This window comes from Humulus lupulus, chromosome X (assembly GCF_963169125.1).
Source record: "Humulus lupulus chromosome X, drHumLupu1.1, whole genome shotgun sequence".
Taxonomy (NCBI): Eukaryota; Viridiplantae; Streptophyta; class Magnoliopsida; order Rosales; family Cannabaceae; genus Humulus; species Humulus lupulus.
In genome coordinates, this window is record NC_084802.1 from 265,354,281 (window position 1) to 265,426,369 (window position 72,089).

General features: G+C 39.6%; 2 protein-coding genes and 1 long non-coding RNA gene across 3 annotated transcripts; all 3 read right to left on the bottom strand.

Annotated features, from left to right (window-relative positions):
* Positions 1–20,619: 20,619 nt before the first annotated feature.
* Positions 20,620–22,059, bottom strand: LOC133804987 (uncharacterized). The gene is made up of 3 exons (XR_009878735.1): positions 21,965–22,059; positions 21,150–21,353; positions 20,620–20,928 (listed from the first exon to the last, which is right to left on the bottom strand). It is a non-coding gene; the product is annotated as an uncharacterized LOC133804987 (long non-coding RNA).
* Positions 22,060–22,137: 78 nt separating this feature from the next.
* On the bottom strand, positions 22,138–25,471 carry LOC133806953 (protein EXPORTIN 1B-like). Its single transcript, XM_062245046.1, has 9 exons — positions 25,397–25,471; positions 25,238–25,318; positions 23,894–23,976; positions 23,329–23,467; positions 23,142–23,210; positions 22,985–23,062; positions 22,780–22,842; positions 22,623–22,667; positions 22,138–22,260 (listed from the first exon to the last, which is right to left on the bottom strand). Exons 1-9 carry the CDS (start codon positions 25,469–25,471, stop codon positions 22,138–22,140), a joined length of 756 nt encoding a protein of 251 aa, XP_062101030.1.
* On the bottom strand, positions 25,421–26,162 carry LOC133803610 (large ribosomal subunit protein eL21x/eL21w-like). Its single transcript, XM_062241713.1, has 2 exons — positions 25,786–26,162; positions 25,421–25,569 (listed from the first exon to the last, which is right to left on the bottom strand). The coding sequence occupies exons 1-2, from the start codon at positions 26,114–26,116 to the stop codon at positions 25,535–25,537; spliced, it is 366 nt and encodes a 121-aa protein (XP_062097697.1). The 5' UTR covers positions 26,117–26,162; the 3' UTR covers positions 25,421–25,534.
* Between the last annotated feature and the right edge of the window lie 45,927 nt (positions 26,163–72,089).

Consider the following 72,089-nt stretch of genomic DNA (forward strand, 5'->3'; position numbering starts at 1 on the left):
TGCCTCAAATCTTAAATCTTTTGGTTCAAATATGTATATATAGAGAGTAATATATGTATATGTTTATATGGGGAACCTAAAATAACACTTCTTATTTGATTGGAGGGTGGCCTTTTATGGCATCTAGTGCAATGATAAGTTTAGTTAAAATTATAAGTTTGAGTTTGAAAGCTAGATTTTTTGGCTGTTTGAGTCGACAGTGTTTGGCTAAGAATAGATCAATTGCTGAGTTGGTTAGGAGTTTATGATTTGGCTTGTATTTTAGTCTCTGTTTTGAGTTTGTTGTAAGTTTGGTGGTGTTTCCAATCTAGCAGTTGTAATTTGTTTCTGTGTTTTTAATATACTCCTTTTTTCGAAGAAAAAAAAGTTGAAAAACTCAAAATGCCCATGGGTGGATAAGATAAAAGCAAAGCAAACCTTTCAAGAATTTGATGAGTCGTGGAATGGATGCACTTCAAATACTGCAACAGAACATGTACAATTATTTTATGCTGACCAAAAGTTTTGAGAACTAAAAGTGGCAGGTTAAGTAATTTTGTACAACCTATTGGGAGATAACCAAGAATATTAGCATAAGGTGATAGCAGTTAATTCAAGAATGTAAATGGAGAAAAAGTAGCTTTAAAGAAGATTTTGAGACTCAGGCAAATCTTATTTATATATAGAACTTTACAACAGTAGCAATACACAACATAGAAATAGATGGAAGTTGTAACAGTATAATTGAATACAAATGAAGCTAACAAAACTAACAAACCAGAAATAGAAAACTAATCATGTAATATTACATTGTCTAACAATATATACATATATTGTATCTTATTGGAAAGCTTCTACTTTTCACCCTTGAATTTATAAAATTATGGCCCCAGAAAACCAGTGGTAACGGCTATTCAATAAAAACAAACAAGCATAAGTGGATTCATTACAAAATACTAGTATACAATCTGATCCCAAATTAATCCACAAAACCCATTACAAAAATAAATGATTATGATCTTTTGTAAACAAAATGATTGGCTGAACATTAACTCTTTTTTAACTTTACATTGAGTTTTTCATATTAATTTTTCTATTTCAAGTAAATAGGCATGCTGAATCTAATAAATAAAATTTTCTACGTAAGCCTTCCTTAGTACATAAAAAGTTAGTCTAATAAATAAAAGCTTGAGCAGATACTACTCAGATATTCTATTCGCTTCTATTTTATCTAATAAAATAAAAGACACAGTTCAATTCTCTAATAAATGAATGGATACAAAGAATATCATTTCTATTAACAAGTTATAGACTGGTAGACATGGAGAAACAAAAGTACTTACTACTTCTAAATGGAGGGAAGCTTCTTGGTCTTCTTGTAGTAACATGCAAGTCTGTGAATCCTGCTCTCAACCAAAATCAATTAACCTGTTCCTTTTTAGATGCTTCTTAATAGAGACTGCCTTCTTAATATGCTGGTACAGATCTTCAGGAATTTCAGGGGCAAGACCTAACAAACAAAACCAATTTCATAAAAACAAAGAAATCCAATCAACCAAGACATACAGATAAGACATCGCCCAGTCAAAGGCTACATGCCCTTCTCATTCAATAACTGTATTAAGATACTCAAACAAGAAAAACAACCAACTCAATTACACTATAATCCCAATTACCCAAAATTAAACAAATGAAAAACCATAAAAATTCATTATTCCCTTCGTTCATTCACTTGTATCAGCATACATAAAATAATTTCTATTTAAGAAAGCCCCTGTGTGGAATAATTAGAGTAAACATATCTTTCTAGTGTTGTTAGAAAGCTGGCTTATAAAGTTAGTTATGGTAGTTATATCCTACACATTGTATAAATGTTCAAGCTGTCTTATAAAGCTAGTTGGGTATTGTGAGGAAGAAAAAAAACTCAAGAGAAGAAGAGTGAAAATAGAGAAAAAAAGCTGAGATGTGATATCCATTCTTGCAAGGTTGAGTTCTGTAATGGTGAGTGTTCTTTCTTACTTTCTTTTCTGGTTTCTTGTGTGATCAGAAGGTGTTTGTGTGTGTTGTTTAATTCTTTAACTGAGCTTTTTGTTTCTTATTGAAAACATTTGGGGGCTTGGAATTGGTGAAGTAATATCTAAACAAATGCATCAAGTTCATTTAATTTTTAAATGTAGAACATCATATTGCAGCTTTAGATGTAGTAAATCTAAGAAGAGAAATAGAAGAGCAACACTTTTAATACAGTATATATTACTATATAATATATTTATACTATTATTATATATTCATGTATTGATATATGCAACAAGGACTACTTGAAGAACATTTGGAAAAAGGAACAAACACTTTCTAAGAGTAACACAGTAAGAAGAATCAAATGTAATATATTAACAAAGATATTTCAAACTCAAATTTCTTACTTAGGATTCAAACAAAAAAAATTTAGATAGATATTACTTGCTTGTCAACTTTAGGCAAACATAAATTAGCAAAACTAGCTCACAAGAATAACAGTAACATAGTAAGAAGAATCAAATGTAATAATGCACAAGATTCTGAGATTACAACATAAGTCTTTATTAAAGATCAACCATCTGAGATTACACCCTATACACAGTTGAGAAGAACTAGCACACTCAAATTATAACAGTTCACACATAATAGAAGTCCTGAAGAAACTCTCTCACAAAGCGAGTTCTCACAAATGTCATTTTCAAGAATATCTTCATTACAATATTTTGCCATTCAGAACAAGTGTTATACATTCTCAATGTGCATAGAAGTGCCAAAAAAAAAGAAGCTTCAAACCAACTTTTTAAATCTGTTTTAGGGACAGTAAAAATAGAAAGTGGAAGTATACATTCCAAAAAACAATCACCATATTCCATTACACCAGTTGATTATATATTTAGATAGGAAATAACTTGTCTTAAAAGACACACTATATAATGCATAATCCAAATGCAATGACAAATGATGCCAAAGTAATTACTGTAGTTTCCACTGTCTTTTTACAGATTGAAACTTAGAATCAATGATCTAGGTTTTGGAAAGACAATAGAAAATCTTCAGGATTACATTGACTAATACCATTTAAATTATTAAAAAAACAGCTAGGGTGTTCAGTTTTCTTTCTGAAATTTGAGACAGCTCCCAAACTCTTTTCACACCAGAATTTTATCCATGCAAAACTCATTCTACATCAATCAGTTGTACTACTAACTCTAACAATATCATGAGAATCCTAAAATCCATAATGGAAAACATCACTGTGCTAATTGTGGCAAATTAGTTTACCCATTATAGGCCATATAAATACCAATTTTAGTATGAAAAAAAAAATACACCTTTCTCACAATAGGAAACAAACTTCTTATGTCCAAACCAACCGAGATAGTTTATAAATATACAATAAGAGAAAGGAGTTAAACCTGGTTAGGATTAGCATTCTTCCCCCCTATGACACCTTTGGTTGATTTGAGTCTTCTGAATGCTCTAAAGCCTGCCTCAACTCTACCATTTGCTTCCTTCTTGCTCCTCAAACCAAGCCCTGAATTTAACCAGAGAAAACTGAGAAAACACACATAAAACTCAACCAAATATTTTAATTTTGAAATATGCAAAATCTGATTTTATAGATTCTATGAGACTGTACCAAAACAAATGTCCCAGCAATATGGAAAATCAATATGCAAAATCGAAAACACATATGAAAAAGCGAAAATTAATTTTGAAAACCACAAATTTTATAGATTCCATGAGATTCAAGCTGATAAATCTAACATCTTAAACTAATTACTTACTTGGCTTGCCACCAAAGAGAAGAACAAATTTGTAAAGCCCAACGACTAGAAATCAAAGGTTGACAGAGTGATAGAGAAAGACGAGAGAGAGAGGGTGAGGAGTTCAGAGACCATACGACCAAGCCGAAGAAATGGGTCTCTTCTTTGTGTCGATATGTTGAAGGAAATGGGAAGAAATGTTGAAGGAAAGCTCAGATATGTTGAAGAAATTTGTGTGTTGTGTCGATATGTTGAAGGAAATGGGCAAAAATGGGTGTCTCGGGTCTCAAAAATGGGGAAGAGAAAGGAGATGCGTGTCTCAGGATTCTCAGTCTCAGAAATGAAAAAAAAATTCTAAGTGGCGGGATGTGCAATATATTACCGCCATTTTTACGTAAAAAGTTGCTCAATATAATACTCTACCATAATACTTTTCTATTAGTATTATATTGATGTGTTATGGAAATGGGTATTCGGTGTAGTGGCTGGTTGGAGGGGTAGCCCTTTTAGACAGGCTGCTCTCCGAAGTGTAGTCTGTTAAGCATTCAACAGCAGCTTGAGCGGTGGCTAGGTCAAACACACGCTATCTCTGAAGCTCTTGCTTGGCCCACAGTTTCAATCCCTCGAGGAAGTAGAAGAGCATGTGTACTTCGGACATGTCCTTTATATCGAGCATTTGTCCCGAAAAATTCTTCACATATTCTCGGACTGTCCCAACTTGTTTAAGTTCTTTCAACTAGCGTCGAGCCATGTAGGCAACATTTTCTGACATAAATTGCATCTTCAGTTCTCTCTTCAGGTCTACCCAAGATGTGATGGTGCATCTATAATTCTCAATGTCGTCATACTTTGTCCTCCATCACACCTTGGCATCCCCAGACAAGTACATGGTAGCCATGGCGACCTTTCCTTCTTCTGAATCGGCCCGCATGGCTTTAAAATAGTGTTCCATGTCGAAGAAGAAATTTTCCAAGTCCTTTGCGTCTCTAGCCCTGTTATAGGACCTCAGCTCGGGCACTTTAACTCAGCCATATTCCATACCTATCGACCCTGTTGCAGGTGCATTCCTAACCGCTCGCATGGTTAGGTTTACCTTTGCAGTTAGCTCAGCCATTTCTTCTCTGAGCACACCAACTGCCTCCCTGCAATCTTCCGTAGTGTCATTTTTGGAAAATTGTTGTTCCTTCAGCATGCGCTCCACCACCGCAATGTGCTCTTCCCACCGAGGGGAAACATAAGTACTTGTTGGAGAGTTTCTTTTCTCCAACGTGATTATTCTGGATAGGAGAACATCGTTTTCCTTCTCTAGAGCAGCTATGTGATTGCTTGCATCTGACGATCTAGTGTTATGACTTACAGAGGAAAGATCCCTGACCCTTTCGTTCAGGCCATCTAATTCCCCCACACGCTTCTCAAGTTCTTTGATTCTCCTTTGGGTCTCGCGTCCCTACCTAAACCTCAACCGTGGCGGCTGAGCAGCTGGCCATGTACATTCCGCTCGCAGAGCTCTCCAATCAAGGCTGATCAATCTTGCCCTTGCCTTTACCTGCACCACGTAGCACCCGTGAGCCAAGGCCCAGCAACAAAACATATGCAACACAAACAGTAATAACAGATAGCAAACTCATTAAGCATGAACTCTTATCAAGAAATCCACATAATATCATCCGGCATATATTCAGAGTCATGGATGCAAACAAACACTTATAACATTTATATCACATAATAATCAGGGCCGACAACTTAGGCCACACCCTCTATTTATCCCACTAACTCCGGCCCGCTTAAACCGAGCTCAGTGCATATTAAGCTGTCCTCGGCTACCAGTGGTCGAGCCGCGCCCTGTGTACTAGTGTAACCCTTGGCACCCTTAGGCCATTGGTTCACTAAATGGCTTGCCTAGCATAATACCATCTTTTCAATCATTCACAATAGGGAACCCTTAGTCCCATCACATATATTCAACCAGGTGCAATTTTCTTACCTTTAGTCTTTACGGTTATTGTTTATGAGCAATACTCCTCAAGCACGATCCGTTCCCGAGCCTAAGCGTTTATCACCTAGTCACAACAAAAGTATTAGGTTTCATTAATGTCCAAGTATAGGTTTCCAGTTACGAAACTAACTTCCGAGAATCGGATTTCCACTAAGCACGGTGGTGAAATCAATCCTGAGCATACTAGACCACATTCCCATGCCTAAAATCCCCAGAAGTTCAAGTGCACAACTAAGGGATGCGGCCCTTGAAGCATAGTGGCGACCCTAGCCTCAAAACAGAACCAAGGACCACCCGAGGCAAAGACAAGCGTTGTGGCCCTTGCAATGGGTGCCGCGTCGCTCACCCCTGGCCGAGCCTCCTTGGCTCATCTTCAACCTAGGGCCGCAGCGCTCTAGAACAGAGTCGTGGTCCTTACCTCCAAGCCCAGAATTCCCACCATTTCTAGGCTTGAAACCTTAGCCGAAACCACCCTTAAGCTCCCTACTTCAACACCCAACAATCCCAACACTTTTAGCATGACTTAAACAACATAATCCCACAGAAAACCCAACCTAACATACACTACAATTCCCTTTCCAATTTCTGAAACTCAAGAGCTATAAACACTCAAACCAACCATTCATACCCAAATTAAAACTTCTAAATCATGAATTGAGACTTACCTCTCTACTGGATCCTTTCTCTATTCAAAACCCAGCTAGTTTCCAAAGCTTTCCAGCTCAAATTCCACCCTAAGCATCAATTAAAAAATAACCTCAATACCCAGCTAAAAACTCAAGGTTGAACCTCAGAAAACACATGGTTTAATCCTTACCTTAGCTTTGATTCAATTCCTTGGATGAGTCTTGAACTAAACCTCAGAGTTTCGGCCTCAATTCCCATTGAGTTCCCAGAGATCTTCTGCTCCAATTCTCAGAAATTTCCTCTATTTTTCCCTTATGGCCTTAGTTTCCTTGAGAGAGAGAATGATAAGCTGAGAAATAAAGCCAGTTTATTTCTTTATAAGGGTTTCCTTAAGTTTGTCTTATTCGTTAAGTTAATCCCAAGGCTTGGGATGCCGGAACTGTCCCCGAGGGAAAAATGGTAAAATCCCCCAATATTCCCGCTTAGACTTCCTAATCTCAAATATATCTCCATATATTTATTTTCATAACCTGATAGTCTAAATAGCTACCCGATACCTAAAATACCCTTGACTTATCCAAAGTCAACTGCTTAGCCCCGTTGTGACTTTTCCCCGCTAACTAGCTCTAGGATCGCCTCGAGACGTGCTCTGCAGACCTACCCACATAATAATGTGGTTCTCACATATATCACACATGTATATCATATTAACATCAATTATCATACAAACATTATTAATCGTAGAATTATTCATTGAATCAATAAAGTCATTCAATTCAAATTACACCCAATTATGCCCTCCCGGCACACTAATCAAGGCCCTTAAGCCTCATTAGTGAATTTGGGGTCGTTACAACCTCTACCAACTCCAGATCATGCGTGGGATATCTCTGCTCGTACTCCTTTAGCTATCTCGAAGCGTAGGCTATCACCTTTCCATCTTGCATCAACACAAACAATAAACCCTGTCTGGAAGCATCACAATAAACCACAAACTTCTCATTGTCTAATGGCAGACTCAACACTAGAGCGGTGATTAGTCACCGCTTCGATTCCTTGAAACTGTTCTCAAACCTGTCTGTCCACACATACATAGTCTTCTTTCTTGTCAATTCCGTCAACGACGTGGCTATCCTGGAGAACCCCCCAATGAACCACCAATAATACCCTACCAATCCCAGAAAGCTCCTAACTTCTAGTACATTGCTCGGTCTATGCAAACCTAAAAGTAAGAACACTAATTAAGCAACAAATTTCCAATGGGCATATAAGTTAAATAGTATATCCCTATACCATATACAAATCACAGTTAGCCAATGTGATAATTATGCATCATTCAAGTATTTCCACTATTCCTATTTTTTCCAAAATCAAGATTAGCTAAGCAACCTAAAATTGGTGATCAAGAAAAATTCGATACTTAAAATTTAATACACTTAAATGAACAAAGAATTTAAATGCCAAAAACATTCATACAACATCAATTTTAATTCATAATCTAGGATTCATTAATATTCTAGCTACTGGTTCAGTACGGCGTTCTAGATACTGGTTCTGTTCCCGGTGCCAACTCAATCTCAAACTGACTCTCCCTGCGCGGCGGCAACCCTGGCAGATCCTCAGGAAATACATCTAAGAACTCACACACCAATCAGGTCTCTCCCGGCCCTACCGGCATAACTCTAGCAGTATCCACTACACTGGCCAGAAAACCTATGCATCCCCCTGCAGCAAGTCTCTGACTCTCAACGCCGAAATCATGGGTACGCGGGGTCCAGATACCGCACCCACAAAAACAAAAGGGTCCTCGCCCTCAGGCTCAAAAGTAACCATCTTCTTCCTACAATCAATCGTAGCCCCATATCTAGCCAACCAGTCCATCCCTGAGATCAAATCAATATCCTCCATATCCAACTCAATCAGATCCACCGAGAGTTCCTTTCTATCAACCATCACTGGCAGTTCCCTAATCCGTCTCCTAGAAACTACCAGTTCCCTTGTAGGCAATAAGGTCCCAAACCTTGCAGTCCGGTACTCGCTAGGTCTACACAATCTATCAATCACCCTACTAGAGACAAAAGAACGTGTAGCACCATAATCAATCAATACTGTAAAAGGAAAGCCAGCGCTAGAAAGCTGACCTATCACTACCGAGGGACTAGCCTCAGCGTCCGCCTGGGTCAAGGTGAATACTCGAGCTGGAGTCAAGCTATCCACCTTTCCTGCTTCACATTTCTTCACCGCTGGGTAGTCTTTCCTGAGATGCCCTACTACCCCGCACACAAAACATGCCTTGGCCCGACACTCACATAGATGGCGTCTTCTACACCTCGGGCACTCTGGATAGGTCCACCATGCCTCACCGCCTCCCTGACGGCCACCCTGACCACCCCGACCCCTCCTATCAAAACCATCAGCGGTCGAAGTGTCAGGAGCCTTTCGGTTAAAGTCATTGGGGACTCCGCCCCTACCTGTCCCTGAATAAGGAGGCACCGCTCTACGGCCCTCTCGCCTTACTGCACTCTCCCTCCATATCTTGTTCTTCACTTCCTCAGTGGTAAGAGCCTTCTCAACGGCCTGGGCATAAGTTGTTCCTCCAGGTACCGTTGTGATTTTGACATCCCGGGCTACCATAGCATTAAGCCGTCTGATAAATCGATCTTGCCTAGCAGCATCAGTAGGCACAAGATCTGGAGCAAACTTCACAAGCTTATCAAACTTTAGGTTATATTCTGTAACAGTCGTATTGCCCTACACAAGACTCACGAACTTGTTAACCTTTGCTGCTCTGACAGCAACATTGTAGTACTTCTGACCGAACAAGTCTCTGAACCATCCCAACTCAGAGTAGTAACATCCCTGGTCTGCGATGCCACTTCCCACCACATGCGGGCATCCTCTCTCAACATATAAGTGGCACATGCCACTCTATCATGCCCCTCTACTCTCATAAACTCTAGAATTGTAGTGATCATAGCTAGCCATTGCTCGGCTTTCAGTGGATCTGGTCCACCCTCAAAGATTGGGGGTTGCTGCTTCCTGAATCGCTCATATAACGGCTCCCATCTGTTACCAACCTCCCCTGACTGCAAAACTGGTACCACTGCAGGTGGTACAATAGGGGCAGCACTCCCTGATGGAGCCTGCTGTCCCAGGATATGAATCTGCTCATCTGGAACATGTAATCGAGCCTTCATATCTGCCATTAACTGTTGCCAGTTCTCGGGGACTGGCGGAGGATTCTGGCCCTGATCATCACTCTCGGTCCCGGACCTAGTGCCGGCTAGTCATGTAGATTTTCTTGGACGTATAGCTATCCAAATCAATCTATAAATAACGACTCGGCAGTCAGACCATGATGACAGGGTAAAGAGCTTCTCCAGAGTTCATCAATAGAACATAACCAATCACCAACAATCAACATATAAGCATCCATTCTCATGCACTGGCTACTAATAAGCACGCCTCCAATCTCATTTCACATTAGCTATAAAACAGGCATTCACCCATACACTATATACAATTAATCACCCAAATATTTATTTACATGCACGGCGATGTTAATAAACATGCCTCAATATTTTCACACAACACTCAAGGGCCAGGCCCTATCGGTATCTCATGCTTCCTAATAATCCAGTAAATAACATCATTCATAGCTCATTTCAAGCACATAAGCACATAAACGGATATACATATTACCGAACCCTGATTTGAGCTTGTCTCTGGCAGCGAATGTACATGCCCAGCCTATCTTCAGGAACCCTTAAACCTAGGACGCTCTGATACCAAGTTGTAATGCCTTGGATAGCCAAGACCGCTACACTATGTACTCATAAAGGTGCAAGACTTGCTAATCAAGCTATTCATTTGAAAACGTGTTATTAAACATGTTGTTGACGGTGAAATCTCGTCAACGAAATTAGATCGGAAAACTCAAAGGTAAGTTAGGTGATGTTTATATAAGAACTGAGAATAAACTTTAAGGAAAAGTAAACACAGATAAACAATGGAGCAGGCCTTGGTATATTTCTCAATAGCCTCTGCATACAATGAATTTTCCAACCCCCTTCCATGTGGAATTGGGATTTATTATATAGTGGGCTCTAATGGCCCTAGATACATTATGGTCCAGGGGACCAAGTAGTGCATAGGTACACTGTCTGGAGAGTGGTTTCAGAGGTTGTGGTCTTGCAACCAGTACAGGGACAGGTGCCAGGAGGATGTCTCCATTATTTGTCCGTACTAATTTCAGAGGAGTGGTGCAGGTGGTAGTGGTGTCGACTCTGACATCTAATTGGGAGTATGCAGGCCATGTCCTTTCTCCTAGTGCCCCCACTACCTGACTAGCATGAGTGCCACGGTCAGACGTACGGGGCCTTACAAGCCGTACCCCATACGAGATTGTACCATCGTGACCCTTCGGAATCATACTTTGGCTTTCACTTCTAGACGGTGGGGTTTCCATAGGTATCTCCATGGGAGATGCCTTCTCGAGATGAAGGGCGCAAGATGTTATCACACGAGCCCTTCGCGGCTTAATCATGGCAGAGTTATACGAGGCCACCCCTCGTGGAGATGTCATGAGGTTCTCCCACAAGAGGCCGTCGGGTCTAGGAGAGGCCCTAACGCGAGGCCGCAAGGCTGTGGGATGCCCCCCACGCGAGGCCGCCCCTCGACGCTAGGAGATGCTCCATTCGGCGAATATGGCCCACTTCGCACCGAGGCCGTGCGAGGCACACCCTCGCACGCCATATGCAGGCATCTCGTGAGGCACGCCCTTGCGCCCCCATATGTAGGCGTCTCATGCCAGCGCCTCCATATGTAGGCGTCTCGTGCTAGCGCCTCCATATGTAGGCGCCTCGTGCCAGCGCCTCCATATGTAGGTGCCTCGTGCCAACGCCTCCATATGTAGGCTCCTCGTGCCAGTGCCTCCATATGTAGGCGCCTCGTGCCAGCGCCTCCATATGTAGGCGCCTCCTGCCAGTGCCTCCATATGTAGGCGCCTCGTGCCAACGCCTCCATATGTAGGCGTCTCATGCCAGCACCTCCATATATAGGCGTCTCGTACTAGCGCCTTGCGAAGCACACCCTCGCGCGCCATATGCAGGCGTCTTGCAAGGCACACCCTTGCGCCCCCATATGTAGGCGTCTCGTGCCAGCGCCTCCATATGTAGGCGTCTTGTGCCAGCGCCTCCATATGTAGGCGTCTCGTGCCAGCGCCTCGCACACATGCCTTACCAATTTACCTAGGCATAAGGACCTCATCTGGCGAGGCACATCTTGCCTATCTTTCATGATATTGCTCAAGCATCGGGCCATATGCTATTTTCCAAAGCATCCCTAGGCAAAGGGATGTCTCGCCATAGGACCATAAGCCTCGCTATGTGAGACACCTTGCCTTGTGCTCAAGAGTCCATATGAGATCCCACTTCTTGACGGGATGAAGACCTATAAAAGGCACCTTTCCTCACCATATCTTCCGTGATGGCCCATAGGAGAGCATCCACACCTTTAGTCAGTCATGGGCCTAAGCATGTATTTTGGGTCTTTTACAGGCATGGAATATTGAGCATCCACACATGTACGAGCTAGGGTTAAAATATTTTGGTCTCAAAAGACTCATTTTATATAATTAAACTGTTATATTCACGGGATCCCAAAAGAAATAGAGTTAAAAGTTGATTTATAGACTTTCAAAAGTACTTAAACAAAGGTAAGCCATACTAAGGCAAAATGGACAATCTTTGGGTCTCGCGTTCCTGCATAAACCTCAACCGTGGCGGCTGAGCAACTGGCCATGTACATTCTGCTCGCAGAGCTCTCCAATCAAGGCTGATCAAGCTTTCCCTTGCCTTTACCTTCACCATGAAGCACCCATGAGGCAAGGCCCAGCAAGAAAACATATGCAACACAAACAGTAATAACAGATGGCAAATTCATTAAGCATGAACTCTTATCAAGAAATCAACATAATATCATCCGGCATATATTTAGAGTCATGGATGCAAACAAATACTTATAACATTTATATCACATAATAATCAGGGCTGAAAACTTAGGCCGCACAGTCTGTTTATCCCACTGACTCCGGCCCGCTTAAAACGAGCTCAGTGCATATTAAGCTGTCCTCGGCTACCAGTGGCCGAGCCCACCGTGTGCGCTAGTGTAACCCTTGGCACCCTTAGGCCGTTGGTTCACTAAATGGCTTGCATGCCATAATACCATCTTTTCAAGCATTCACAATAGGGAACCCTTAGTCACGCCACATATATTCATCCAGGTGCAATTTTCTGCCTTTTAGTCTTTACGGTTATTGTTTATGAGCAACACTCCTCAAGCACAATGGTGAAATCAATCCCGAGCATCCTAGACCAAATTCCCATGCATAAAATCCCCAGAAGTTCAAGTGCACAACTAAGGGATGCGACCCTTGAAGCGTAGTCGCGACCCTAGCCTCAAAACAGAACCAAGGACCACCCTGGGCAAAGACACGCGCTGTGGCCCTTGCAATGGGTGCCGCGCCGCTCACCCCTGGCCGAGCCTCATTGGCTCATCTTCAACCTAGGGCCGCAGCACTCTAGAACAAAGTTGTGGCCCTTCCCTTCAAGCCCAGAATTCCCACCATTTCTAGGCTTGAAACCTTAGCCAAAACCACCCTTAAGCTCCCTACTTCAACACCCAACAATCCCAACACTTTTAGCATGACTTAAATAACATAATCCCACAGAAAACCCTACCTAACATACACTACAATTCCCTTTCCAATTTCTGAAACTCAAGAGCTATAAACACTAAAACCAGCCATTCAAACCCAAATTAAAACTTCTAAATCATGAATTGAGACTTACCTCTTCTGCTGGATCCTTTCTCTATTCAAAACCCAGTGAGTTTCCAAAGCTTTCTAGCTCAAATTCCACCCTAAGCATCAATTAAACAATAACCTCAATACCCAACTGAAAACTCAAGGTTGAACCTTAGAAAACACATGGTTTAATCCTTTCCTTAGCTTTGATTCAATTCCTTGGATGAGTCTTGAACTAAGCCTCAGAGTTTCGGCCTCAATTCCCACTGAGTTCCCAGAGATCTTCAGCTCCAATTCTCAGAAATTTCCTCTATTTGTCCCTTATGGCCTTTACTTAGTTTCCTTGAGAGAGAGAAGGATAAGATGAGAAATAAAGTTGGTTTATTTCTTTCTAAGGGTTTCCTTAAGTTTGTCTTATTCGTTAAGTTAATCCCAAGGCTCGGGATGCCGGAACCGTCCCCGACGGCAATATGGTAAAATCCCCCAATATTCCCGCTTAGACTTCCTAACCTCAAATATATCTCCATATATTTATTTTCATAACCCGATAGTCTAAGTAGCTACCCGATACCTAAAATACCCTTGACTTATCCAAAGTCAACTGCTTAGCCCCGTTGTGACTTTTCCCTGCTAACTAGCTCTCGGATCGCCTCGAGTCGTGCTCTGCAGACCTACCCACATAATAATTTTGTTCTCACATATATCACACATGTATATCATATTATCATCAATTATCATACAAACATTATTAATCATAGAATTATGCATTAAATCAATAAAGTCATTCAATTCACATTAAACCCAATTATGCCCTCCCGGCACACTAATCAAGGCCCTTAAGCCTCATTAGCGAATTTGGGGTCGTTACAACCTCTACAAACTCCAGATCATGCATGGGATATCTCTGCTCGTACTCCTTTAGCTATCTCGAAGTGTAGGCTATCACCTTTCCATCTTGCATCAACACAAACAATAAACCCTGTCTGGAAGCATCACAATAAACCACAAACTTCTCATTGTCTAACGGCAGACTCAACACTAGAGCGGTGATTAGTCACCGCTTCGATTCCTTGAAACTGTTCTCAAACCTGTCTGTCCACACATACATAGTCTTCTTTCTTGTCAATTCCGTCAACGACGTGGCTATCCTGGAGAACCCCCCAATGAACCACCAATAATACCCTACGAATCCCAGAAAGCTCCTAACTTCTAGTACATTGCTCGGTCTATGCAAACCTAAAAGTAAGAACACTAATTAAGCAACAAATTTCCAATGGGCATATAAGTTAAATAGTATATCCCTATACCATATACAAATCACAGTTAGCCAATGTGATAATTATGCATCATTCAAGTATTTCCACTATTCCTATTTTTTCCAAAATCAAGATTAGCTAAGCAACCCAAAATTGGTGATCAAGAAAAATTCGATACTTAAAATTTAATACACTTAAATGAACAAAGAATTTAAATGCCAAAAACATCCATACAACATCAATTTTAATTCATAATCTAGGATTCATTAATATTCTAGCTATAAGAAAATTAGTTCATGTTCGAAAACACAAAATACCAAATTTAAATCCCTCCACGAGTATATTAAAAAAAAATAAAGAAAAAAAATACAAACAAGAAAAGATAAAGTAGAAACTATGTAGATGGGTCCTCCTTTGCCTTCTTTCTTGTGTAGTCCTTTCCTTTCTTCTTCTTCATTCTCTTTTTGTGTATTTCTCTCTCTAGTTTCTACTCTAGGATGTTTGGTGTCATCTAAAATAGTGATTGTCTTTCTTTAAGATGTGCTACGATACAATTCCTTTACCAAATTAGAAGTCATATTCTTATTCTTTCTCTTTTTGGCCCACTCCTTTTTGGTCCACCACTTTTTCTGCCAAAAGTACATCCAAGTGGAGATTTTCTCTACTTACGCTAGCTTTCAAAGTCAAATTAATGTGACTTTTTTCAGCTGGGCTATAATAGTCCCCACAGCTCCAACTCCATAATGTTGCAGCATGCCTTTTAGCAAATCTGCATATTTCAACATTTTCCAACTTTATTTTGGCATTTTCAATTCCATTCTATTTCATTGCTAGCTTAAGATTTTTTTTTTCATAGAAAATAAAAGAAAATGAATTATTTAATTCCAAAATAGCAATAAACATCATTAAACTCTAAAGTTAGACTTCAAAAGACATAAAGATGAAATTAACTAAAAATTCAACAACTAAATACTTGATTCCTCACTCTTTTTATATAAAATCAAGTTGAAAAGTAAAGTAAAAATCTCTATATCATAGATTTAACAATTACACAGTCCACTAGGTCCCTCGCTCTCGATACCCACCATAGAATATCAACATCCTAAACCGAGTAGTTGGGCCTGTTAACTGCCACAAGAGGGTGGCTAATATAACTTTTTATACAAGTTCTAGGTTTTTACTTGTACAGATGAGCATACACCTGATCTACCTATAATGGCATATAGACTAGGTAGTGAAACAATAATATGCACAAATCTCTTGGGATATGTGCCCTTAAAGTATATTTTTGTATGAGCAACTACTATTAATTAAATAAAGTAAATATTTTGCACTCATATTTGTATTTAATTAAACATGCCATTTAACTTGAAGAACTAATATTATTGATGTGGTCTTGAATGAATTATATGTATATTGATATATATAATAGAGGATTTAATTGTAGATAATAATATAAGGTTTTTTCTTAATTGCTGAATAAAGTGGAAGCTTTATTTTAAAAAGATTATGAGAGTACAATCTTTCTTTTGTTTAAGATAGAGCATGCTATTATGATTGTTAAGTGTAGTGACACAAAGAGATAGATGTACTATATACAATATAGATTGTATAAGGCTGGGACACAATCAAAGAAAGAAATTTTGACAATCCCATTAAAATATAAAAATTCAACATTCATCAATCGATGGTCGTTTGAGAGTTAACCTCATTCTAGAAGTGAGTCATGGACTCATGTTTTTGTTTTTATGACATATGACTTATCGGGTAAGGTTCAATATTCCTACAACCAAATTTCTAATATCTTGGAGTCATAGAATTGCAAGTGGCTAGGAACATACTTCATAGATATGGAATATTGTCCTCACTTAAATTAAAGCAGATTAGTTGTTCCTATTATTGTTGATTCAGGGCTTGAACACAGAGTGCTCAATTTCTATGAGAGATCAAAAATTTTATTATATAATTAAATTTATAAAATAATGCTCATTAGAGGATCAATGGAACTAATTGATAAAGACGTAATTAGAGATGTTGGACATTAAGACCTAGCTCTAATTATGAATAACTATTTGAGGGTCATAACTCATGTAATGACTAAATCAATGGACGACTTAATAGTCATGACTTCTAATAATATAAGATATTAGTTTTGAGAGTTCATCTATGAATTTCTAGTAGAATAATTGTAACGTCCCAAAATTCCTAATAAGGCTTAGTGCCTTGATTTGTTTGTCGAGAGAGCATAATTGGATGTATTTGTGATTTTAATTAATATACATATGTGAGTATATGGAATTATATGAGTTATATTATAAAATTACTATGTATGCATGTTTAAGTGTATTAAATGTTCTTAAGGGCCCATTTTCGTTAGAAAGGACATTTTTCTAATTGTGACCCGTTGAGGGTATATAGTTAATTATATATGCTCTGTGATTGAGACCACATTATTATTTAGATATATTTATGTTATTCGACAAGAGGAGATTCTATAGAGCATTTTAGCGAAAAATTCACCATAGGATTGAGTACCCGGCTCGGGATGAACTTAGGGGTATTTCGGTAATTTGGTAAATTGTCGTGATTTATTGATTAATGGGAATTAATTTAGTGAGTATTTGGAATTAATTGATTTAATTGGGAATAATAAGTGAAATTTGAATTTTAGTGGGATTTGGTGTCAATTGCCTAAATTGCCCTTGGGTTTAATATATAGAGGGAATAAAAAGGAGGGACAAAAAGGTCACCAGGTAGTTAGAAAAAAGAGGAAACCCATAGCGGAAGGTTTTTCTCAAACGTGTATAAGTTGCCTCTTATCTTTGGTGGTGACCGCTTGAACTCTAGGTTACTTTGAAGAGCATTTTCATGGACACCAAGCCTTCTTGAGTTTAGAGGATTGGTGGAGGGGATTAATCTTTAGTGGAAGAGCTAGCAACAGCTAATGGCCATCATCACCCTAGAGAATTCAACTCCATATCTGAGGTAAAGACTTCTTAAGTGTTCCTCCTTTTCTTTGATGTGTTGTTGAGTTATTTTGGAGTTCTTTTGTCCAATATTTGTAATTGATGGTTTTAGTGGTTTGAGTAAGCTTGTGGTTATTAAGGCATGTTAAGCGATAGTTTTTAACACATAAATTTTGTCTAAAACAAGAGATTTGGGGTTTGAATTTTAGATTTCATAGCTTATGTTTAGTTTGAAACTCAACAATGGTAAGTTATGTTCAGTTGGGTTTTAAGTGTGTTTGTGTGGTCTAATGAGGTTGGGTTTCATTCTAAAAGTGGTATGGGGTGTTTTTGGGGTCAAAATCTAATCTGGAAACTTGGTTTGGTGATTTTGAGGGCTTAGGTGGGATTAGGGCGAGTTTGGGTCGGAGTTTGGGTGCCCTTGCCCTTGACAATGGAACCCCACCTCAACGACCATTTCAAAATGTGTAATCATTAGGGATTTTGGAAGAACATATGGGTTTGGGGGATAGTTCCATCACTCGGGTTGATGGAAATGGAAGTCCCAAGAGCATGGGATTGGTTCCGGATTCAGTATTTGGATTTAGTTCTTAATGGGACTACGTTTATGGTTATGACTAGGGTACCGCAAGGCTCGGAAGAAAAGGATCGTGCTCAGGATCGCCTCATTTCATTGCCCAATACTTGTGGTAAGAAAATTAGTATATTCACATAGATCTAATTGGTTGGTATGCTTATTAGCCTTGAAATGCCTATGAATATATGGTGTAACTAATATTTGGCTAACGTGTTGAACGTGGGGTCGGACGACCATCTCATTGAGCATGGGGCTGGTCGGTAAAGCGTGTGGAACATAGGTAGTGAAGGCTAGTGTACTAAGAAGTTGCAGTCCCTACTCGTCCGGCATGAACTGCGAGCTAAATGCGTGTGTACGCATTTCCCTAGGTTGGACCGTTCAGCAGGACTGTCTTCCTGGGCCGTGTAATTGATTATATGATTGAAACGAAAGTCTTTGTGAACTGTTGAATGTGTTTACAATTTATATGATTAAAAAAAATATTTGATATTTCCAAACCATGTGTTTATTGCTTTTGAATATTTAGATTATTGTTGTGCCTTGTGAGGTTTTCTTCCTTGGCCTCGTCTCACGGGTGCTTTATGGTGTAGGTGAGGGCAAAGAAAATTTGGACTAGCCATGAGTTGGAGGGCTTCGGGGTCGTTGTGTACATATGCGGCCTGCTCGAGTGCCACGGTCGAGATTACTTTCTGGAACTAGGGTTGAACCTTGATTTTGTCGCCTAGGTCAGCCCTTTGTATTTATTTTGTATATGTATCACATTATAAACTACTTTTGGGATCATGTGTACAACGTTAAACTTTTTAATGAAATGATTATTGTTTGACTAAAAAATTTAATACCTAATCCTCGAGTTAGCTTTAACTAAACATTTTAAGTCCAAATGACTCGTTTAACGATTTAAGCACTATTTTAAAACACATAGTGTAACAGTCCTGGATTAGTAGGGCGTTACAATAATTCATTGTAAATAAACTAATTAATGGAACTAAGATTTAGTGAAATTAATTGAATTATTTGAGCTTAGAACTATAGGTCCATACAATCCCCATACTAGCTTGATAACACAAAGGTAAGTTTTGGTATCAAAAGAAAATAATCAAAAAAATAAAGTATTTTTTTTTTAATCTCACAATATAATATTATTTGTGAAATAATATTTAAGGTAAAATAAAATTATACTGATAATTTTGTGAAACTATTTCTTAAAAAAAAATTAATTAAATCATATTTAATTTTTTGGTATAATTGTATACCACATAACAAAATATGATAAAGGCCCAACAAATAGCATTTTATAGAGATAAAATACATAGGGCCTAAAACTCTATAGTTGGGGCCAACCACAATCCAAAATGGATTGTGACCCACGCATAGGTCCAATCAAATTAGGCTAGGTGCTTTTTTGATAGTTATATAATTAGAACATAACATCAAGGAGAGAAGACAGATGATGCTTTCTCAATTATTTGCCAAGACAGATGATACTTTCTCTGTGTGTGAGCCAAAATATGGAAGATGGTTTGTTAGCCGTAATATGAATGCTATTTGATCTATGTATGTTCTGCATTTACAAAAAGGTATTCGTAATATTCTCTTTTATTAAATTTCATGTAACATGAGAAAGATCCCATTCTAGTTATGGTTCCTAGAGTGATTCGATTTTGTGCTTTAATAATTATTTTTATCGCATATAAATCTCATCCCATGCTTTCGCCGCGCTGTCAATCATGTGATCAAAAACTAAAAATTGATACCTGAGCCATGGTTGAGATTATGTGTCATGAATCTCATATGAGTTTATTTTGAATGTGGGCATAAGGGTTTTTCTTATTTCTATTATAATTTGAATGTGTGTTTTGGAAGTGTTTAATGGATTTATCGTTAACCATACAATTTTTTTTGGTTTTGTTATTCATTTTTTATTTATATTCAATGTACACGCATATTGTTTTGTTGGGTATAGGTTCATTGCAATTCTTTAATATTTTGTTATTAGAATTCTAATTATGTTGATGAATGAGATCTTATTCGATAAGATTGAATACCACCAAAATTGTTTTGGATTCTTTTCAAATGATTATGGGAATCATTTTTTTTTTAAAAAAAAGAGTTTTTTCACTACAAGAAAAAACAGTATTCATAACACTTAAAAACTGCTAACCGGGAGTATTGATAACGTTTCTGAAAATGCTAACATAGCCCCTGTTATTAAAAGTCCTGTCTTTTCTATAACAGTATTCGAATGTTATGTTCGATGTTATCTTAAACTATTCAATAACACATTTTTAGTTGCTATAATATTCAAATAATAACATTTAGTTAGAGTATTTGATTATAAATTTGGAGTTTAATCATATACTTTATGCATAACACTTTTCCACTGTTACATTTAATTATTTTGATAGCATTTTTAGTTTGTTATATTATATAAATCATAACAATTTGTTATGCTTATAATATATTTCTAAATCATAACATATTAAAAGTCTAGTAATAAAATTTTGTTACTTTAGTGTGGATAATATATTTTAAATTTTATTTTGATAAGTATACTTATAAGGTTTATTTTTAAATTAAAAGATTTTCATTATTGTATTTTGAAAAAAAAAATCAAAATTAATCATAAAATGTAATTCTCAATAGATTGATAAACCACAAGTATTACATTAAACAATAACTAATTCAAACCATGAATATGTCTACTTCATGAGATCTTAGTTCTAACTTAAATTTGAAAGCATAACATAATAAAGTTTTATAATCTTGAACATTTTTTACTTTAAAAATGAAAAACAGAAACATTACAAGATACACAAAAGTAAATCATGCATGAAACTTGCTCCATCCTTCAATTCATCATCCAACCAAGTACTTGCTGCTGAAGTTGTTTGTTGCCATCCGAAGCTCTCTAAATATCAAAGTCTCCCTCATGATCTGCAACAATAATAGACCATAGCAATTTGGTTAAGGAAAGTTTCCATGATAATTAAAAATGAGATACCAAAAAACAATTTAAAAAATACAAATCTAGCACAAAAATAAATACAAAAAAATTAAAAACCAAGAATTTTTTTTTTTAAATATAAATTCAAATACCAAGGACTTTTTCTAGCCCACTTATAATGAATTTTACTTGCAAAGCATAGATTACTGACCTTATATTGCACAAGAACATCATTGTCCTTCATGGTTTCACGAACAATATTGCCATTTTCATCTTCCACTATGAGAACCTCTTTTGGCTTGGCCATACGAGAAATCATAAGCATTCATAACTTTGACATTGGCTCAGCATATAATTACCGCCGCTGCATCAGTTGTGATCCAAGGCCATCAACCATACCAGGTAGCAAAGGCATCTGCTTATTCAGTATAAAACCACAGGCTAAAATAAGTATCTGTCCCATTACAAATTTAAAAAAAACAAATAACATATAAATAAAAAAGAATCACACAAACAAAGAGATGGAAAGACAATTTCCTTAATAACCAAAGGTTTGACATAATTCAAGAACAGAGATTACAGGTCACAAAATATTTGATGTCACAAAACTATTATATAATACTATCTCCAACCATTTATACTACAAAAAGGAAAAGAAAAGAAACCAAACTGCTCTGAAGGTTCAAAAGACAATATTTATGGAAAACACAAATTGAAATGAAAATTACATATATATCATGGAAAACACAGAAATAAGAAACAAATCAACTAATTTTGTATCCGATATACAAAAGTAAACAGTAAACTGCAAGAGGAAAAAGATGATATGTGCAAGTGCAACCATATGAAAATAAAACAATCACACCAAAAACTATAAAATATCATCTGAAAGTAAACAATATACAAAAGTAAAACAGTAAACTGGAAGAGGAAAAAGATGATATGTGCAAGTGCAACCATATGAAAATAAAACAACCACACCAAAAACTATATAATATCATCTGAAAGTTAACATATTCACAATACCTGCAGCCCCATCATGTTTGCCGTTACAGCAGGATTATCCAAATTGTGGTGTGCCTCAAATAGTTCCAACACAAACGAATTCCAAAAGACTAAGCAAACCTGTTCTGGTCATAAAATGATTAAAACTCATTCCAATTTTAACAAATTTCACTTGTATGTTCGAGTCTAGACTACTAAAATATTGGTACCTTGAAAACTTTTGTGTCATCCACATATGAAATTTTGGTAAGATATTCAACACCCATGAGCAAAGCAGCTATGTTCTCTCCAGGAGTTTCCAGCACACGAATGTGAGACTGCACAAGGATAGAACGATGTAAATGTTGCAATGTATTTAAACAAAAACTTCAAATCTTTGAGATTTGACAAGGAAACAATGTGATTGTATATTATCTTATTAAATCCCTTAAGCAGTGAATGTTGCAATGTATTTAAACAGCAACTTCAAATCTTTGATATTTGACAAGGAAACAATGTGATTCCATATTATCTTATTAAATCCCTTAAGCAGTGCCTTATTGACACATTAAGCCTGTTCTACAACTAAATGAACCATAACTTACAGCCATAAGAGGATGGCCATTGAGATATAAATATAACAAAACGTGGTAAATACTAAGATCAAGAAAGTATAAAGGGAAAAAAGAAAAAAACTTGCCTTATAAAATGAAGTGAAAAACAAAGCCAAATTCTGAATAAAAGCCTGCAGAATAGGTAAGTTAAAAAAAAAAGACATTGCCAGAAATAAACAATTATTGAGCGAACACATAAAAAATGGTCTTCATTAAATTTTGAAGCGCCAAAAACAACTTTACCTGCTCTTCGCTGGAACCAATTGCATAAGCCTCAGGAATGTTTGTATTAAGAGGAATCATGGTCTGACCAAAAGGAAGAAAAAAAAATATTAATAGCAACACAGGAACAAGACATACAATTAAATAAAAGAAAAAACTGGACAATGATGTGATGAGTAAGCCAACCAAAGATAGTACTACAATAAGCATTTCATTTCAGACCTACCTGTAACAGTTTCATGAATATGGTGTACATCTTAACGTACTGGGCATTGTAGAAATCTCCAAAATTAAGTGCTGCAACCTAAACACCAGTGCAGTGAACTATGAGAACCAGGCACAGTTTTGAAGCAACTCTTAACTAAATCAGCATACAAACACACCTCTGTCAAACACTGAAGAGTGAGATTCCGATAAGATGGCATGGGGAAAAAATTCAGCAGCGTTTCAAGCTGTTACATAAACAAACACAATAAGAATTTTGCTCAAATGTACTTACTCTTTTAAGGAAGTTATTAAGTATTAAATTCAAAGGCAATACAACAACCATCTATCAAGCAAAGCACATACCAATGGAGACTCAAATATATATCCCAGGGGAATCCATGAGAGAAATGCGTGCAATGTGGAGAGTGTTGCACGTATAAGCTCAGTTCTTTGAGAGGCTGATAGTACATATAAGCATAGCTCATAAATGAGTTGAAATTCACTGCAACAACCAATCACATGATGTGTGAGAGATTGGAAAAATGCATAAACATATCATTACGGTAACATGTGACATGCCAATTAGAAAATAAAAGCCAAATATATGATGACTATGAACTGGCAGTACGTGACAATCAGTAGTCCAAGATAAGTGATCAGATCACTTGACTTTGTGGTGACAGTTCACCCGGAAGACATTGTATCAAAATATGTGTATAATAGTGAATAAAAATAACTTAAAAAGTGCATAATGACTTCTCATCAAAGGATATCTAAAAGAACTGTCCTTAATATATATATATATAATTATAAGCAAATGATAAGTCTACAGAAGGAAAAAAAAAAGAGCACTCATGAAACATTACAATATAAAACATGAAATGCATCCCAAAATGAAATAAAAATAAAAAAAACATAAATTATCTACCTGGTCAATGATTGTTTAAGCTCCTTTATCTTACTTTGAGTCATCTCTCCTCTTGAGAAATCAAACACCTCTTCACTTAGAAGCTGAAGAAAACATATTCAAGTAATCAGTGCCAACTAATTCTCAATAGTTTAAGAGAGAGAGAGAAACCTTCAATATAGCCATGCAATTCTCACAAATTGTTTCACTAGTTTAAGGAGCTGAAACAAGATCAGGAATAAAGCTTTGCCATCTTGCTGGCTAATCATGCTTCAAAATCTGTACATTAAACATAGAGGAAGCAAATTAGGGTTGATTATAGAACTTCAAACAAAGATACAACTCACCAAACAAAGTAGCCCCTCACTTCAAACAGAGATACAACTCACCAAACAAAGTAGAAAAAACCAATTTGTCAAAATGAGAAAGTTGCAGGTGGGGAAGGGAACACAAAACTAGAAAGAAATGTATTTAATTTTTTGATTTTATAGAACTTCTTGCAATAAAATAATCTCGTGGCCTTGAAATGTATAAAGAAACAGAAAATCAAACTAGACCCAAATTTGAATATGTTTTACATGATTTGGGATTTGCTTTTCTATGATGTAACTAGCTAGAAAGAAAAATTATAGTAGTTTACTACTACTACTACTTCTAATTTCAAGTAAATTTAAAAAGTTTGTATTATCACAGAGAAAACTAATCCAAAATACAATTTAGATCCTTTACCAAATAGGTGGTAGATTTCTTGATGGCATCCTAGCTAAAATACCCACCAATCAAGTAATTTAAGAAATGAGATTTCTTGATGGCATCCAATCAAACAACCTAATAGCCTTATCAACTTCTCCATGTTTAGAAAACCCATAATTATAGAACTCTAAAATATAACATCTAACTTAGAACTTTCATCAAACAGTTTTCTTGCTTCACTCAGAAACACACAAAAACAAAAATATTTAGCACATACTACAAATATGCAATCTGAATTCCAAAGTAAAAATCTTAGTAAAATAAAACTCATAAAATAGTTGGGAAACAGCCAAACTAGTCTTAAAATCAACTACGGTGGCAACAAATCATTCTGATGCTATGCAAAGCCAACATCTTTGAGCTAGATGATAGTTAATAAGTAGAAAATTAATTTTCATCTACTTGACAGTTTCAATCAAATCTCATCAGTCTCTCAGTGTTTTTCTTACACAGAAACTGAGATAAAAATTATCTAGATGTGATTAAAAATAAGAAAAGGATTCCTTAAGATCACTAATAGTTGTCTTTTTGTCTAATTCTGATCAAGAGTCCAGTATTACAGTATATCTATAGACAATGAAGCTCAGGGAGGAGGTTTAAGCTCAGTATTACAGTATATCTATATTCGCTCAACTCTATAGACAGATGTAACTCATAAAAGTATATCTCAGAAACAGTATTACATGTATATACCTGAGCGAATATAGAGTTGACTTCAGAAATATATTAAAAAAAAATCTTAATAAATGAAGACCTGATGCCGTGAGATACTGAGGTGTTGTGCCTACTGCTTGTTGCCATCTGGCTTTTGTGAAGCTTTGAGGTGTCCTTCCGAATTGATGCCATGACTAGTGAGGTGAGCTGCCTTGAAGACCTGGTGTCATGAGAATGCCTCTTGCTTTTTGTCTTTCATAAACCGAAAATCTTGGACTCTTGGAATATTTCTGTATACAACAAAAATAGCACAGAAATTTTTTAAAACAAAATTGTACTTAGAATAGTATTCAAAATATGAAAACTAACAACGACTTCGAGTACTTGAACTAATTAAGGAAACGTTTCCATTGGTAGTCTTGAAAACAAAATCAAAACCAGACAAGAACAGAATAGAACAGAACATTGAGAAGAAAAAATAATACATAAAAAGAACTAATAACCACCCTTGAGATCGTTGACAACATCATAAGGAATGGGGGTGACAGTTTCCAACTGAGCTCCTTCGACCATGAAACCTGGCTTGGGACCCTCTGGCTGCCTCTTGGTGCTGATGGCCTCACCCTTCAACTTGGCCTCGGCCTTGAGCATATCATTCCTTAACTTTCTGTTTCTGAACTCCTCAGTGCATCTAGAGGGCTGGACATGCTCCACACGAACATGAATCCTCTTCTTAATGATGCGGTTCCCAACCTGCTTGTTAACCTCCACGCCAATAGCGCGCTTGGTGATGTTCCAGACACGCCCAGTTCGGCCATGGTAGAACTTGTGGGGCATACCCTTGTGAATGGCGCCGTTAAACTTTCAAATCCATAAATCAACACCAAAAAAAAATCAAAATTGATAGGCTCAGTTACCTTAGTTTACATATAAATCATACTTCATGTATCATAAATTAAAAAAATGGGATAATGTTACCTTACTTCACATAATGGGCAGACTCGGTTGCCCATCGCCCATGGAGGAAAGGCCACTGGTTCGCGCTAGGGAGAAGAAAGGGTCAAAGCACTTTGGGGAGCATCTGCTTCGCCCCTTATTGCGTCTTTTCATCATCGTCCCAAAGCCCTTTCTTGGGAACCTTCATCATTGATCCTTAGCACCCACATCTGAAAGAGAATGAGAGAGAGAGGTCGGTGAACGATGGTTCCAAACCAGAGAGAGCGAAAGAAATAGTCACTGTGAGTGGGATGAATGAGAGATTGAAAGAAGGCAAGAGATTGGAGTGTGTGTGGCTATTTTTAGAGGGAGAGAAAAAGAGACAGAGGGGAACACGGTTAGGGTTGATTTGTGAAGAAGAAGATACAAGAGAGAGAGAGAGAGATACTTTAGGGCTAATAGAATATTAGAGGGGGAGATGGAAAAGCTAGTGGCGGGCTGTAAAATTTTACTGTACCGAGCGCGCCTGATTTTTCTATTTAACCATAGCCTTTTTTTAAAATTGTCATTTTTAGGTGTTATATTAGGCTAAAATTCTTGTAGTGTTTTATCACTCAATGCTATGTCGTGAGTGTTGAAAAATAGTGCATAATGTTGAATTAAACAATACATCAATTTTTTAATTGACGTCTTGCTAGCCATGGTGCACATTATATGCATATATTGTAAAATTATGCTTTTAATAATTAAAAAAGTAATTAACTCAACAAGTTTAATTAAAATGCAGAATGGTAATTGAATGTTAAAACATATTTTAGATTTGTCGTGACAGAATGACAGACAGAAACTGAACACAATAGAAAAATGGTGCAAAATAGAAAATGAACACAACATATTTTTACATGATTCAGAAACCCTTTCAGATTACCTACTCCTTGGTGACCACGCTAAGAGAATTAAACCAATTAGTAAAGAATCGCAAGTACAAATGTATTGACTTAAACAAAACAAGATTCTCTCTTCAAATTTGCCGCAACTTTGTTGTACCTGTCTTTACAAATCCGGATTTGGTTGAAACGCCTAGCCACTTGAAGTCCCTTCAATTATTAGCGAGTGCTTGATTCCTCCTGAAGCAAGATATGAAGAAGTCTTCTCCAAAAGACCTTAATAGTTATGTTCAAAATACAATCTATACCCAAAACATGATTGTGATATAGTTGCTCGAGAGAACTACATCAGAATATAGAAGGTTATTCAGGAAAGTTCCAGTAACCTGCTCGATAATGGAGCAGGCTAGTACCATTCAATGAAGTTACTCGGAGTGCAAGACATGCAAGATTAACAGGACACTTTCACCAAAAGATCGTGATTTCACAAGATACCAACCAATATCCCAAGATATTTATGTAACCGATATTTACATTGTATTATTGTCATCTTATTTGAATTTATAACTAAATGTACTAATCCCATACCTCCACGTGCAGGGCCTAGATTCATTTGTAAGGGCCCATAGCCCACTAAGACTCCATATAAATGGGGAGTTCATTCAATCATTAACCCTGAGTGGAAAATAAAGGAGAAAAAGTTTAGAGATTTCTTTTATATGCACTTTAAATATAAAACCCTTTGAATTGTATTATTTTCTCAGCTTAAGAAACTCAGTTAAACCTTGTTTCTTCTAATCTTAAGCCTGAGACTTCATTGATATATACAAGTGCAAGTAGACGTAGAATATTACCAACTCTTCGGGCCAAACCACTATAAAATTCTTTGTGTCATTTACATGATTTCAATTGGTTTTATTCTTATTCCATCGTATAAATTGACTCAATGCCATTGACCAAAAAGCTGGTCAATATTTTGGCGCTTTCTTTGAGAGCTGAACTCAAGATCCCACCTTACCAAATCCATCTGAAACAATGGTTATCCCTACTAGAAGCCAAAGTCGAGAACTACAAGGAAACCATGTTACTAAATAGACTGATCGCTGCTCAAGTAATCAGATACCACCTTTACATTCTGCTCATCAGATTCCTCCTCTCGAATATGCACCATTCTCAACCACATTTGGGCATGATGAGCCCCATGTGGACTTAGGAGAAAATCTTAACCCTGGCCTGGAACAACTAAACGAAGTCATGGGACAAATATATAAGCAATTTGTCCCCATGCATGAAAGTCAAGCAGCACCTCAAGAGGCTATATCTGAAGCCCTTAATAAATAAAGACAAGATTTTCATGTCTGGTTGGAATAAATGCGATGATCCCTTGAAGCTCGCCAAAAAGAATCTGACCGCCATAATTCTAAGGTGGCAAGGTTATTGCAGACTATTTTCTAACAAAATGACGTAGCAAGGCCTCGACCAGTGAACCATAAACCTGAGAACGGTCATTAGGCACATCCTGACGTTCCTCGACCATTCAGATGGGTACCAGACCTAGTCCAACCAACTCGATCTCATGATCAAGTGGTCCCTCCTAGACCTATAGGAGTCATCACTCCCACGGGTGAGCTTAGCCAAGAGTGCAACAACTGCTCCACCAAGATGAAGAGGTCCTGCCCAATAGAGAACAAGATTGTGCTAGACAAGGGTACGGAACTAGAGGGCCTGCTAATGAGCACTCGAGGTGAGAAGACTCAAGAGGAGGGTAACCCCCAAATTCTGAAGGTAGTCCTCAATTCCGACAACCATGGAATGAGAGACCCGCTAGCAAGAACGGAGGCTAGCCACCTTACTATGCTCGACAAAACTGTGCTCATCATCATAGAAGAAACAGAAGGAGAAATGACCAAGGCCAGCAGTAGTTATCAAACAACTTATAGAGATTGTTATGATGCTGATGAAGGGGATATTTGGTACTACCAACCCCGTGACCATCAACAATGTAATGACCATCAACATGATAAAAATCCAAGAGTGTAGTTTGTGCCACCAAGGCCACCTGGGCCTAAAGATATCCGACAAGGGAAAATGTAAAGCCTGAAGGATTGTTTGTCCCACCAAGGCCACAAGGGCCAGCGAACTGTCCGAAGAACACATAGTCCTCCTCGAGCAGACAGTCAAAATGCTGGTGGGCGACTAAGAGGGAGAAGTGTCTCTGATAGATTGGGAAATAGAGAGCCTGACCTCTGCGATGTCCTCGATAAGCTTAGGGAAGGCAACACGTACAATGTTACTGGACCCGTTGCACCCATAATCCCGCATGCACCACAAGAAGGGGCTGCTGCAATCCCAGTTATAGCACCTACTATTCTGCCACAAGTTGCTCATGCAATCCAGTCACAATTTCTTGCTCTTACCCAAATGGTACGAGAGCTAGCAACCCCGAAGCTCACTGACATTGACCTAAAAAGAAGGAAATGGTCTCTTTTCTCAGAATGAATCAATGCTCTGATAGTACCTCCCAAGTTCAAGATGCCAACTTGGAATATGTATACTTGAAGGGAAGATCCTATCTCACATGTTAACAAATTTGAGATACAAATGGATCTCCAAGGGGTTAGAGACAATTTATGTTGTAGGATCTTCCCGCTACTCTAACAGATCCTGCTGAACAATGGTTCTTCAAACTGGAGCCAAAAAAAATATATATTGGGATATATTTGTGAGGATCTTTTATTCACAATTCTTTTCTACTCATATCCCACATGCTAAACTCAACGACCTTGTTGACATTAATCAAGGGCCAAATGAGCCTCTAAAGGACTATGTGTAGAGGTTCGTGCAAGAGGTTGCCTGATCGAAGATAATAAATGATGATGGTGATTTGATGGCCATCATGGGTGGGATCTAAGTAAAGGATCCTCTATGGACTGGCCTAAGGAGAAAAACTTTCTACTCAACGAGGGAGTTCTTAGATCGAGTAGATGAGTTTATTAAACTAGAGGAAGCCATTAGAGGAGAACACCAAGCAAATCATGCAAGAACCAGTATTGCTACTCTAGCCAAAAATAATGGAGCTCCAAACCAGAACCAAAACCAGAACCAGACAACCAATGGTAATGGTAATGGAAATAAAAATAACCAAGGAGGTGGAAAACCGAACAACAACTCAAAAAGTGGCAATAACAACAACAACAACAACAAAAAGGCCAAAACCAACGATAAACCACAAGAGTATATTCCTCATTTTATGACCTACTCTACGCTCTTGGGGTCACGAGCAGAAGTCTTTCAAGCTACACAAACCGAGGTACCTTATATGAATCCTTATCCCATAAGGAATTATATAAGTAAGAAAGACGCGGACAAGTTCTGTCATTTCCATAACGACTACGGATATGACTCCAACGAGTGTAACTTGATTAAGGACGAAATCGAATTTCTGGTCCGCCTAAACAATCAGGCCTTGAAAAGATATATTTGATGTTCTGTTGATCAAAACCAAGCTGCTCTGCCAAGTATGGATGCACCATCTCAACAATTGGAACTAGCTCCAGTAGCTGGTTGACTAGATATGATATGTGGAGGAGCACACCTGGCAGGCAAAAGTAAAAAAGCCTTAGAAGGCTATGCCCTGACACTTTGTCACGAACTAGAAAATGAAGTACTGGCAGTCGAGGAGCGTACTCTCAAAACCCCTTGCTATGAATGTAAGCCTATAACATTCACTGAGGATGACGCCCGTTAAAGTGGCTTCCAAAAAACCAGACCTTAGGTTATTGGTCAAATTTTCAAATGGGACACTTAGAAATTCATTATTAAGGAAGATTACTTCATTTTAGCATTTTGAAACACTCACAAACATTATGTCTAGGTCAAGTTATAAGCTTTTTGTGATTTATGTGCAAGCTGGAGTGAAAAACTGACACCGTGAAGAGTGCATGTTTGAACAGCGTTTTGGAAAGTTTAAAATCAACATTTTTAGCTGGTTTTATTTATTTAGAATCTTTTTATATTAATTAAAAGCCTGCAATAGTTGCTTAAGAAATACCCCATAGATTGTTAGTTTTGAGTTTTCTAAAATGGTTGTCAAATCGAATTATGTTTTGGATAGATTTGGTTTTAAACTTTAAATCATATTTCACTAGTTAAATCATTTTTTCTTCTTAAACTTAATAGAAGATAACTTTCTATGAATTAAGGGTTAAAATTTAAGTGGCTTAAAATATAATGAGGTTTTATATTTTATGGAAAATTATTAAGATAGTACTCTTGTGTGAGTTAGGACATTATTTTTTTCACAAAAATAATTATCACTTAGGACTAAAATTTATTTATTTGTCTATTTGCGAAAATAATATCTTTTTGGATAATTAAACTTATGGGTTTCATAATTTACTAAAAATGGATCTTTTTAAACTAAAAGATTAGTAAAATAAGAATCTATTTTTCAAACTTGGCAATTCTAATTTCAGAACGTTTTCCATTACAATTTTAATAAATCGGGAGACAACATTTAATACTTTTATTTTATAAGGAAAATATGAAAGTGGTAATGGAAGTTTTCTTTAGGCTTAAGAATGTGGTCTCTTTATGCAATTGAGGATTTAGTTCCAAATTTCCCGCACCATTATCTGTAAATTCAAGGGTTTAGTCTATGCTTTAAGATTTAAGAACAAATGCTCTTAAAATATAAAAAATTAATGAAATTAAGTTCCTCCCTAATCACTCAACTTAAAGACATAAACTTAATTAATCAAACACTATAATTAATCTGAGACACTATATAAATTCCATTACAGTGTTATTTGCACAGGAAAGCTCATTTCTGGACTCAGGAATCCCGCTTATCCGCTAAGGACAACTGGTAAGACAACTTATGAATGTTTGGGTACAACATGCGTGACTATTTTTTTATTTACGACATAAGAACACATTTGAAAAATAGTTCTAGAAGGTTCCTTAAGACCGTTGTCCTAAGGTAAGCAGTTATGATTATGACATATGGCTAGTTACCAGTATCAAGTAATTAAGAACTGGGTAGCTCCCTATAAGTAAGTAAGCAAGCATCGGATACCTATGGTCACATTGTCAGCGAGCTCGGTTGGCCACGGTTATAAGTAAGACGTCCGATTTAACACCCACGACATAAAAGTCCGGTTAAACTCTGTGACATGCAAGTAAGACGTTCGGTTTAACACGCGCGACATAATAGTCTGGTTAAACTCCGTGACATGTAAGTAAGAAGTTTGGTTTAACACCCGGGACATAAGAGTCCAGTAAAACATTGTGACACATATGTAATATGATTCCAAAATCAAGCCATTAAGATTATGAGAGTATGTTGAATTGTCCTAGGAGTCTTAGTAACCGGTGTATTTTAAGTATACATTGGTGTTTGTGCTGAGTAAGTTATGTAAGTTAAGTAAGTTGAGTAAGGTTAGTAAGTTAAGTAAGTTAAGTAAGATAAGTATGATAACATGATAAGTACGATATGTATGGTAAGTAAGTTAAGTATGATAAGATGATAAGTACCATATGTATGATATGTAAGTTAAATATGATAGGATGATAAGAAAGATATGTATGATATGCATGTTAAGTATGATGAGATATTAAGTACGATATGTATGATATGCATGTTAATTATGATATGACGATAAGTATGATATGTATGATATGCATGTTAAGTATGAGAAGTAGGTTATGAGTTAAAATCATATGTATATATACATTTGCTCTGGGATTTTCTGCGTGCAGGTTTACTTAGTTACAAAATCTGGTTATTGGGCATGACCATAAGTTTGCTAGGACGTTCGCATGTTTTTGAATTGTATGTTAGGTTTCAGTCTTCTGAAACCCTATTTATGGTTAAATATCTGTATGAAAACTATTAGGGCTTCTTGTTTGTCTTCTTTTTGCTATGTGTGTCAAGTTGTTCTTACTAAGCATTTCACATACCTAGTTGTTTCATGTTATAGGTAAGGAAAAATGAAAACGGATCAGTGAGCGCTGGAGTTTGTCATCCAGAATGTACATGTGGCCCGACAATGGAAGTCACTATGCTTTTGTCAAGTTTTAAGTTGTGTAAAAACTATAAGTCGTTAATGTTTAGGCTATTTTAAAGTATCAAATATTTTAATGTTATTTTAAGCATGTGTATGCTTTTAAACTAAGTATTTAAAAGTTTTTTTGTACAGATTTTTGGGTTTTTAATTAAACAAAAGTAAGCTATTTTTTGCAAATGATGTATATTTTCTTTAATTATATTGTTCGTTTTTACTGGGTTGTTACAGCGCCGCACATGTTAGATTCCCACATAACGATCCTTTGTAATCAAGACCAAGATTGCTAAAATGATCGTAGCATGGGTGATGATAGATCATGATTCCTCAATAAACATCATTTTCAAAACAACCCTTGAAAGGATGAAGTTATCTATTCAGAATCTAAAACCATGAAAGCGTACTTTGTATGGTTTTACAGGAGAATGGACGTCTCTAGTAGGAACAATCAAGTTAGCAATAACTGTGGGAACTGCACCTACGAAAAGCACAAACTTGGCTACATTTGTTGTGGTCGATATTCCCTCAGCTTCCAATGCCTTCTTAGGAAGACCAATCCTGATCGACTTGTGCACCATAACATTTGTATTTCACCTAATAATGAAGTTTCCTACCAATGATAGAATTGTAAAAGGAAACTAGTTAGAGGCTCGAGAATGCTATAATTCCTCCATTACAACTACTAAGAAAGGCTTTGCCATGACCAGCATAATATTTGCTAGACCAGCGATATGCAAGCCAACAGAAGGAACAAAAATAAGCACCATCTACAACGCTAGCCTTTGGACGCTATAGCGCTAGGCCAAGCTTGATGAGGGGATTTTGCTTCTGTTTGTAGCGTTGTAGCGCCCTCCCATGAGCACTGTAGCGCTACCCTGCCTTCTGAAGAGGATTTTAGGATTATTTGCAAGGGTTTTTGACCAAGGGTTTGGGGTTTGGTTCCACCACCTTGTTTGGTGGAACTAGGACTTCCCAAGGGCTCGGGATTAGCCCTGAGGCTAGGTTTTGGACTTGAGGATTGAAGATGACTTTGGCCTATGATTGTGTTTAGGTGAGCGCTAGGGCTCGAGGGGGATCGTGCTCAAGGAGTCGATGGATCAAAGCTAGTGAATTGAAAGGTAAGAAAACAGCACCTGGTTATATGTTTGTGATGGGACTAAGTGCTCTCGATATTTGTATCGTGTCAATGATGGTATTATGCCATGGGACATGTAAAAGCGGCCTAAGGGCACCGTACACTATATTTACGCATAGGTCGCGGCTTGGCCACTGGTAGCCGAGGACAGCTTAATATTCACTGAGCTCGTTTTAAGCGGGCCAGAGTCAGTGGGATAACGAAGGGATCGGCCTGAGGGCGCTAGCCCTAGTTATCATTTGTGAACTGTAAATGATATGATTTGATATGTTTAGTATGTGGAATACTTGATTATACTGAATGGTTATATGGTTGAGATTATGTGATGCAATATGAGATATTGGTTTGTCTGTTGATTGCTTATGCTCTGTTGTTGTGTTTTCTTGCTGAGCCTTGGCTCACGGGTGCTACGTGGTGTAGGTGAAGGCTAGGGCAAGCTGGACCAATCCTGAGTTGGAGGGCTATGGGGTTGAATGTACATAGCCATCTATTCGATCTCCATGGTCGAGGAGTGGATCAGGACAGAGATTGCCTAACTATCTGTTTTGCCTTAATATGGCTTGTTATTGTATCCAAACCTTATGACTTTTGTAAACAGTCCTTAAACTTAATATTTTTGGGATCCCGTGTAAATAGATAATGTTACTTAGTGAAACTTAATGTTATTTTTGAGACCAAAACATTTTAACCCTAGTTCCTCTACAATTTCAATAACACGCTTTTAATTATATGACTTGATTAACAAGTCTAGCACTTTATAAACACATAGTGTAGCGGTCCTGGCTATCCAGGGCGTTACAGGGGTTCCCTCAACCAGTGGTCGAGAAAACATTGTCCCAAACCCCCTTATCCAGGTTAGGGCTCGCCCTCGGCATTCAACTCTTCCTGATGTCGAGTGGTATCTTTCTCCACTTAGTCAAGTAACCCCCAAGATGCTTGCTAATTACCTCAGGAAGTATAGCCTCACTGGGGTAACACTCAAAATCCCCACTGCAGATGAGAGGGCTAATTTTCCTTGAGGCGTTTACAGCGCCTGTTCGAGGTATCACATAGAGGCGGGGGCTATCCTTCCTCTCCATCCATTCTTTTAGGGGGTGGCGAACTACTTTGGTGTCGCCCCTTTCCAAATTACACCCAACGGATATAGAATGCTTGCTGCACTCTATATCCTTTCTAAACATAAAAATTGGCCAAAGCCTACCCTCCATGAGGTCAATTATCTCTTTGACCTTAAATCCAACCCCCAACAGTCTGGTACGGGGTTCTTTCATTTTTGTCACCAGGAGACCACCCGAACCTTCCTGAGTGAAACCACCCACATCTCCAACATGGGGAAATACAGTGAGGAGTATATCCTCATGCCTGACATGGTTGCGAATCACCTGGCCTTCGCTCGAGGAGGTAAATGCCTTTTTCCACTGGTCGCTGTTTTTACCAAGCAAATTTCCTTGTATTTTTCTGAAATATCTTGTGCTTTTCAGGCCAATGGTTACGACCAGACCCAACACAAGACATGGTGTTGAGTTCTGCCATGTTGGCCAAAATGACAGATGCTGAGAAGAGCGTTAAGTCTTTGGTCACCAAGGCTAACTTGAGTCTGTCTTGCATCCTTGCCCCTCACTAGGATATGAGGGAACCCGCGGCGGTAAGTGCCACTGTCGAGGGAAATCCCAAGCAGCAACCACCAGCGTCTCCTCCTCGACGGAGACCGACTGGAGATACATTCAGGGAACCCACTGGCTCTCCCTCAGCAGAAAGGTCTTCTGCCCCTCAAGGGAAGGGAAAACAAAAGGCAGTCGAGACTGTCGTAGATTTAGACGAGTCTTCCGACGAAAACTGTATTGTTATTTCACTCTTAGATAACTTACCAATTCCCTGTCATTTATTTGACGGGGATGGCAATTTTACATATTCTCCAAATCTAGGGCCAGACTTCTTCATGCCAGAGAGTGAGTGTATGACTAGTAGAGTCAATAGTGTAGCGACCAGTAGTAATAGCTCGGGTATTGGACTTTGTAATTTTCTTTATCTCTTTTCTGATGTGCCATAACTTGTCATCTATTTTGGCTTACTGTCTGCATATTTGTTTCTTTTGCAGATATGGCTTCCGCAAATGTTTTCGATCTGTACGGCACTCAGGAAGAAGGAGAGGTTCCTTTGGTCCGAAGGAGGAAATCGGCCAGGAAACACGACGGTGAGTCCAGGCAAGTACCTCCGGCCAAGAAGAACCGAGCAACCAATCCTTCAAAGGATGGGCCTTCGGGCCAACCATCTGCCCAACCTTCTGCTCCTGCTGAGAAGGAAATCCCTCCTCCTCCTGTTGCCACAAATCCTTCACCTATGGTTCCTACCGAACAGGCCCAACAAGCCGAGGGTGTTCTCCCTGGAGCCAGACTATCAGGTCGCTCCCTACGGTCGGCCAAGGATCGCCTCGCCCATATCCTTAAGCATGACCGTTGTAGAGAGGTCATGGCTGAAGTTGAAACCATGGGGGTTGACCAAATCCTCAATAGGGCCCTTAATGAAGTGGCCAGTGTAAGCATTCTTTCTCTTCTTTTGTGATCATGGTCTTGAATTTTCCTTCTTTGAAGTTGGCCTAACTCTTATTCTTTGATTGCTGGCAACGTCCATGGAGGAGATGTTTTACCAGATTTGGTGCTTCAACTAGAAGGGAAATTTCTCTATCCCAAATGCCAAGCTGTGAGGCCGGTATCGTACCAAATTCCATGATCGAATAGCGAAAGAGCCAACTGAAATGACAGATAGGACCTCGGGAATTGGAGAAGATAGTGGGGAGGACGAGATATCTTCTCGTGAGCAAGTTGCCAGAGTTCAGAGTCGAGGACTTCATCTGTTTTTGTATATTCCATATGTGTGTTTTCTGTTGTTGGGGATACCCTTTTATCCCTTGTAATAAGACCTTTTAGGCCGAGACAATCACTAAATGGCTCTGTTCAAGGTTATTTGTCCTCATTTTATATTAACCTAACATTGATATTTATACATTTCCCTACTATTATTGTGTTTTTAAACCTTTAATGTTTTTATACACATGCATAGTTATAGAGGGTTGCTTTAGATCAGGGTATGAGTCGACTAGTTATTTTTCAGGTAATGTACCTAGTTATATCAAGGATTTTAACTGCTTCATAGCATACCTATTGGTATTCAAGACTCGTACTTTGTTTAGTCTAGGGATTATTCCTTTTTTCTTTGAATTTTTTTAACATAGTTCATATTTGTAAATGTTTTTGAAAACTCAGAATTTATCAAGCCACAAAAATTCCAATTTTCCAAATTCTAAGTTACAATTTTTTTGAAAGACATCTCAATTATCAATAGGTATATGCCCCAAAGCAATTGGAATTTATGAATATTCTAGGTCGCTTTTATATAACAAGATTGTACAAAACAAAATTTAAGGAATAAGTTGTTTCCGTGTTTAAACTACACAATAACTATTTATTAATTTAGCTAAAAATTAAAGTAAATGGATTTTATAAACAAGCCTTACAAAATGATAACATAAATTGGACTTAAAAGTAGACCCAATCATTGGTAGTATTTCTTCAAATGTAAAGTGTTCCATGTTCGTGGAACTGCCTCTCCACTTAATCGGGCCATTCTGAAGGTGCATTCTCACAAAATTTCCATGATCTGTTATGGTCCTTCCTAGTTCGGGCCTAAGACACCATGTTTAGGATCTTTATTTGCTAAAAATATTCTTCTAAGCACTAGTTCACCCAGTTTTAGTCTCCTCTCTTTGACTTTTCAATTGAAGTATCACGTTACTTTCTATTAGTAATGAGCAAACTGTATCTACTATTCTTCTCGTTGTTCTTCAATTAGATACAGGGATGCTCATAGTAATTTGTGACTCTGCTCCTGGTCAAAGGTTTTTTTTTCTATCCGAGGTCATTAAGGATTTGACTGGGAGCATAGCTTCACTTTGGAAGGTTAGTGAGAATGGCGTATGCCGAGTAGAAGTGTGATGAGATGTTCTATATTCCCAAAGCACTTGTGGGAGTTGTTCAGGCCACAAAACTTTGGCATCTTCCAACCTCTTCATAAAAAATTTCATAAGAGTCTTATCACCATCTCGACCTGCCTATTTGCCTAAGGATATGCTACTGAAGAGAAACTCTTAAATACTTCGTACTTTTCACAAAAGTTGGTGAATAGATCGCTATTGAATATGGTGCCATTAATAGACATGATCTTCTTTGGGAGCCCAAAATGGAAAATTATGTTCTTTATCACGAAATTGAGTACGCTCTTCGAGGTTGTGGTTGTTAATGGTTTGGCTTCAGCCCACTTCGTGAAATAGTCCATAGTAACCACCGCATAGCGAACTCCATCTTTCGTTGTTGGTAATGATCCGATTAAATCTATTCCTATGATGGAAAACTGCAAAGGCGAGGAAATAATGGTCAATTCGACAGGCGCAACCTGAGCTATCACCGAAAAATGTTGGGCAGTTGTCACATTTTTAAATGTATGAAGTCGAGTCTTTCTTTATGGTAAGCCAAAAATATCCCTGCCACAATATTTTTAAAGCCAAGCATTGGCCCCCAGCATGGTCTCTGCATAATCACTCATGGACTTCTTTAAGGATAGTCTGCGCCTCCTCTGGCAAAACACTTCTGATGAGTGGGATGGAATGAGCTCGCCTATAAACAATTTCCTCGACTAGAACATACCTTGGGACCTAGTACAACAATTTTTGCGCATCCTTGCGATCCTCAGACAGTTTCTGGTTGTGAGATATTGTACAATTGGAATCATCCAGGTTCAACCTTTTCAGATCATCTCGACCTAACCCGATTCATACTCTATACTAGGCTTGTCAAGAAACTCAACTTGGAATACGTTCAATGTGTCTACCTCCTTGGTTGTCGCTGTTGCTAACTTGTTTACCATGTGCACATCGGAATGCACGAACTGGTGGGCAAAGGGATTTGAAAACAAATTATTTAAACAATCTTTAAATAACTTGATCCATTAATATGCAAACATTAATCAACAAGAAATAAAAAGGTAAGGAATTTTCTAGTTGTAGAACTATCAAGATTCATCGCTATCTTTTTGTATCTCCTACGAACACTAAATCCAATGTAGTCTCCAAAATACTCAGACCAAGATCCTCCGAGATGTATCTCTACACCTCAAGACACATGTGACCACTTAGAGTTATGGTGGGAATTTTGTGATTCACAATATATTCTCAACACACGAGATCTTGGATATTTTAAGGTTTGAGATAATTTTTGTAACGCTCTAGGTAACCAAGGTCATTACACTGTGTATTTAAAATAGTGCAAGACTTGCTAACCAAGTCATTTAAATAAAATGTGAATCTAACGTCATCAACAGATTTGGAATAAAAGATTTTGGTCATAAACAGGTTATTTTCATAAAAAAATGACAGTTTAATACATGGAAAGTCAAAATAGTGTTAGACGGCATATTCACAAAGAAATACCAGAAGTTATAAATAACCCAGGCCACTCTAATGGCAAAATACACATTTTAGGTTTCCGTCCCTGTACAAACCCTCGACCGTGGCGGCCGAGCAGCTGACAATGTACACCTCGCCCCCAGATCTCTCCAACTCATGGTTGATCCAATATACCCTTGCCTTTACCTAAATCACGTAGCACCCGTGAGCCGAGGCCCAGCAAGAAAACATGATATCATAGCAAGATCAATATAAATAACCAAATATTCCATAAAATGTAATCAAGTATTCAACAATTCATAACATTTGCCTATTCAGTGATAACAATCGACAAATCACCATTTTTCATCCAGATAATTAACATCTCATACTCACCAAATTAACAATAATAATCAAATTTATAATCAACAATCTTTCACAACCATTACACAATATTCCGGGTCAACACCCTTAGGTCGCACCCTCTATTTAACCCACTGTCTTCGGCTCACTTAGGCCGCCCCCAGTGTTATATCCACTGAGTTCGGCTAGCATAACCGAGCTCAGTGATTAATAAGGTGTCCTCAGCTACCAGTGGCTGAGCCGCGCCCTGTGCGCATATATTGATTCCAGCAATCTTAGGTCATTTATCATATGTCCCCATGGCATAATACCATCTCATGACATCATATTCACGTATAGGGAGCCCTTAGTCCCATTATATTCACATAGTTTATCACAATCATCTTACAGTGCATACAGACATAGGGATCACTTAGTCCCAACCTAACCACATAATCGGGTGGAGTTTTCTGACCTCTTGTTCGAGCGAGAAATACGTTACGAACGACCCTTGAGAACGATCGATCCTTTGATCCCTTAGCGGTCACCTAGTCATAACCAAATATGGTATCCAATTAATGAAGATATCAATAAATGGGTCTTAACCTAAACCTCACTCTCGAGACCCTGAGTTGTACTCAAACGGTGAGTAGATTCGATCCCGAGCCTTGAGGATTGAAACCCCGAGCCAAAAACCCTTAAAAACACCCAAAATATGAATTTTAGAAAATAGGTTAGCGCTACAGCGCTACCCCCCTAGCACCGCAGCTCTACAACCAGCAACATTTTGCCCTAACTAGCGCTACCCTTTGGGTGCTATAGCGCTAGGACCAGGCAGACATGGCCTTGGTTCTTCCTCCTTCGAATCCTCCATTTCCAACCTGATTCAAAAGCTTCCAAACACGATTTAAACCCCCAATTGAACCCAAATATTATATATACTAGTCCTAGACATCATAACCTAACCAAGCTTTGCCAAAAACCCCATTGAATGTTCAACTTCCAAACCCAAAATCTCAACTGAAATTAATAGTAAAACAGAGCAGCAAACCAAAGTTCTAATGGTTAGAATCTTACCTCAAGCTCGGTATGAACTCCTCTTCAATGATGGAACAATACCCTAGATCCTCAGCACTTGATTCCCCAGCTTAATTCATCAACAGAAGCTTCAAAATTGAAGAAGAAAAAGAGAAGAAATGATGAACGGTTGATGAAGGAAGAGGTGCTATGTTTTTCTACAGCCTTCTAGAGTTTTCTAGTTTAAGTATGGATATATATATCCTTTAGGGTAAAAAGACCTATGTGCCCTCAAGTCTAATTAAAATCCTTAATAGCCACCAAGGCAAAATCGTCCTTTCGCACCTATCTTGTTAACCATAATTAGCACCCACCAATTCCTGCTATTCTCAATATCTTCGAATATCAATAATTCATATCCCATTACCCCTTAACTCCCGGCAAGACACTAGTCACTAAATTACCCCGGGACTCACCCCGAGCCCCGAACTTACTCCCGTTATGACCAAACCGCTAACTTATATCCAAAGATCGTCTCATGTCGAACAGCTCGAACAAATCCACATTATAATGTGGCCTCAACAATAGCTTACCAATATGCATACAAATATACCTTCATAACAAAATTTATACCCATATGCATGCATTTATCATCATATAATAATATGATCCACATAAACATGCATATAATCATATAGTGGCACAATAAATCAATTATGGCCCTCCTGGCCTCCTAATCAAGGTCCTAAACCTTATTAGGAAATTTGGGTCGTTACAATTTTCATGGATAGAAAAAAATAATACAATATATTTTCTCTGTTTGTGAAAGACTAAGAATTCTATAGGATCTTGTATCTGCTTCTTGAAACTAATTTTCTATCAGATAGATTTATAAAAGAACAATAAATTCAAATTTCAAATTATAAATCTATTATTAAATGATTAATTAAATAAATAAAAGAAATATGCAAGATTTGTTTTGGGCCTAGTCATATGCCAATCACAGTGCAATAACCGTGATTGGCGTGTAGCACATCCCATTTTCAGGGATATATGTCTTAACCACCTTTATTTAATTATTATTTAATAATAATTTATTAAAAAGTATCTAAACTTGATAACTAATCTTATCAAATTAATTAATAAATAAATTTCCAATTAATTCATAAAAAATTTAAATAATTTGAATTATCCTTTCACGTTAATGGAATAAATAATACTAATTAATAATTTTATATAGTTAAATGCCATTTTCAAAAACTCCCATTTTAATTAAAAAATTATTTTTTAAAATTTAATTAATTAATTAATTTATTTATAAATTTAATATATTAATTAATCAATTTGTCTCATTTACATATTTGACACCAAAGAACAAATTTCTTCGAAATATGCCATTTTCCTGATTTTTCTAGTTTTAACTATTACCTTTAATAGAGTTAATAGAGCCACGTCGGGGACCTGTGGACCTATAACTTCAAACTCCAATAAATTTAGATTATTAACAAAACTATTTAATATAACAACCTTAATTTATTAATCTCAATACTATTCTACTAAAAACATGAGACTATAGTCTTGTAATTAGAGAAATTTAATTATTGAGTACTTTTAAATATAAAAGGCATTCATTGATTTAATATAATCCTCTATTAATGGTTCATAATGAAATTAGGGTTAAGATATTTTTCTACCTCTTTCATTATATATTGTTTCCTTAAGTACCATTAAATTTACTAAAGAAGGTCAATTCATAAACTAATTTATGAATTTGAGTTCAATAACCTTTTAGTTCCATAAGATAACCCTTAAGAGAGGTATTATTCAATTACTCTTGGAAAGGTCTAGATTACATATCTATATATTATGTCCACGACCATTTACACCAATAAGTTTCCAAAACAAATATTTTCAGCATGATTATTTTGGCAAACCATAACGTGTAAATCGAAGAACCCAAATGACATAAACAAGATTTCATAAACTAAATCCTTCGCTATGCGTCATAGTTAGGAATCCGCGAGCTTAACACACTCCTCAATCTGGGTGTTGTAGGATTAATACAAACTGACTCGTGTCATGTTCAGAATTTCATGATGGCGATTTGGGCGATGTATTCCTCGAACTAAGTTGTTGGCGTAAGAAGCAAACTGGAGACTCTCTTGTTGTCATAGGCTATCAAGTAAGCTTGAGCTACTCACTCCAGAGTTAACAAGATACTCTTTACATGTACATTTTCTTCATACACTTGTCTGCTAGTTGCACCTTATGCTGAGAAATTCACCTTTGTGTTTGATCTGTTAAGACGTGGATAGCGTGGGACTGGAAATATGGTCTGAGCTTTCTTAAAGCCAGGATCAAACAAAATGTGACATTTTCTATTAGAGGGTATCTGGATTAAGCTTCGAGAAGTCTCTTGCTCACATAATATACCAATTTCTACGCTCGATTTTCTTCCCGAACTAATACGGCGTTGAACACATTTTTTATTACTTGTAGGTATAAGAATCAACAAGCCTCATAAATTGGTTTTTATGATATAGGGTGTTCGGCCAAGTGAGTCTTCAAGTTCTGAAATGCCTGCTAGCATTCTTCAATCAACTCGAACCGTTTATTTCCCCTAAGTAACTTGTAGAAGGGGAGACACTTGTCCATTGATTTTAAAACGAAGCCGTTTATGGCCTCGAACTTTCCAGGTATACTTTGTACTTCTCTTCACGACCTAGGTGAAGACATTTCCACAAAGGTTCGCCTAGATCCCCCTTGCATTGACTATGAAGCCTAAAAACTTCCCAGACAAGACCACAAAGGTGCATTTATGGGGGTTCAGCTTCATGTCGTATTTTCTAAGTACGCCAAAACATTCTTCTAGGTAAGCTACATGGTTATTGGTAGTATTTGACTTAACGAGCATATCATCCATATACCTTCATGTTTTTCTCGATCTAGTTAACGACCATTTTTTGGACCAACCTTTGGTAACAATATACATTATGCTCGGTCAAGAAGCTGGTGTGCTCTTGGTCCACAAGGTTCATCATGATCTGGTTATATCCAGAATACGCATCCATGAAGGACATGAGCTCATGACCAGCCGTTGTGTCTACTAGTTGATCAATTCTAGGTAGTGGGACATAATCCTTAGGACAGGCTTTATTGAGGTCAGAGAAATCAATGCAGGTTCTTCACTTTTCGTTTGGTTTTGGGACCAAAACAAGGTTAGCGATCCAGGTCGGGTATTTTGTTTTCCTTATGAACCCACATTTGAGTAGGCGAGCTACTTCTTCTTCTAGAGCTTCTCCCCGTTCTTTTCCCAAAAGCCTTCATATTTGCACCATCGCGGGAACAGTTTTGTCCAGGTTTAAGGTGTGCATCATTCTGATTGGATTGATTCCCACCATATCTTCGTGTGACCAGGAAAAGGCGTCCAAGTTCCTTCTCAAACACTAGACCGATTTCTTCTTTCTTTTAGTTCCAAGATTTCTTCCAATCTTTACTACACTCGAAGGTATCTCTAGGTCTATAATCATTTCCTCGAGCTCCTGTAACACTTGGAGCGTAGATTTGTCTTTGCCTAATCTTGGATCGATGTGCTTGGGTTGGGCAACCTCATTTCCTTCTTCCTGAGGTTCTTCCACCTCTCTGGCAATTACCATTGCCTAAATTTTCTCATTCTCCTTGGTTATTACCGTGGCTTGCTGCTCGGGATGTGATTTTCCCTTCATTGCAATGCTATAGCACTCCCTGCCAGTGAGTTGATCTCCTCTCACGATACATATTCCTGAAGACGATGAAAATTTTATTGGTAAATGACAAATCAAAGTTATGGCTTCGAATGTAGTTAGCGAGGGTCTTCCCAATATTGCAATGGAAGCAGTCGGGCAATCGATTACTATGAATTCAAGCATTTTTGCTATAGCTTGTGCTTCCTCCCCTAGTGTCACCACAAGCTCATTCATGCATAAGGCCGCCATTCCCTCTCCCAAAACTCCATAGAGGGCCATTGAGGTTGCCTTAAGATTAGCTACAGGTAGCCCCTTCTTTTCAAGGGTTGACTCGAATAACACATTTATGGAGCTCCCATTATCGATCAATAACCTTCACACTCTTCGATTGGCAAGCTGAATGGTTATCACCAGTAGGTCATTATGTGGAAATTGGATGTGGCTAGTGTCCTCTTCTATAAAAATGATTGGTTGTTTAGCCAATCATTGTTGTTTTGATAACCTCTATTCTGACGCGAATTTGGTGTTGTCATTTGTCTTCAGCTCCTAGATATACCTTTTTTGGGCTCCGTTGCTCATTCCTGCCAAATGGGGCCCTACAATAATAGTGGCTATTTCTTCTCATTCAAAAGGAGGCAAGATGATCTGATTTCCTTGAGTTGGTTGAGGGTTGGCATGGTTTGCTTGATCTGGTTGAGGGTTTTTCCCCTCTAGTTGATTAGTAATTACCTTGTTTCGAGCGTATTGTGCTAACAGCCCAGCCCAGATGAGAGTCTCATTCTCATCTTTCAATTAACGGTAATCGTCAGTGTTGTGGCTGATGTCATTATGATAGCAGTAGAATTTAGCTGGATATCTCTTTGGCCTTTGATGTCTCAAAGACTCTAGTTTCTTCCATGGAAGCCTGGTAGAATTTTCCATAAAGATACGTTCTCGCGTATTTTTCAGGTATGTATAAGCAGTATAGATGGAGTTATAATTCTCCTTGACCTTCTTCTTTTTAAATCCGCTTTGGTCGCCTTAACAATTCCTTTATCTTTTATTGCCCCAGACTCATTATTCTGAGTAGCGAGCTGAGCTACAGCTGCAACATCCGTTACTGCTCCAGCGGGCTGCATAGGGGTCGGCTGGTTCCTGCGACAACAAATTCTGCCTCTTCTAAGTTTATCCATTCTTGACCTCTGCCTAATAATTCATCTACACTCTTCACTCCTTTTCTATGGAGTTCCTTCCAGAAATCTCCTTCTATAGTAATTCCTGTCCTCATAGCCATGAATTTAGAGTTATCATCAGCGTCTCTAGCTTAGGTCGCTGCATTTGTGAATCGATTGAGATAGGCCTTCAGGGATTCACCAGGGTGCCACTTGATGTTAGCCAATGAATCATCCTTTACTCGGACCTCTTTCCCAGCCCGAACGTGTTTCTAGAACTTACAGGACAGTTTTTTCCAATAAGTGACTGAATGTTTTATATATTTATTGAACCATACTTTGGCCAGTCCAGTCAATGTTCTAGGGAACAGAAAACACCTTAGGTGGATATTTACATTGTGGGCCATCATCAACGTGTTTAATGTCCCTAGGTGATTGGACGAATTATTGATTCCATTATACGTGGACATGGTCGGCATCTTGAAGCTAGTAGGATAAGGAGTTGCTACAATAGGAGAAGCAAAAGGCTCGAGCTTCTCGTCGAAATCACAGTCATCAATGTTCTTACAAAACATGAGTCTTTTCATATACTCTTCCATTAAGGCCAGTCGCTCGAGGGTTGGATTCCTTGTCTCTACGTTATTTGGTAGCTGGTTACTAGCCCCCATCTTGTTGTACGTGTTAGAAGGGTTATTATCCCTCCAATTTTTAGCTCGGTTAGGCGGGATATTCCCATTGTCGCGTACAACAGATGAATATCCACTTGTTTCAGTATAACTCAAGTCCTTGTAGCGATCCATATGTCCTCTTTGTGTGTTCATATGATCAAACAGGCTGGACTACGAGTTGGAGCGAAGACTTTTTGCGGAGCTTAAATGATACCTTAGGTTGCTCCCGTTCCTGTGCGAATTCAGATTTTTATCATTCCTGGACCTGCCTCCGCACTGGCTCTTTGTCAAATAGCTCCCATCCGTAATGTTACAGCACATGGTTGGGGTCGATGAGATGGATTATTGGCGTGAGATCGCGAGACATAAGTGTCTTCTGAGGGGGCATGAGTTCTCCTACTTTTCCCTCGAGATGGAGCATTCTTATGTATGCGAAGTGACGTTGGATGTCGAATCGGCAATGTTGGATGCCTTATTGGTGAGGCTATCCATGTTCCATCGGGGTGCACAAGATTTGCTCACCCTTGACCTACTCCAATTTCCATGGTTGGAGGCAGTGATGACTTATTCCTCCGTGTGTGAGCTACTGGTCAAGGCACAGTTTGATTTGTTATAACGTCTCTTGTCCTTGAGACGGTTTCAGCTCACTCTGTATGACCAGGTTGATTCCTGGGAGTGTGAGTTTAATTATTATTCCTGTGAAGATTGGCAGGTTGAGTATTTCGTGGAGTCCATTCTGAATGTACGAAACTGAAGGTCGCAGTTCAGACAGAATGACTGATGTTATGTCGACTATTCCTGTGAAACCTGTGGGGCCCACTTTGTCTCCTTCCAACGTTAGCTTCGGTTACAGGAGGTGGAAATTGAGTTAAAATCTCCTTAATTTTTCTATTGGCTTGGGAGAGATGGCTCCTTAGTTGGGCATTTTCCATCTTCATGGGTGTCAGGTACCCAAAATTGAGATCCAGTGGGCGTGAGGCCGAACTTCGAGCACCCTCCTTGTCCACATTTTGTTTTCCAAGGCGACGTTGTGCAAATGTACCTTCTCCAGTGGGAATGCCCATACGGTGACCTCCCTAATAATCAAGTTGCTCTATTTTGTTGTCACGCATAGAATAGGTGACCACCGTGACGATTGTTGATTTGAAACTTGTGTGAGAATTCAAGCTTAATCTTCTCTCAATGAAAGAACAAATCTATTGACGCGGTCTTTCGACAACAGGGGATTTAGAAATCTGACAATAGAGAGACTAGGCTTTTAATAAACTAAATAGAAAGAAATGAAAAAAAAGGAAGACAATAAAATACTCACAAAGTTTTCCGTTGTTCAGTGGTTAAAATCCACCTAATCCACAAGTCACTTTTAATGTTAAGTGGATCCCTTTTTTTGTCCATTCCCTTTGTATTTATAGAAATTTAACATGGATAGTGTTGGGTAACCGTACATTAATATTGTAACTTACAAATTTGGGAAACTTCCCCTTTACATAAATACATAAGTGTCTATTAAATCTATACTTATTATATCGGATAATACATACACAATAAAATCTAGGCATTTATTAAGCGTATAACGAATCTCCAAGTCTTTTGGGAGCCTTCACTATGAGTCATAGTTAGGCATTCTTGAGCTGAATTTAACTAGGGAAATCTTGGCAATCTTGACAAGTGTATTAACTATATATGTACATTTTCTTCATACATTTATCTGCCAGCTGTACCTTGTGTTATGTAATTCAGTTCGTATTGGTTTATGAGTTCGATTTTCTTCTTGACCAAAGCGATACAAACTGTGTTCTCGATTATTGCCAGGTAGAGGTATAAATCTTCCCCTCTTATGGATTTTGACAAGATGGGGGGCTTGGCCAGGTGCCTCTTCAGATCTTGAAATGCCTTTTCGCATTCGTTGGTCCATTCTAACCGTTTGTTTCCCCTTGACAAATTGAAGAAGGGGAGACATTTATTGGTAGACTTTGACACAGATTGATTGAGGGTGCGATCTTTCCAGTTAGACTCGAGACCTCTTTTTGCAATCTAGGTGATGGCATTTCCAGTAGCAATCTGATCTTCTCAGGATTAACCTCAATCCTCATCGAATTGACAATGAAGCCTAGGAACTTCCCCGACGAAACCCCGAAGGTACATTTCTAGGAATTCAACTTCATTTTGTACTTTCCCAGTACGCTAAAACATTCATTCAAGATGGATACATGGTTATTGGTGGATTTACACTTGAAAAGTATGTCATCAACATACACCTCCATGTTTTTTCCATTCTGGTCAACGAACATTTTGTTTACTGACCTTTAATAAGTTGAGCCAGCATTTTTCAACCCGAATGACATGACTTTTTAGTAATATACGCTGTGCTCAGTGACAAAGCTAGTATGCTCTTTGTCGACGGTGTTCATTGCAATCTGGATATATCTAAAAAACACGTCCATGAAAGACATAAACTCCTGACCAGCTGTAGCTTCTGTGAGCTGATCAATCCTTGACACATGAAAATAGTCTTTTGGGCAGGCTTTGGAACAAGGATGACGTTGGCTATCAATGGTGGATATTTCGCCTCACTAATGAATTCACATTTTAAGAGGCGAGGTACTTCATCTTCCAGAGCTTCTCCTCTTTCCTTTCCCAACAACCTTCTTTTGTATTATTTGGAAGGTATGTTTCTGTCCAAATTTAGTGTGACATGATCACACTAGGAGTGACTCCCACCATATTGGCATGTGACCAGGCGAAGACATCGAGGTCGTTCCTTAAAAATTCGATCAGATTTCTACCCTGTTCGGCACCATGGTTTTTCCAATCTTTACAACCTTTGAGGTTGCTTCCTAATCGAGGATTACCTCATCTAGCTCCTCTAGGGCTTGGAGCTTAGATCGATCTTCATCTATTCTTTGGTCAATTTCTTCTTGATTGGAGACCTCAACATCTGCTATTTGAGGTTCTTCCCCCCTTCGACCTTTACCATTGCCTGGGGCTCCTCGGTCTCCTCAATTATCTCCAAGGCTTGCTGCCTAGGTTGTGATCTTCTTTTGATAGAAATGCTATAGCATTTCCTGATAGCGAGCTAATCCCCTCGTATTGTGCATATCCCAGTGGGTGAAGGGAACTTTACAGCCAAATGTCGTACAGAAGTTATGGCCTCAAACACTATCAAGGCTGGTCACCCCAAAAATGTGTTGTAGGTAGTTAGGCAATCTATGACAATGAACTCGAGCATCTTCGCCACAGCTTGTGTTTCAACACGAATGGTTACAACGAGCTCGATTGTCTTGATTGCTCCCATTCCTTCACCTGAGAACCTGTATAGAGTTATGGAAGAGGCCTTCAAGTCTATCACTGATAGTCCCATCTTCTCTAGAGTGGAGTTGAATAAAACATTCATGGAGCTCCCATTATCAGTCAGGATTCTCCATACTCTACTGCGTGCAAGCTAAATTGTCCTAACTAGTGGATCATTGTGGAGGAATTGGACATGGCTTATGTCCTCCTCCGTAAAAATGATAGGTTGCCTGTCCATTTTCTACATCTTTGAGAAGTGTTCATCGGGAGTGAATACTGCACCATCATGGGTCTTCAGGTCCTTGATATACCTTTTCTGGGCCTAATTGCTTGTGCCAGCCAAATGACATCCACCTGCAATTGTGGAAATATCTCTTTGCTCAACAGGAGGAGGGATGAGTAGGTTTTTCAGTGCTGGAAGAGTTGGTGGTGGGTTCTGCACGATCGGTCGGTTGGGAGCTACCTGATTTTGGCCGTACTGGGCTAACGGTTCAGCTCGAATGAGAGTCTTGATCTCATCCTTCAATTAATGATAGTCATTAGCATTGTGGCCAATGTCATTGTGAAACAACAAAGCTTAGCTAGATCTCTTTTTGCCAGTTGATTCCTCATGGGCTTTGCTTTTTTCCACCATAGGGTAGTTGAAATCACCAGGTATATGATTTCTCGTATATCCGTTAAGATTGTAAACACGATTAATATTGAGGTATACTTGTCCCTAAGTTTGTTCTTTTTGGACCCTTCCTGGTCGACTTCATTAGTTCCCTTCCTCTTGTTACTGTTTTCCGCATGGTTATTATGGTTTTGCGGGCTGAGTCGCAGCTGCGGTAGTTGCTACCACTCAAACAGATGAGTTAGGATTTGACTAGTTCCAGCCATTGTAGATTCAGCCTAATAAACATTTATCCATTCTTGAGTTCGGGCCAAGAACTCATCTTTATTTTTCACTCCTTTCATTTGGAGTTCTTTCAACAATTCACCTTCCACGATGATTCTAGATCACACCCCCATGAGTTTTGCACTATCATCCGTGTCTCTTGCTCGAGATGCTATATGGGGAACCAGTTTCTATAAGCTCTGAGAGACTCACCTAGCTAATGTATTATATTTGCCAAGGAATTGTCCTCAACCCGTACTTCTTTTCCAGATCAGAATTGTTTTTTAAACTTTCACAACAACTATTTCCAAGATGTAATTGAATGCCTTTTAATTTTTTTCAACCATAGCTTGGCTGCTCCTGTTAGTGTGACTACGTGTTATGGGCTCTCATAAGATGATACTGATATTATGGGCTCTCATAAGTGTAATGTCTCGAATACACTATTAAGGCTAAGTGCCTTGATTACAGTGCCTGGAGCGCATAATAGGATATATATGTGGAATTGATCGAGTAAATGTGTGACTACGTGTTATACATAATTGACATGGTAATATGATTATTTATGCATGTGGGCCCGTTCTTATCAATACAGGCATATTTGTAATTTTGGCCCGTTGAGGGCATATATGTAATTATATGTGTTAAATGATTGGGACCACATTACTATGTGGATATATTTGCAGTATTCGGTATGAGGCTCGGGGTGAGCCTAGGGTTATTTTAGGAAACCAAATGAGTATTTTTGGATTTATCGGATAATGGATAGTTATTTGGTGATAAATTTGGTGTGTCGGGGTTGATTGAGAATTTTTAGGACAATTTGAGGATTAGCAGGAAATGTGGCCCTTAGATCCATTAAAGGATATGGTTGTGACTAAGGGGCATTATGGTTTTTTTATCAAAGGATATACTTCACCCTTGGACAGCTTAAGCTGCTCAAAGGCCCTAGGAAACCTAGATGAAACAAGGAACTAGAAGGATCAACACTCTCAGCCTTTCCTTCTCTCTCTCTCATGGTTCTCTCCCTCTTTTAATACTTGTTGGGATTTGAGGCTTCTTCTAGAAATTTGGCTAAGGAATTTGAAGTTAGAGCTAGGAGTGGAATTAAGAGGCAGCCAGGAAAGGGATCAATCAGAGGTAAGGTCAATTTTTAAGGTTCTGAGTTTTAGTTTTCTTTGAGTTTAGAGTTTGTTTCAAATTTTGAATTTGGTTGACATTTTGTTAGAGTTATGGGCTAGGTTTTGATGGTTTTAAGTAGCTGAGACCACTTTTGTGGACTAATGATATTAAAATTGGGTTTGGGGTGATTGTTGAGGAGTTGTTAAATCTAAAATTTCCTAGAAAATTTGAGTTCGTAAGTTCACTCCACGGTGTTGGTCTTGAGCCCTGCGGCCCGCATGAACTCAAAGGCCTAGGGGGTTCATTGAACCTCCTTAGCGTCGTGGCGCAAGCGCATGTCAAAGGGAAAGCATAGGAATACCCTCTAATTTGTAGGGGGTTGCGGAGCCTCTAAGGAGGGTAGCGACTCAAATAGAGGACATTGGCCAATTAAGGGTTTTAAGCTCGAGAACTCAAACCTAAACGCTCCTGAAGAATCCTTGTAACGACCCAAAATTACTAATAAGGCTTAAGGGCCTTGATTAGTGTGCCGGGAGGGCATAATTGGAGGTTATGTGAATTAATGGTGTGAGAATGCATGTTCATGAGTATTGGATAAGTGTACGGGCCTTGTTTGGCTGGTAAGGGCTTAGTTTTAATTTTGGCCCGTTAGGGCATAAACGTGATTATTTGTGATAAACTATTGAGACCACATTATTATGTGGATATATGTGTTTGCATCTTTCAGCACGAGGCTATCTTAGGGAGCAAGAAGCGGGAAACTCACAACGGGACTCGATACTCGACTCGGGGTGAGTCATGGGGTATTTGGGATATTAGATAGTCATTTGGGTTATTGGGTTATGGAAATAAATAATTGGAGATATATTTGAGGTTAGGAAGCCTAGGAGGGAATATCGGGAAATTTTACCATTTTGCCTTCGGGGACGTTTTCGGTACCCCGAGCCTCAGGATTGACTTGATTAAGTTAGGATAGGTTAGAAAAAACTTAGAAATTGGTGGAAACATCAAGAACCGACCCTCCCCTCTCCCTTTTCTTTTCTCTCAAGGAAAACTATTGAAAACGAAGGGGATTAGCTTGAAACACAGGGAAATTGAATGGAAGATTTGGAGGATTAACTTATTGGAGGCTAAGGAATCTAACTAAAAACTAAGGTAAGCATTGAATTACATTTTTGATCAATTGATTATGTGGTTTTAGGGCTGAGTTCTAAGAGTTCTTAGGTTCTCAATTTCAAGGTTGAATTAAGGAAGAAAGCTTGGGTGTTAGCTCAGGAATTGCTTGGAGGATTGAGTCTTCAGTGAAGGTAAGCTTGAATTGATGATCTAATTCTGAATTTCAGTGTTTCCTTGACTGGATTTGGGATTCTTGTATGTGTGGGTTGCAAAAATTAAACTGGTGTTTTGATGGGTTTCTAGACTAGATTTATGCTAGCTTATGTTACTGAAATCATGCAGGAATGTTTGTGATAATTGGAGTATGTTATTAGGATGATTATGAGAGGTTTTGAGTGAGATTTGAGAGTTGAAAATGGTGGTTTTTTTGGTTCGAAGGGGTCGGGCTGCAGCATTGTTCTTGGTGAGTCGTGGCCCTTCGAAGCTGATGGGTGCTGGAGAAGGAGGGCGGGCCGCGGCTTGGGGCATGTAGGGTCATGGCCCGTGTCCATTTCTTGGCGAGGTTGATCCTCTGTTTGGGACCATGCCACGGCATGGGAAGTCTTGAGCCGTGACCCATAAGGATATTTGAGTTTTGGGTTTTAAGGCATGGGAACTTAACCTAGAGTGCTCGGGATTGATTCCACTACTGTGTTTGGTGGAATTCGAGGTCCCAGAGGCTAGAACATTATCCGAAAACCCTTATATAATTATTTATGGAATCCTTTATCATGGTTGTGACTAGGTATACGCTTGGGCTCGGGGCAGGATCATGCTCGGGGGTCTTCTTTCCTAATTTAAGCACTTGGAATTAACGGCAAGAAAACTGCATATGTATATGTGGATAGTATGGGGCTAAGTGTTCCCTATATTTTGATGCGTTGATATATGACTGTGATAAACCATGTGAATATGTTGGGACTAAGAGTTCCCTATAACTGTATGAATGTGATGAGGTGGAATTATGCCACTCGGACATGTGATAAACGACCTAAGGGTGCCAAAATCAATACTTGCGCACAGGGCGCAGCTCGACCACTGGTAGTTGAGGACAGCTTAATAATCACTACTCTCGGTTAAGTTGGCCGGAGTCAGTGGGTATAACACTTGTCTTGGCCTAAGTGAGCCATAGACAGTGGATTAAATAAAGGGTGCGGCCTTCGAGCATTAACCCTAGTTGTTGCTTGACATGCATTCTATTGTTAATTGTTGTGTATGATGTGATGAGTATCTGAAACTAGATCATTGGTTATTGACCAGTGTGCTGCATTTAACGTATGCTTTAACTTTCTGGGTAATTGATTAATGCCTTATAAATTATTTGGTTATGCTCTGTGAATTGCTTAGCTGTTAATAGTGGTTATCTTATGATGTTATGTTTTCTTGCTGGGCCTCAGCTCATGGGTGCTACGTGGTGCAGGTAAAGGGAAGGGTAAGATGAGTTGACCATGAGTTAGAGAGCTCTGGGGGTACATTGTCAGTTGCTCGGCTGCCACGGTCGAGGGATTGTACAAGGACGGGAACCTAAAATGTGTATTATGCCATTGGAGTGGCTTGGTTATTTATTTGTTTTGGAAATTCTGTAATTACGTTATTTAAACCTTGATTTGGGATCCCATGTACCAAATATTTGTTTTATTGAAAATTATTCGTTTATAACCAAAATATTTTAAACCTAACTCGTTTATGTCGTTAGATTCACATTTTTATTTAAATGACTTGATTAGCAAGTCTTGAACTATTTCAAATACACATTGTAACAATCTTGGTTACCCAGGGCGTTACAATCCTACTACCCGGTTTAGTAGAATTCAAGGCCTCGGAGGGTAGTATGATATTTTGAAGTTTAAAATTGGCTCAGGGATGGGGATCGTGTTTGGGGTTGCCATACGCTAGCTTCTTAGGACTTGAGGTATGAAAACTGCACCCAGGTTATGAATGAGACTTAGACCTCTGTTAATGAATATATTATGATTGTGAACATATCTGTATTTGAGAATATTTGGATAGGCATGCTTGTATACATTGTCTTTGACTACTTGTTGTGAATTGTGCATTTGTGATTACATATGTTTAAAGGCCGACCTAAGGGTGCTAGGGGGCTGATAACAAGCACGCAGAACGCAGCTTGGCCTAAGGGTGTCGGGGTCGGCTATAAAACCAGAGGACTTGGCCTAAAGGCTTCGAGTCTAAACATTATACTATAAATAGAAGAGTTCTTTGCACTTACCTATTTGTACTAACTGATGAGATAGGTTTATGCATTTGATTGAACTGAGTGTTACTGTTTAGATGGTTGCTTATATCTTCTAATTGATTTAATTTACTGGTTTATGTTTACTGCTTTTATATTGTTGCCTAGTTGTGCATGCTGGTTTATGTTTTCTTGTTGAGCCTTGGCTCATGGGTGCTACGTGGTGCAGGTAAGGGAACAGGATAGTCAGACCAGCCATAAGTTGGAGAGCTTTAGGGGCAGTGTGTACATATGCATCCTACTCGTCTGCCATGGCTGTGGTAGGCTGGGAGAAACTAGGGATGAACCCTATTTTATCTGTTTAGGACATCTAATTTGTAATCTATTTGTATTTTATCAGTCTGTAACCCATTTTGGGATCTTGTGTATAAACTTAATATTTTTAATGAAAAGTAATCACTTGTTGACCAAACTTTTTAATATTTTACCTTGACTTAGTCTTAAATTACACAATTAAGTCCAAATGACTCGCTTAGCGATTTAAACACTGTTTTAAACACATAGTGTAACGATCTTGGCTAACCAGGGCGTTACAACATAGTATCAGAGCGATCTAGGTTTAAGGGTGCCTAAAGACTGGCTGGGCATGTAAACTCACCACTAAAGATAAGCTTGACTCACGGTTTGATATCTAATGACATGATTATATGGTTAATTATCTAAATTGAACCTATGTGCCTTATCTGCATGCTAGTATAAAGAGCATGATGTGTATGAAGTTATTTGGCGGAAATAAGACTTGATAATTGATGCATGAACAATGTAGAGTTGTGTTTTGATATGAATATTTTTTGTGTGGCTATTATGATTGTTTGGCCTTGCTGATGGGCTAGTTCTGGATATCAATATCATTGCTAAGAGGTTAAGTCATTGACTGGGGGAAGATTCGAAAGTTATGTATCCAAGGCTATCAACTGGACTTGGTATTGTTAGTATGGGGGTTGTGGATGATAGTCAGGGTCAGAATCCTCCATCTGCCCCTAAGATTTGCAGTAGATGTTTGCTAGTATGCAAGCAAGACTGTCAGATCAGGATGAGGAGATTAGATTATTAAGACAGCGGGTTCCGTCGGGGAACGCTGCTTCGTATATCTTGACAACAATGGAACCAGTGTTCGTTCAAACTGAGGGTGGAAACAAACTGGAATTGTCATATGAAAGATTCGAGAAGTATTATCCTTTAAATTTTTAGGGAGCTTTGGATCTGTTCAAAGCTGATCAGTGGATAGGCATGATTAGCTCCATCATTGGCTACATGGGAGCAATAGGTAAGGATAGAGTGGCTTATGCCACGTTTATGTTGTTGGAGGATGCCCGGATGTGATTGGAAGTAGTACCCCAAACCCGGAATGTTGTCATGATGGGTTGGGAGGAATTTAGACAATTGATCGATGAAAGGTACTTCTGTGACGCAGTTCAAATTGCGAAGACCATGAGTTTATGAACTTGGTTCAAGGTAGTAAGATAGTGACAAATTATGTCAATGGTTTTTAGGTGTTGGCCGGATTCACTTTTAATTTTGTATCAACAGATGTGGCCCAGAAGGAACAATTCATTCAAGGAATGAAGTTTGGGGCAGCCCAGAGAGTTAAGCTTACCCTAGTGTATGAGACTTCTACCTAAGCTTGGGTGGTAGGGAGGGTCCTTGCTATGGAGGACGTAGGAAATGAGCTATGGAGTGAGAGTCTTGTAGGGCAGAAAGCTCAGGCAATGTTATCCAGACTTACAAGATCAGGCAGAGGGTGAGGGCCCAGTAAGCAGAAAAGAAAGACCACTGATAATCCTACTACCCCTGGTCTTGATAGGAGGGGTTGTACTTTACAAGATGGCCATTAGTGTGGCCATGAGGTCTGGAGAAGTTATCCAATATGCGCCAGGTGCAGGAGACACCATTTAGGAGAATGTCGAGCGAAGACATGTTCTTTTATGTGGAATAATGGGGCACTTCAAGAAGGATTTCCTGAGATTAAATAAGGGAGAACCAAGGAGTGCGGATGTCTCAACTCTGGTGGGATTGTTTGCCTTGATATAGTCAGAGTCGGAGGCTAGTCCCTCGGAGGTGATCGAATGGCTTTCTAGTTCTCATTCCTCCATATATTGAGCTGATTGAGTTTGGTGTTACATATCTCTTAGAAAAGACATAGATATGTGGCACGTGCTATATGGTTGTTACGACATGGAACTTGAGATGTTAGTGCCTACAGGGAAAATTAGTAACTTCTAGGAGAAGTGATAGAGTACTATTTGTAGATGGTTGATAGTAGAATTGACTGAGTTCGTCATATGAGGATTTTGATATGATACTGAGTATGGATTAGTCTACCAAATAAGGGACAACCATGGAATGTAAGAAATGATGGTGACTTCTGGGTTTAAAAGGAACTCGGCTACGTTTACGGGATGCCTAGATATTGTGGTAGGTACCACTAGGGATATGTAAGTTAGACCGGGTCAAAATTGGATCGGCCAATAAGGTTTTAGATGGGTGCACAAGGAATTATTGGGATCGCAATTCTATTAAAGAATTGAGTATGTACGACATTAAGGAATGGATAAAATCAGTATCAAGGACATCATGAAGAACAACATTAGCTAAACAGAAATAAGTAAAGGTTTAGCTGAAGAAGTATTTTGTTTGAGGGTTGATCACACGGAACATCTCATCGCGGGACACATCAGCACCGTTTTTCAAGAATGAAGGATTGAATTGTCCAATTGCAAGGTAGGACAATGCTCTCAGGAATTGACCCTCGATTTGGTTATTACCAGCTAAGGATCAAGGAAAGTGACATTTCAAGAATTAGTTCTTGCACCAAGTAGGATGTGATGGATTATCAATGAAGGTTCTTAACTGACCAATGCCTAAATGGCACAGGTAAGTTGGACAAGCAAAGAATACAGGAATGGTATGGACAAGTCATATTCAGATAGATTAGGGATGTTTCGGTCTACGCCCATTTAGAAATGGAATGTGAATGACCACTTCATTTGATAGTACCAAGGCTAAGGAAGCAGGATTACAGGTAAGATTCTAGAAGGAGTAAATTCTGATTTCTCTAGAGGATATTCAAGGTCATGTTATGGGAACTACTGGGATTGTGTACGAGGTAATTAAGATAGAAATCATAAGTAAATTGCTAAAAAGAACACCTTAGGGGTGAGAAGTACATTGAGACTAGTAGGACACATTGGCTACTACTTGAAGCATCTTCGAAGACAGCCATACCCTAGATTGAGGTAACTTAAGAACGTAAAGTTTGCCTGAATGGATAGTTTCATACTGAATTTTTAGAAGTTAGAATAATGTTTGGTTTGCTCACTATGGTATTAGAATATGCATGTGATGGACTGATGTAGGAGGACGGTGTGATGGACAATGTCCTTGTTTAGAATTTGGAATTATAGTGTGGTGCGTTGAAAATAAAGGTGCGCCCGTGTGTGGACTAATGGGATGATTGTCCGTGTTTCATAATAGATGAAGGGATAAGAACATAAATGTTCTACATGGGGCGTCGAGTTGACAGTAATGTCAGATAGCCACGGTTAGGGTGCAGTAATGGCACCTATGGGATATAGATGTGTGCACTAGTATAAAGAGTTAAAGCGTTTTGTTACCCATAGGGGAATGACAATGAAACTAAGGCACTGGCTTGAACTAATGAGTGATTTATATTAGAAATCTTTTATTCCATAGAGGAAATTAACGTGGAGGTTGACATCTTGACCAGGATCAGTATTGAATCTGCACTTGATAGTTGGAAGATATACCTCTGTGAACAATGAAATACAGAGAGAAGGTCTTGTAGGAATGGTTAAGAAACCTACCAGTTTAGCGTGAATGGATTAAGCTATGATAATCAGATGCGTAATCTGATGGAGGTAGAGATTCTAGAAGAGTCTTGTACTGCCTCCTTATGATTATTGTACCCAGGAAGTTTGAATGGGTATTAGGACCTAAATTTGTATACCGGGAGGCGCACTACCTAATTTGTCTAGCAAGTGGAGATGATAATTAGTAGCCAAAAAGGCTAGTACGACTCTAGGGTATCCTAGAGATAGTACGGAGGGATATAGTTATGACGGTAAAGGTGGATTACCTTAGATTGCAAGTAAGATGAGTGGGTACGAAAAGTTGTGATTCAACAAATTGGGTTAGCCCACTTTGGTCGGGTGAGTGAGTATCACAAGAATGCGTATGTGCGAGGGGAGACCATATATCTCCGTTGGGACACCGAAGTTCATAGTGTCGAATTGAGACACTCTATTTTCCCATGTTCTAAAAAGGGTTGTCTAAGGCGATGACTATATGATTGGGACTTAGAAGTATTGGATACCTTCCAATAGACTGACAATCTAAAGGAATGACTCAGACTTCAAGAGTTGTACCTCAAATGTGTATGCTTTTTAGGGCATTGAGATAAATACAGTCCCTTGATTGAATAGTCACAGTGATGAATGTCGATCAGCGGCTAGGGTAACGTTGAATAATATATAGTGAGATAGGAGCGAGAAGTACTCGTTCTGGGGAATGAGATGAGGGACAAGGAGTATTTTAGTTTAGAATTGGTCCGGGGGATCAATGCAGTTGTTCAGAATATTTAGGGCAGGAGTGTCTGCTTATTTGAAAGGACATAAGAGTTTGCAAATTTCAATATTGGAACACGAAGTTCTAGGATGGGAGACTTTGTATTTCTCCGAGTATTATGGACTAGAAAGTGTTGACCCTTAATTTGGCCAACTGACACGGAGTCAAATATGCTTGATGTGGACAAACACGTTGGAAAGAATGTGATGACGAACTGATAAAGAACACAAGGGTTTATAGTGGTTCGGCCCCAGAATCTGGTAATAACCTACGTCCACTTGAATTGTTATTGATGTAAGACTCAGAGGAGTGATCAAAGAACTAGGGTTCAATGAGTTTCAACCACCTCTTAGGAATAATACAATGTATTTAATCAGATAACTCTAATTTCTCGTGATCTGAAAGCAAGAAAGAAGAAAAGGATGAATATGATCCCTTTCCCTTGAGCCCTCCTTCTTTATTTATAGGCTCAAGGAGGATTTACATTAATTTGTTATAGATATGATTTCCTAAATGGTCGGATACTCAGGAAATCATGGGAGATAATTTCGGATACTATCATAACTGCCTAAGATTTCCTCCGTGTATAGCGTGCGTACGACCAGTCTGGTCGTAGGAAAAAGTTTATCGTGTGACAGTAGTTGTCTTCCTGGTCGATAGTTGATCATAGATTCTGCCAGATGTCAGCCACATGTATTTAATGCCTGCCATGTCATTCACCTCTGATTTTCGGGATAACATTTTCCCCCCAAGTTTGTTTAGTGTGACCAGCAATAAAGAAACTTAAGGGAACAACTGTTCACATCCCCATGATGTCTGTTAGAATCCCCTTGCATTTTCGAAAACTGTGACATAATTATGTCTAATCAAGCCTTTTCAGTTTCCAAAAAGGCAATTTGACGGCTTATACACTTCCCAACGTTTTGAAAGTGGGAAGTGATGATTACTGCTTTTTGGCCATACCTTCGATCCCTATAAGTAGGCTTTTCTGCCCCTTTAAGAAATTTTTACTCACCATCTTTGCCAATATTTTCAAGAACTTGCACCAGAGTATAGAGCTTCAAAACCAGTCCGACGTCTAGCTGAAGGTCTTCCGACTCGAATTTTTCGCCTTCTTCCGAACCTCCATCTTCGCCCAGGTAAGAACTTTGTTCTTTAAGCTTTCCATTACGCCATGCATGCCATTTTTATGCTCTGCGACTTCTGTGTTCTTGAGTAGGGTTTTAAGGGTTTTTTGGTATAAACCGCCCATTGCTTGGTAAGAGTGCGTCTTTATGCCTTGTATAGGTTAGGACTTTAGTTTGATAGTTAGGATCACTGGTTTGGGACGTTAGGTTGACGAAAGATTCAACCTTTAAGCCAGGTGAAAAAACTGAAATTTTTTCCCGCCCCTTAGGAGTCGAAAAAGTTATCTTTCAGAAAACAGTTTACTTCCCTTTTTGTTTTCATCTGTTTTTCAAACTACCCACGTTGAACTTAGCGTAGGATTAGGATGTTGCTGGTTATTTAGACACGAGCAACGTTATCCCAATCTCCCACACTACTTCGCAGATTGTGTCTTATCTCCTCCATTGTCTGTTTGCAGTTCATATGCAAGACCCTTGGGGAGGAGAAAGACCTACTGAAGACGATCTCTTGGCCCAACTGCTCCAAGGCGAAGAGAATCCATCTACGTTGATCCCAGAAATCCCCTTTTCTCGTCCTAGCCCAAATTGTCCACAAATTCCCAATTAGAAAATGGCCAGAACAAAGACCAAAGCCCGAAAAAAATGAACCCCTAACTCTCCAAGTCAGCCTTCTGCTGATGCTCCCTCGACCAGTGGTCGAGGTGAATTCACCCCTGACACTGACATCCAGAGGCGTGCCCGTCCTCACCATGCTGATCAGCCGGCTGTCGAGTGGCACATCGTCCCCCCTAGTTTGGTGACGCTTTGTATGATCGCCAACTACTTAAACAAATACAATCTGACAGGGGTGACCCTGGTCAGACCTTCCACCGACCAGTGAGCCAACCTTCCAGGAGGGGCTTACGGCGCCTGGTCGAGGTACCACATCGAGGCAGGTGCCACCCTGCCTCTTCATTCATTCTTTCAAGGGGTGGCAAACTACTTTGGGGTGGCCACTTTTCAAATCACCTCGAATGGGTATAGGATGCTGGCCGCCCTCTATATCCTCTACAAGTTCAGAAAATGGCTAGCTCCTTCTCCACATGAGGTCAATTTTCTATTCGACCTCAAGTCCACCCCAACCATGTTGGTACGGGGTTCTTCCACTTCTGCCACCAAGAGACTGGGTGCACCTTTCTATCTGACACCACTCACATCTCCAACGTGGGGAAGTACCATCAGGAGTACTTCCTTACGCCCGACATCGCCGCAGACAATCTGGCCTTCACTCGAGGAGGTAAAAAAAAAATCCTTCACAAGTGGTTTCTGTATTTTAATCCTTTCTCGTGATAATATTTCGCTGTTCCATTCTGTTCCAGGCCCATGGTTACGCCCGACCCCCACCCCAGGAATGGAGTCGAGGGCAGCACTCTTAGCCATCATGCCAAATGCTGCTAAGAGTGTAAAGAACTTAATTAATGAGGCTAACCTTAGGCTGGCTGGCCTTTGGGGCTCCCAACCTGCGACTAACGAACCCACGGTAAGTGGTGTCCACGCCGATGCGGAACTTGAGCAGGAACCCGAGCAGTAACCTCAAGCACCCCCTCCACAGAGGAGGCCAACTGGGGTTACGATGAGGGAACCTGCTGTTCCCCACCGAACAGCAAGATCTTCGGTCCCCAAGGGCAAGGGGAAACAAAAAGCTGCCGAGCCTACCGAACTGTCTGACGACTCGTCGGATGTAAACGGTACATCATTCTCGTTTTTGAATAATTTGCCAATTCCTTCTCATCTATTTGATGGGGATGGCAACTTTAGGAACGCCCCTTCTTTAAACTCAGATTTTTTCCAGGAACTAGGTAGTTCAGTAGATAATGTTATGACCAGTAGGTGTAGCTCGGGTACTCTACTTGTAATCCTTTTACTTTGATCTCTGTTTCTCGTGACCCTTTAATCTCACTGTTCGAATTGTTTTCCTTTGTGCAGGTATGGACTCTAAGGACTTCTCCGAGCATTACCAAGATGCTGCTGCCTCTTCTGTCCCGAAGAAGGATAGCAAAAGGGCTCGAGGGGAAAGCAGCAAGACCCCTTCAAAGAAGGCTCGAACAAAAACTCCTGTCGCCATCCCTTCTAATGAAAACATGACACGTTCACCTCCCACCGAACAGTCGATGCCCGTGCTGAAGAATCTACAACCCTCTTCTAGGGCTGCTAGCAAAGAGACTTTGGACAACCTGTCCGAAGGCTCCCTGTCCAGCTTCGTGGTCGGGTCGGCCAGGGAGAGAATATACAAGATCTCGAAGCACAGAGGCAGCCAGGCCGCCATCAATGAAACTGCCTCAAAGGAGGTCGACCAAATCATCAACAGAGGGTTGAATGAGATAGTCAGCGTAAGTCATCTTCTGCTGTTTCATCATTTATGTCTGATTTCTTTTCCTTACTTTCTCATTTTTTGTTTTCAGGGACTGCTGTCTTTAACTGCTGGCTGGCACCGTGCTGGGGCGTTGGTTTCTCGCGAACAGAACTTCGACTCCAGGCTTGCTCAGGCTAAGCAAGCACTTAAGGATGAGAAGAAAAAGCTGATCGAGGAAAACAAGGAGCTGTCCAAGCTGAATGAACAGCTATGCGAGGACCAAGCCACTCTCACCCAGGAGCTTTAGGAAAGTCAAGGGGCCTTGAAGAAAGCCAACGAGGAGTGGCACAAATGGAGGGAAAGTTCTGTACTTATCACCCAAGAGTGTAAACAGCTCAAACTCGATCTGACCGCCAGCAAGGATGAGGCGAAGAAGCTTGAAGAATGGGTGCGAGAGCTCGAGGGGCGAGTGCAGGAGCTAGAGGAGGACGGGGCCAAAACTTTGAAGAAGTACAAGGAAGCCACCTTCCTCTGTTTCTACGACTTCTGGAAGCACAACCGGGAGACCAATGTTAACTATCTGTCCGAGCGATTGCAAAGGACGCTGATGGCGTAGTGCGCTGCTCGGTTGGAGGCAGAGGAGAGAGCCAAGGCCAAAACCCCTGCTGCTGATGCTGCGGCTGGTCCTCCGGCTGATCAGGGTGCTCGTAATCCAGAAGACCCTCCTGCTCCCTAGTAATTTTTATTTTATTTTTCTATTCAGCTTTTATGGCCCAGGAGTCTATTTGTAAAGACAATTTACTCTTATTGCTGCGAGGGCAGCTGTTTCACTTACACTTGAACAATTACATCCGAGCAGTACTGCTCGCGGTGTAAAAGCTTTTTCCTTTTAATTTCATATTTACATCCGAGCACTAATGCTCACAGTGTAAACGATTGCCTTATTGATATTATAATGTTTCTTTTATTATAATACATGTTCGCATGACCGAACATAGCATAGTACTCTGGTTTGATTTAACAAAACATAAATTTTGAAAAATGCTCTAAGTACCGTAGCATTATTTCACTTATTTTGTTCATGTGTTTACATACCCCTTGGTATGCTTTGCTATCGATGTACCTTATATGCCCCCCAAGTGATCAAGGAGCTTTAGGTCCTTGGTCACTTGCCTTGACCACGGCTTGTGTGAACATAACTGCTCGATAGGAAACGTAAAACTTATAATACAGCAAAACAAGACACGTAATGAACAAATACTTGTAAAATAAATTTACAAAGGTTGGCAAGAATGACTGGATGCGCACAGTCCCTTATAATCTTGTATTAAAAATGGACTAATCATGTCTTTACGAGTGATCTTAGAAAACATCTTACACTTATAAGCGATTAGCCATACAACGTGGCTAACCCTTTTTCGAGACTTGTAAAAAGTAAAAATTAATACAAGCTAGTCCTTTAAAAAAGACTGTTTATTGGTAGTACTTGCGCAGGTGTTCACCGTTCCAATAGCGTGGAACGAGATCTCCATTTAAGCATGCAAGTTTGTAGGTGCCCGGATGAATGACTTCTTCAATCTGGTAAGGTCCTTCCCAGTTTGGTCCGAGTACTCCAGTAGTGGGGTCGCGGGTGCTCAAGAAAACTCATCGTAGCACTAGATCTCCGACGTTGAATTTTCTTTCTTTATCTTTTGAGTTAAAATACTGGGTGACTTTTTGCTGGTACGCAGCAACTCGGAGTTGGGCTCTTTCTTGTATCTCTTCAATTGAGTCTAGGGACTCCATCATTAGTTGGCTATTCTGGCCCTGGTCGTATGTGATGCGTCGATGTGAGGGGCAATCTAATTCGACGGGCAGCATAGCTTCATACCCGTATGCTAAGGAAAACGGAGTGTGACCTGTAGCTATTTGATGAGAAGTTCTATACGACCAGAGTACTTCAGGCAGCTATTCTGGCCATGCTCCTTTAGCATCTTGAAGTCTTTTCTTCAGGGTGTCCTTGAGCGTTTTATTCACTGCTTCGACCTGCCCGTTCGCTTGTGGATGAGCAACTGAAGAAAAGCTTTTGATAATCTTGTGTCTTTCGCAGAAGTCGGTGAATTGATTACTGTCAAATTGGGTGCCGTTGTCTGAGATGATTTTTCGAGGCAAACCATATCGGCAAACAATGTTCTTGATGACAAAGTCAAGAACTTTCTTGGTCGTTATGGTAGCGAGTTGTTCAGCTTCGGCCCATTTGGTGAAGTAGTCAACTGCTACAACTGCGTACTTCACTCTGCCTTTTCCCGTTGGCAGGGATCCAATCAAGTCTATTCCCCATACTGCAAAAGGCCAAGGACTCTGCATCTGTTTTAATTCATTCGGAGCTGATCGTGGGGTTTTTTAAAATCTTTGACACTTATCACACTTTCGCACAAACTCCATTGAATCTTCGTTCATAGTCGGCCAGAAATAGCCTTGCCTTAGAATCTCTTTTGCCAAACTTTGCCCCCCAGCGTGATCCCCGCAGAAGCCCTCATGTACTTCCTTCATTAGTTCCTTAGCTTTCTCTGGTGTAATACATCTGAGCAGTGGCATGGAATATCCCCTTCGGTATAGAACGTTATCGACCAGTATATACCTAGCAGCCTGTCTTTGAAGAGTTCTGGCCTTGTTTCTGTAACGCCCTACTACCTCAGAGCCGTTACTAAGTGAGTTTAAAACACAACTGTGCAACTAACTGACTCTACGAGGTTTTCAAAGACCAAAAGTGTGACTAAACGGAAGTTAAAGCTGTAGTCTTTGAAAATACTTAGTTTCATTGAAAACTTTAAGTATCAACATCTGAGATCCCAAAAATAAGGTTTACAAAATATTTACAACTCAAAAATAGATTTACACTTGATTGACTATCAAAAGAACAAGTTAATACAACCATATTCAAAATGCCCCCAACCAAAGAAGTAGGGTAGGCCGAACATGTACGCGCCGCCCCCACGCTCTCCATACTCATGGCTGGTTGACTGACCCCTTCCTTTTACCTGCAACACAGAGCACTCGTGAGCCGAAGCCCAGCAAGAAAACTCATACAGTAAATAACATATGCATATAATATAATTAACATATAACCCACTCATAACCAGGAAAACCATCAGGCTGAACAAACACGGCCATGCCGCCCCAGAGGCCTTACCAAAGCCTGAGGTCTCGGTCCTTACCGTAAGGATAACTCATGTATCCATTGGGTCCCACCCTGACTATAAGCACTCCATGTGCTAAGTGTTACTTCCGGCCCCACGGCCGTTCTCAGCCTTCGCCGCTCTCGGCCTTAGCCGTTCATTTCACTATAATCACACATATAGTACATCTCGAAATAATCATTCAATCATATAATAATTCATTTAAGGTTACACATTAACACGTAATACAATCTAGGGCCATGCCCTGCAATTACATTATGGGCCCATGCCCTGTTCTCGGGTGCTACAGTTTTCTTACCTATATTCCGAGCTTTCCGATGCACTAAAGCCGCGAGCACGGTCCTCTAACCCGAGCTTTTCCAAAGACCTAGTCACAACAAGTATAAAACATCCTTTAATACTAATCAATTCAAAACCACTTCCCGGGACCAATTCCACACTCTCGGGACTCCCAAATTCCTAAAACAATTCATTGGAAACATCCCCCGAACCCCCGGAGCAAAAGCTCAAAATTACAAATTTCATGTCCAGAAAATGGCCTAGCACCGTGGCGCTGCCCAAGAGGGCCACGGTTCCCAGCAAGTCAGAGAGCCCCCCTTGCCTGGAAGCAGCCTCGCGCCGCGGCGCCCAAGAACAGGGCCGCGGCGCTCCTTCGCGAACCCAGATTTTCTGGGTTTTCTCTTGCGTTTTTCCCGAGCTACAACCTCCCCAAATCATCCCAAAAAAATAGCTAAACCCCAAGATCAATTTAAAACTTCATATGAACCATCTAACAACCCATAAAAACTAGTATGAAGATCAAAACACCATCTAACCCAAAGATCCACCCTTTGATTTCTAATTTCAGCAACTCAACCCAAAACTTTAAAACTTAACTCATGCTTTAGATTTCTCAAATCAAAACAGAAACAAATCTTAAATGTGCATAAAATCCTTACCTCAAGTGGAGAATTCACCCAAAAGATTCCTTGATCTCCTCTTAAACTCCCACTTCAGCCCCTTCTACTCTTCTTCTTCTTTTTCTTCTTCTTGCCCTAGCTTTTTCTTTCTTCTAGTTTTTCTTCTCTTCAATTTTTATCAAAACCAACAAGTGACCCAATGCCCAAACCGTGTACCCCAATATCCCAGCTGAAAATTGTCTAAATCCCTTGCCAAATGACCACTTTACCCCTTCCTAATAGTCCTTCCTAACTAAACCTTCAAGGGCACTCAAGTCCTTTCACTTCTATTCAATTCAACCATTTTCCATCTAAAACTTGTTACTCAAAGCAGTTACACAGGTTACTCAATCGCCAAAAACTATAACCTTCAGTTCTCAATTCAACTTACAAAATTCCTAAAGTATCCCTAGGCCCCTTCCGAGTCGGGTACAAAATCCCGTTGTGACTTTTAGACTTACTAGCTCACTAGGACTGTCTCGACGCGTGCATCACAATAAAAACTCCACACTCACGTGGTACAAATCACATAATACAATTATCACATTTATGCCCTCAACGGGCTAAAATTACTAGTTTACCCCTAACATACAAACGGGGCCCACAAGCATAAATATACCACCTAAACATGCATTACTAATCACATATTCATTCAAATTCATATATTATCATGTAAATTCATTTATTGCCCTCCAGCCACGCTAAACAAGGTCTTAAACCTTATTAGCAACTTGGGGTGTTACAGTTTCTATCTGCTGGTAGTACACCATCTGTCAGATACTCCAAGTAAGGCACCATCCATGTATCTTCCATTCGGATTTCCATACTCGCTTCAATTGCTCGTATGCTTGGCTCACTCAATCTTTCTACTTGCACAATGTTCAAAGTATCAGCATCTTTTGCGCTCGCAAGTTTGGCTAAGGCATCTGCGTTCGAATTCTGATCCCGGGGTATTTGCTGGAGGGTAAACTTCTTGAACTGGGCCAATAGATCTTTAGTTTTGTTCAAGTAGGCAACCATTTTTAGGCCTCGCGCTTGATATTCCCCTAGAACTTGATTCACTACAAGTTGTGAATCACTGTAAATATCCAGCACCTTTATCCTCATGTCTTTCGCCATTCTTAATCCAGCGAGGAGTGCTTCGTATTCAACTTCATTATTTGATGCTGTGAAGTCGAACCTAATGGCGCAGTGAAATCGATGCCCCTCTGGCATTATCAAAATTACTCCTGCTCCTACGTGAGATTCGTTTGACGAGCCGTCAGTGAAAAACTTCCACGAAGGAGCTTCGTCCTGAAGCTCAGGCGCACTAGGTTTTTCGCATCGCTCGCTGTCCAGGAGTTCGGTGAACACTGCAATAAGATCAGCCAAGACTTGTCCTTTTACTGCTGCTCGTGGTGAATACGCAATATTGAACTGCCCCAGTTCGACTGCCCATTTTAATAAACGTCCAGCCGCCTCTGGTTTTTGGAGGACTTACCGAAGGAGCTGGTAAGTTAAAACTGTAATAGGATGGGCTTGGAAGTAAGGACGTAGCTTCCTTGAGGCCAAGATTAAACAGTATGCTAACCTCTCGATGGGAGGATACCTCAGTTCTACTCCGATTAGCCTTTTTCTTACATAGTAAACTGCCTTTTGTACGCCTTCTTCCTCTCTTACTAGTACCACACTAGCAGCAACTTCAGTGATTGCCAGGTAGATGAACAAAGTTTCTCCTTCGATACGTTTTGATAAAATAGGAGGCTGTGCCATATGGGCTTTCAAGGCCTGAAATGCTTGCTCGCAGTCTCCTGTCCATTCAAATTTCTTATTGCCCCTAAGTAGATTGAAAAAAGGGACACACTTATCCGTTGATTTTGAAATAAATCTACTTAGGGCTACAATCCTCCCAGTTAAACTTTGTACGTCTTTAATCTTCTCTGGCGATTTCATGTCGATCAGGGCTTTTATCTTGTTGGGGTTGGCCTCGATTCCTCTTGAATTAACAATGAACCCCAAAAACTTCCCTGATCCAATTCCAAAGGAACATTTGAGAGGATTTAGTTTCATCTGGTACTTGTTCAATACATCGAAACACTCTTTCAAATCCTTCACATGTCCTTCCGCCTTTTTCGACTTTACCAGCATGTCGTCCACGTACAACTCCATGTTTACTCCAATCAATTCTTTAAACATGTGGTTGACTAACCGCTGGTAAGTCGCACCTGTGTTTTTCTGTCTGAAGGGCATTACTTTATAACAATATAAGCCTGTATCGGTCCGAAAGCTGGTGTGATCCTCGTCAGGGGGATGCATGGTGATCTGATTGTAGCCCGAGTATGCATCCATGAAAGAGAGGATCTCGTGTCCTGCAGTAGCATCGACCAACTGGTCGATCCTTGGGAGTGGGAAGTAATCCTTCGGGCAAGCTTTATTGAGGTCTGTAAAATCCACACAAGTTCGCCATTTGCCGTTAAGCTTGGGAACCAGTACTGGATTGGACACCCACGATGGATAAAACGCCACCCTGATGAACCCATTCTCCTTTAATCTCTCAACTTCTTCCTTTAAGGCTCTCGACCGATCCTTATCGACCAGCCTTCTTTTCTGTTGCACGGGTGGAAAACTCTTATCTATGTTCAGGACATGGCTTATGACTACAGGATCTGTCCCAGCCATGTCTTTGTGCGACCAGGCAAAGACTTCCCGGTTCTTCCGCAAAAGCTCCACTAGTGCATGTTTCGTAGTGGGTTCTAAGTTTTTCCCGACCTTCACGACTCTGGTCGGGTCCTTCTCGTCAAGTTGGACCTCTTCCAGGTCCTCGACGGGTCCAACAATTTCCTCAAAATCCCCAAAGCAAGGATCTAAATCCCTATCCTCACTTTGGGCAACACCCTATTTGGTGACTTCATCACAGGATTGGGCTTGTGTATCAATTGCCATCTGCAACCTATCAGGGGGAGTGATTTTTGACGTTCCCTTCTTCGCCTTCGTTACTGAGGCGTTGTAGCACTCCCTGGCCTCCCTCTGGTTTCCTAACACGCGACCTACCCCTGCGTCTGTCGGGAATTTCATGGCTAAGTGCCACATAGAGGTGACGGCCCGTAGATCAACCAGTATAGGCCTTCCAATGACTGCATTGTACGTCAAAGGACAATCGACTACTATGAAAGTAGCGAGTAATGTCCTGGAAGCAGGCGCTGTACCTGCAGTCACTGGTAGTCTGATTGACCCTGCGGGGGCGAGTCCCTCACCAGAGAAGCCGTATATTGTTTGGTTGCAGGGCTCCAGGTCCTTAACGGACAACTTCATGCGTTCCAGCGAAGACTTATACAGGATGTTCACCGAAATTCCTGTATCAACTAGCACTCTCTTCACCATCATGTTGGCCATGTGAATATCCATGACCAGCATATCGGAATGTAGGAACCGGACATGTTAGGCATCGCTATCAGAGAAAGTTATTTCTCCTTCTTCTGATCGAGCCTTTTTTGGCGCGCGGTCATCCACAGTCATCATCTCGATGTCCTGGTCGTGGTGCAGAGTCCGAGCATATCATTCTCTGGCCTTTCCGCTATTTCCCGCGAGGTGCGGGCCTCCATGGATGGTTAACAATGTGCCATTCATGGGGTCAGGCTGCGAAGGTGGCGAGCGTTGGCGTGTGGGCGCTTACTCGTTGCCGCCTGAAGCTTCTCGTTGGGAATTTCTCGAGGCCCGTATATATCTTCTCAAGTGTCCTTGTCTAATAAGGAACTCGATCTCATCCTTCAGCTGGTTGCATTCGTTGGTATCATGTCCGTAGTCGTTATGATAACGACAGAACTTGATAGTGTCTCTTCTCGAAATATCCTTTCGAATGGGAGCGGGCTTTTTATAAGGCACACTGGAACTCGTGTCCTGATAAACCTCTCCCCGAGACTCAACTAGGGCAGTATAGTTAGTGAACCAAGGTTCATAACGGTTACCCTTGGCTCGTTTATTGTCAGAGGTGGAAGGCTCATTGTGTGGCCGTTTCCCCCCATTCTTGCCATTGCCATTGCCGTTCCCATTGCCTTTGTCGTTGCCGTTGGGCTTGGACCCATTGGCGGCTTTGGCGGGCTCGGCAGTCCCCTTGTCCTTGCCTGGGGGCTTTCCTTCATTGGCAATGGCATCTTTGAGCTTGATATATCGATCAGCTCAATCCAAAAATTCCTGGGTGGATCTGACCCCATGTTTTCTGAGGCTATCCCAGAGAGGCGTGCGGTGCTTAACTCCTGCGGTTATGGCCATCATCTTGCCCTCGTCTCCCACTGTTTTCGCCATTGATTTTCTCAACGATGCTATATCAAGCTCTCAATGAAAGCACCAGAATGTTGACCCTGAATTTGGCCAACTGACATGCAGTCAAATATGCTTGATGTGGACAAACACGTTGGAAAGAATGTGATGATGAAATGATAAAGAACATAAGGGTTTATAGTGGTTCTGCCCCAAAATCTGGTAATAACCTACATCCACTTGAATTGTTGTTGATGTAAGACTCAGAGGAGTGATCAAAGAACTAGAGTTCAATGAGTTTCAACCACCTCTTAGGAATAATACAATGTATTTAATCAGATAACTCTAATTT

Coding starts and splice junctions, on each gene's coding strand:
- LOC133806953 (XM_062245046.1), bottom strand. CDS start 25,471: ATGGCATCAATTCGGAAGGACACCTCAAAGCTTCACAAAAGCCAGATG. Junction 22,843..22,984: donor TATTCATGAAACTGTTACAG/GTAGGTCTGAAA, acceptor CCTTTTGGTCAG/ACCATGATTCCTCTTAATAC. Junction 22,668..22,779: donor TTGGTTCCAGCGAAGAGCAG/GTAAAGTTGTTT, acceptor CCTATTCTGCAG/GCTTTTATTCAGAATTTGGC.
- LOC133803610 (XM_062241713.1), bottom strand. CDS start 26,116: ATGCCCCACAAGTTCTACCATGGCCGAACTGGGCGTGTCTGGAACATC. Junction 25,570..25,785: donor TGTTGTCAACGATCTCAAGG/GTGGTTATTAGT, acceptor TGTTGTATACAG/AAATATTCCAAGAGTCCAAG.